We start from the raw sequence: 56351 nt of genomic DNA, 5'->3' as shown, positions 1-56351 counted from the left end.
ATTTCCAGCTTCGATATACTGAAAACAGAGAGATTAACAGGTTCATTATTTGGTAATATAATGCTACAATATTCTTGTTATATAGTCTTATATATTGTTACATTCTTGTTATATAGTTTTGTTATGTTATGTTATGTTATGCTATGTTATTATGCTATTTAATTATGGCACATTTACCATACAATACCGCCAACATTATTCCATAATGACTTTTATGGATTGCTGTTTCAACATGTCATTTTCGACCGTTTCGACTATGCTTTGCTCTGCGTAGTCAGTCTCATGTGGAAAGAGAGAGAGAAAAAAAAAGAGACTAAAAATAATGTCGAAGTGCTATTTTAAACACGAGTATATGTCCTAACCTCAATAAAACATGTCACGTGTGTAGCCCTCACCCACATCCTTCTTTTCATGATTATTAATTAAGGATACATGATTTAGCATACGGGTACACTTAAATATGACTCATCGAATACTAAAAGCACTCATCTAGAACATCTCAAAATGTTCAGTATTAATTGCCATTCTTCTGTTATACAATTGCACACTGTTGTTTGCAAAATACTGAGAACAAAAATTCTAACTGGTCTTATTATTCTTATTTGTACAGAAGACAAAATAAATCTCATAATGCCCCCTGCAAGGCCATACAACCAATCTATAAGGCCTCCTCTGCCTTTTAGAGCTTACAGTGGTTCCAGTGTCTTCTGTACACAGGAAAATGTCATAGAGTGCATGCAGTACATCAGCAAAGTAAGTATACTGTAGTAAGTTCATTTAGATCATTTAAAAGAACATAAAATCAAGCCCTGGAATGTAGACTAACGTTTTACTTGACTATTCTCTGTATTACATACACAGGAACTGTCATCTCTGGGTTTGCCATCGATTTTCTATGACTCAAATAGAAATCAAGAACTTGATATCATTTTGATCCTAAATAACATGTATGAGCTTCTGCAGCTCCATCACTTTGCTGTAGGAAGTATAGATGAACATGAAGTAGTACAGCTTAAGGTCAGTATCTTCAGCTCCAAACTCAAAACATTTTGTTCTTTTTATCCATGGGAATTCAGGCTTACTGCATTTTTCTTTTTTCAAGGTTAAGTGAAACTACAACATCTTACTGATAAACAGAGAATGATTTTGGCATCAACAACTGCAAAGTTTTAAAGTTTTAAAATGACCAGTCATGATTTGTGTGAATAACATTTAAGTCTTGTGTGTCTTGATCCCATTTTCTAGGACCAGCTTGAACTTTCTAAGAATGAAAATGGCAAGTTATGCAAGCGAGAACAGCAGTTAGAAACTAATATAAAGGCTTTACAAAGATGTTTGAAAAAAGAAAAAGAGGAGGTAAGGACGTTAGCTACGAATAGGAGAGTATTAAGGCCACTTACATTACATATTGCTTTTAGTATTGTAATATATAATAGCATATATAGCATACACATACAGTACATTTACATAGCAAAGTGTATTTCTATGTAGTTTCAATAAGCCATGTTCTTGTATTCAATTATGCCCAGTATTTTGGATGTATGTTCGACGACTGTAACGCTGTTATAAATGCTCAACAGGTTCAGAAGCTTCAGAGCATCATTGCAAGCCGTGCCACGCAGTACAACCACAGTATGAAGAGGAAAGAGAGAGAGTTCAGCAGGCTTAAAGATCACCTCAATCAGTTACTTACTGACAAGACGGACATGAAACAGAGTATGGAAACATTATTGTCATCCTGCATTCCGTGTTTTCTTACATAAAAAAGGAAAACGATCATCTTTACGCATTAGTATAGATGTATTAGTATTAAATATTTGACTGAAACTGTGTGTTTAGTGTGGGTGTGTTCAGGAGCGCTTTCCCACCGAACAGCATTGCACAACCTGCCAGCAAACCCAAACCAAATCCTGTCCAAGTGTGGGTGTCATTTTCCTATTATGTAAAGCCAACTTTCAAAGTAGGAGGAGGTTATTGTGTAGTGACTAATATTAATTATACATGAATTGTGACTCACGACTTATACATGAATACAGTTCTACTTTTTTTTTTTCCTTCAAAGAAGCCATGCATATTTCTTTTCATGGTAAAAATGTGTGTGGTGCTGTTGCATGGCCTCCTCAAAGGGTGCATGCACATTTAAACAAGCAAGGCAAGCAAAGAGTTTAGTCTTCATGGACACATAATCCTTAGCCTAGATCTGCTTCACATCGTAAAGGAAAATGTTTTTTTTTTTTTAAATGGTATTGCTCTTCAAATTCAACTCAACAGTTGTTATGTAGTGCCCAGTTGTCATACGTGTATGGTTTCGTGTGTGTGTGTGTGAGAGAGAGAGAGTGAGAGAGAGAGAGAGACCCCGCAACACACCTCCAAGTCAAAAGTTAGGAAATATTTTGGAGTCTCTCCTCATGGTACAATAACTCCCTACACTCTGCTGTATTTTGTCATCATGAACAGAACTCGCACTTAACTTTACACCCTTTATCATAGTCGACTGCATTACATTTAACACTAGGAGAACAAACTTTAATGAATGTATGTGTGTGCTCTCTATCAGGGATGGAGATGTTGAATTATGTTGAGGGGTCTGATGGCAGGAGAGGTCAGTTGAAAACTGGATGGACGCATTCAAGGTACCTTCATCTTGTGGTGTTGTGTACTGTATTCCCTTGCATTTTATTTGAGTGCGTTCCTTTTCAGCAAGAATAGGGCTGTGGGTTGTATATTAAACCACAAGAGAGCTGTATTACAGTAATTTTATCACGGGTAAGGGTGTTCTTAAGCACAACGCAAAGTACTTGTACAAGCTTACTGTCTGTTTTGTCTGTTCAATTCGAATGTATCTGCATTCGGTTACATCAGTAAGAAGTAAAAATGGCAGTACTGTCAGCATGGTGTGGGAATTCTGACATTTCTACATCAGTTCATAAATTGGTCTGAATTAAACATGTGTGCATGTGCAGTTATTTTGTGCTTTTGTAGTCCCCCCCCCCCCCCCCCCCCCCAAAAAAAAAAAGTATATAAACTAGTGGTCTAATTTAAAACACCGTGCCCTTGACCAGACACTCATGAACATGATCTTCGTCCCATGATTTGACTTTTATCTGATTTGATTCATTTTCTTTATCAGACATGAAACTGAAGTGTGCAGGACTCTTCTGAATGAGTTTGATAAACGCCAGAGGGAGCTGATGCTGGAAAATTTTGAGTTGAAAAAAGTGCTCCAGCAAATGAAACAGGAAATGGTGGTCATATTAAGTCCAAAGAACCACACCAAAAGACAGGAGAAATTCACTGAATTCACTGAATTCACAGGTCAGGTCAGTCGATTAGAGTTTTCTTGATGACGAAGACGCATTATGCATCAAATTATTTCCACTCTCAAATCCCATGTTGGTTTAATATTTTTTTTATTTGTTGTTCTTTGCATGTTGTTCCTCATAATACTGGATACCTAGCAAATATCTGATGAGGAGGAGACTTCTTTTAAGGGGACTTTAGAGATGTCGTGTGAGCATGCTCGCGAGAAGCTTACCAACAGCATTCGGGAGCAGTGGAGAAAATTGAAATATCATATGGAAAGTCTGGACAGCAAAGGTATGTGGCCAAAAGTATGTGGACACCTGACCATCACATCGATATGTGGTTCTTCCACAAACTGTTGCCAGAAAGCTAGAAGCACACGATTGTATGTCTTTGTATGCTGTAGCATTAGAGTTTCCCTTCACTGAAACTAAGAGGCCCAAACCTGTTCCAGCATGACAATGCTCCTCTGCACAAAGCAAGCTTGATGAAGACATGTTGTGCAAAGGTTAGAGTGGAAGCCCTGTCCTCAACCCCACTGAACATTCCATTCCTCCCCACCCAACATCTGTGCCTGACTTCATTAATGTTCTTGTGGCTGAATGAGCACAAAACCCCACAGTAACGCTCCAAAATCTAGTGGAAAGTCTTCCCAGAAGAGTGGAGATTATTATAACAGCAAAGAGGGGTTAAATTTGGAATGGGATGTTCTACAAACACATATTGGGGGCAGTGGTGGCTTGGCGGTTAAGGCTCTGGGTTACTGATCAAACGGGCGGGGGTTCAAGACCCAGCACTGCCAAAGCTACCAATGTTGGGCCTTTGAGCAAGGCCCTTAACCCTCTCTGCTCCAGGGATGCTAGTATAAAAAATAATGCATAATTAATTAGTACCATTTACTTCCATATATGATCCTTTTCAACATGTTATGCAATTTAAATGAAATTTTGATTTCGGAACTGTTTGTATTGCAGCATTTGTTTTGCAGTTGGGAAAGGGGGTCGATGAGGAGATGATTTCTAAGCAAGTACATCAGGAAGAAACAGAGAGACTCAAAATGGAGATCCAGCAATGCATGGACTTTATTCAGACTCAGCAGCAGCTCTTGCAGGTGAACAGCTACACAATCATATGATGTATCTGATGGTTAGGAAAATTAAATTCAACTTCAACCTTCTGTGTACTTCTGTAATCAATAGCAACAGCTAAATACTCCATGTGACGAGGAGACTGCAGCTGTCCTGAATGACTGCTACATGTTAGAAGAGAAGGAACGCTTGAAAGAGGAATGGAGAACTTTTGAGGAGCAGAGGAAGAACTTTGAAATGGAGAGGCGGAGTTTTACAGAGGCAGCCATTAGATTGGGGCATGAGGTTAGTCATCTTGGGGAGTATTCAGAGTTGAGCAGTTAAGCAGAAATCGCACACGTCGGTATTCAGACCTCAGACATCACCATATATTTACAGATTACATAGACAACAGAATGGAAGAGGCATAATTATGGAAAAATCCAAACTGAAATATTTAATTTATCTAAACATTCAGACCCTTGGCATCCTTTGCTGTGACTATTTTGACTCTCTAAAACTTGACTGAGGTTCACTTGTTGCAAATTCCATTGATTGGACATGATTTAGAAAGGCACACACTTCTATGTATAAGGGCCCACAAATCATAGTGCATGTCAGACCAAACCCAAGCCATGAACTCCAAGGAACTCCTCATAGACCTCTGCAATCAAATTGTCTTGAGACACAGACCTAGGGAATGGTATAAAACCATTTCTAAAGATTTTAATGTTCCCAGGAGCACAACGGGCTTCATGCTCTACATCTGGTAAACTCCAGGTACTGCTCATCAACTGGCTAATACCATCGATACAATGAAGCATGATGGTGGCAGCATCATGCTATCGAGGTGATTTTCCGTGGCAGGGATAGGGAGACTGGTCAGAATTGACAAAATGATGAATGCAGCCAAATACAGAGGGATCCTGGAAGAAAACCTGCTCTAGTGTGCGCATAATCTCAGACTGTGGTGAAGGTTCACCTTTCAGCACAACAACAACAACCCAAACCATACAGCCAAGAAAATAATGGAATGGGTTTGGGATAAGTCTCTAAATGTCCTTGAGTGGCCCAGTCAACACCCAGACTTGAACTCCATAGAATATCTGTGAAAAGACCTGACGTTGTAGTTATAGTATAACTATCTAGTATAGTTCACAGATGCTACCCACATCCAGGTATGCAAAGCTTGTAGAGCCTTACCCAAAAAGACTCAAAGCTGCAACTGAGTGCTACTACAAAATACTTAATAAAGGGTCTGAATACTTATCGAAATGAGAGACTTCACTTATTTTATTATTTTGTCATTATGAGGCATCAGAATATTTTCCGAACCCAATGTAAGATTAATGAAAGGATGAATGAATTAATGAATGATTAAATAATCAAGGAATGAATTAATCATATGGATCATCGCTGCTACAATGTTTTATTTAGTGCGCAAAGGTTTATCAGTTAAACCATTGGTTTACATACAATTCTTTACACAAATAGACATACACCCATCAGCTATAACATTGAAACCACCTGCCTAATATTGTGTAGATCCCCCTTGTGAGACCATCAACATCTCTGACCCTTCAAGGCATGGACTCCACAAGACCTCTGAAGGTCCTGAAGTCCTGTCAATCGTGAGGTGCTGTCTCCATGGCTCCGACTTGTTTCTCCAACACATTCCACGGATGCTCGATTGGATTGAGATCTGGGGAATTTGGAGGCTGAGTGAACACATTGAACTCTTTGTCATGTTTCTCAAACCATTCCTGAACAATTTTTGCAGTGTGGCAGGGCAGATTATCGTGCTGAAAGAGGCAACTGCCATTAGGGAATATTGTTGCCATGAAAGGGGTGTACTTGGTCTGCATCAAGGTAGGTAGGTGGTACGTGTCAAAATAACATCCACATGAATGCCAAGGCCCAAGATTTCCAAGCAAAACATCACAGAGAATTACACTGCCTCCGCTAGCTTGCCCTGCTCCCATAGTGCATTCTTTTTCCATTTCTTCTCCAAGTAAGCAATGCACACGCACCTGGCCATCCACATGATGTAAAAGAAAACGTGATTCATCAGACCAGGCCACCTTCTTTGATTGCTCCATGGTCCAGTTCTGATGCTTACGTCCCCATTGCAGGTGCTTTCAGTGGTGGACAGAGATCAGCTTAGGCACTCTGACCGGTCTGCAGCTATGCAACCCCCTATGCAGAAGGCTGTGATGTATTGTGTGTTCTGACACCTTTCTGTCATAGCCAGCATTAACTTTTTCAGCAGTGTGTGCTACAGTAGCGCTGTGGGATCGAACCTGACGGGCTAGCCTTCACTCCCCACACGCATCAATAAGCCTTGGGCTCCCATGACCCTGTTGCCAGTTCATCAGTTGTCTTGGTAGGTACTAACCACCAGGGGAACACCCCATAAGACCTGCTGTTTTTGGAGCTGCTCTGATGCTATGCTGTGTTGGCATATGAAAAAAAAAAAGTCAATCTTTTCATGACCGGTTCACTGACTTCTGCTGCAACTCTCAAAAGCAGATACGGTGGTTATCACCACCACCTGAGATTAAGCTTCAGCTGCTGTAGGTAGAGAATATTAGACTAATCTAATATTATTAAGCATTAATTAAACATGATAATCAGGACACTCAGCCTTAATATACACTTACTCATTACTTTTAGATCTAGGGTTAGGGTTACTTATCTAGGGATACTTTTAGATCTTTCAATGTTAAATTGAAATTTGACAGCAAAGTTAAAAATGCAGTCTACTTGGATCAGTTTGAGGGTTCAAAGTCAAGTGCGCGATTTAAAGGGGGGTGGTCTTGACATAGATTACTGTATATGGCCAAAAGTATGTGGACACCTGACCATCACACCCATACAGCATGTGCTTTTTGAACAGATTTAGTTCTCCTTTTGCTGTTATAATAACCTCCACTCATCGGAGAAGGCTTTCCACTAGGTTTTGGAGCATAGCTGTGCTCATTCAACCATTAGTGAGGTCAGGCACTGATGCCGGCCAAAAGGTATGTGCATCAGTAAGAGAGTGATAAAGCATTGAATTGTATGGTCCCCACTGAAAGTATTGGAACAGCAAGGCCAATTCTTTTGTTTTTGCAATACACTGAAGACATTTTGGTTTGAGAGTAAAAGATGAATGGGAGACGATGGGTCCGAGTTTCAGCTTGCATTTACTAATATTTACATCTTGATGTGTTAAACAATTTAGAACATGGCACCTTTGGTGGCAGACCATCTAATTTTTAGGTGAGCAAAACCTTCCCCTTTTCCCCCAGATGAAATCATGTCCTGTGTTGGCATTGCTTTCTGGGTCATTGTCTTGCTTAATGATGAAGTTCCTCCCAATAAGATTGGATGCATTTCTCTGTAAATTGGCAGACCTAATGTTTCTGTTTCATTCTGCTGTTACCATCATGAGTTATGTCATCAATAACTATTAGTGAGCCCATTCCAGAAGGAGCCATGCCAGTCCAAGCCATGACACTACCTCCACCGTGCTTGATCAATGAGCTTGTATGTTTTGGATCATGGGCGGATCCACACTTTGGCCTTTCCATCACTTTGGTAGAGGTTAATTTTGGATCCAGAACTTTTGTGGCTCATCTCTGTATTTCTTTGTGAATTCTTTGTGGTATCATTCATCCGTGTCAAGTGGAGGATGTTTGAGATGTCACTGTTGTTTTGGGGCTTTTCTTCACAGCTCTCACAACGTTTCTGTCATCAACTGCTGTTGTTTTCCTTGGTTGACATGTTCAACATCTGCTTGTTAATACACCAGTGGTTTCTTTCTTTTTCAGGACATTCCAAACTGTTGTACTGGCTATGCCCAAGTTTCAAAATGGCTTGCTTTTCTCCCTTAGACAGCGTTCTGGTCTTCATGTTGGTTTATCCATTTTAAGAACAATTGCAGTCTTCACAGGCAAAACTCAGGGCTCAAACCAAGAGTAGACATTCAGAGCTATTAATTGCTTAAACAATCAATCTAACAGGGCACACCTGGCCAACAAGAACAATACTTTCAGAGGGAACTGTATTTGGATGTGTTGCTATGCATTTTTGTTGGACAGGATTAACTTTTCCAGAATTCTCTAAACTCAGTGGAATTCATTTTCTTACACAACAAGAACTTTCTACATAAAAATGTAAAAAGTGCTCAAATTTAAGCTTGGACATTTTCTTTCGCAGAGGAAATTATTTGAGGAAGATCGTGCAACCTGGCTAAAACATCAGTTTTTGAACATGACGTTCACAGAGCAGATGAGGACACATAATGTCATATCAGAATGTAAGTCAGTGCCTGCTTTAATACTATAATAATATGCTTTTTAAGATTTAGACATTGTCTCAATTTTTTATTTTTTACAGATTCTGGACAAGAACAGAAACACATATCAGCTCCCAAAACACCACTCTAGCACTGTGAGTAAAAGGCTAATGAAAGCATCCAGTGGGATGTACTGACTGCAGCTGGAAACTAGGAAGGTGTATTCCAAGCCACCAAAGTTTATAATCACAAATGGGATGGTATCTCACGGATTCATGTACCACCGACTAGGGTGGCTTAAAATACGTATACATTGTCGTGCTTTGCTATGGTTTTGTATGTTATGGTTTTTGATGCAGAATCATAGAAGACGTCTTAAGCTTCGTAAAGAAACACCTTTTTTGACTTACTGTTTAAAATGCACCATTGCTCTACATGATGTTACAGCTACAAGAAATACAGTGCTTTGTGCTTTGGTCACATTGTACAGGTGCATTTAATGCTTACGTACCAAGCAGTAATTTGCATATCTTGTTCAGTGCATAATACTTACATGTTATTAACAGGTTTATAGGATCTTTGATGGGAAGGAGCTGCCTTATGAAACAGTAAGAGAAACACACCTCTGTAACCCTATATCACTCATCTTTCTGGTGTATGATTAGCAAAGGTATTATTTGTGATATAAGTTTCAGAATTCATAGAATTCATTTACGTATTTAAGAATTAATCTAATTAAGAGTTTTAAGTGTTTAAGGCATATTTTAGTGTCAACTATTTAGTGTCCCCTAGTTATAGTTATCCCCTTTATTAGTTGTAATTACACTAACATTAAGTTCCTTGAAATGTCTATATCCCAGTTGTTGTGAAGAAAGTTTAATGAATAATCATGTGGATATACTGAAAAATAAATTTGGCTTTATATTTTTATTGTGTGCATTCATTTATAATTTTTTTTATTCCAAAACTCAACAAGAGTCTGTCATCTTATTTATATATATATATATATATATATATATATATATATATATATATATATATATATATATATATATATATAATCTCAAACCCAAATGGTTTTGTGTATAGCAAAAATAAAAGAATTGGCCCTGCTGTTTCAATACTTTCAGAGGGAACTGTACCTAATATGGACCTTGCAGAAACCCAAGTAAAGGTTAGAAATTACATTAAAACATTTCTATAGCAGAGATGTATGTATGTAAGTATGTTAAAGACAGACAATTTTGGTCAAAACCCAACTTCTTTTATATTTATGTGGAGCAACAGCCAACATGGTTTCCCATAACATTTATGTATAATCTGTAACTCTCTCACCAGCCATAATTTCAAGCCTATCCCTTAAAATACAGTGGTCAATGCTTCTTGAAACCATAGGGAAATGCAGATATTTATAACACTCCCATAGTCTACCACATGCCACTCTGCTGCCATCTCAGAGAAGCACCAGAATTGTTATGTCATTATCTATGTAGATGATGTTTTGATGACTTGGCTAGATGAGATGGACGAACAACGTGACAAAGATGTGCTGATGATCCTAGAGTTCCTGGCATTGTGCGTTTTCAAATTCTTTCTCACCCAGATGAGGATGGGTTCCCTTTTGAGTCCGGTTCCTCTCAAGGTTTTCCTTGCCACCTTCTGCCTCACCGTCGCCTCTGGCTTGCTCATTAGGAAAGTAAATTCAAATTTAAATCCTGATTTCTATAAAGCTGCTTTGTGACAATGTTCATTATTAAAAGCACTATACAAATAAAATTGAATCGAATTGAATCGTCCATCCACCCATCTTCTATACTGCTTATCCTTCAGGGTCATGGGGAACCTGGAGCCTGTCCCAGGGAGCATGGGGGTACACCCTGGACAGGGTGTCAATCCATTGCAGGGCACAATCACACACTTTGGACATGCCAATCAGCCTACTATGCATTTCTTTGGACTAGGGGAGGAAACCTGGAGTACCCGGAGGAAACGCTCACAGCAAGGGGAGAACATGCAAACTCCTCACACACAGGGCAGTGGTGAGAATCGAACCTTCAACCCTGGAGGTGTGAGGCAAACGTGCTACTAAGCCACTGTGTCCCCTCAAATTGAATTGTCAAATATATTTAAAATATGACATGCAAACTCAAAAACTACACAAAGTTATTTATTCATATAAATTATGATAAATATATTTATATAAGCTGAAGTGGGGGCACGAGATCTCACAGAACTGGAAAGTGGGGCTGGTGAGGGAAAAGTCTGAGTCCCTCTGGTGTTGAGTTTATCATTGCTATATGTTTTGCAAACCACAACATGTCGCTGTTTTGGATACTCCGAGTATTCAGGGCGTTTTCCAGCACATTCATGGAAAATACTGCCTTCACAACTCAGAACTTCTCAGATTAGAGCGTTTACTCTGCCGTGTGAAGTCGGAAATAAAACCTGTTCCCAGTTCGGGAAAACATCCCAGTAGCCACTTGGTCACGAATGCAGCATGTCGAAAATTGCCCTCTCGAAGATGGCGCCGCGGTCGACGTGTTTAGCTAGTTTAGCATCAAAAGGTTCGTGTCAAAATAAATGCCTCTATTCTAAAAATATTTTTTTTTACATAAATGTATTTTTTTTGCTTTTATATTTACCCACTTTCTTAGTGTATAAGTTTAACTCACAACATTAAAAAAATGTGTTTAGTAGGGGATTAATCACGAATGTGGATACAGTTACTATTAACTATATCCTTATAGTATAACTACAATTTAATCTTTAAAATGTAAGTAATCTAGCATTATGGTATGTACTTGACAAAATAGGGGGGAAACAGTATATAAAATGCCCAATGAATCCATAAACGAATGTATATATTTTTTTTTACTTACATTTTTTTTTAACCGAAAACGCTAAAACGGAATTTCGATGACTTTTATGCATTTGTGTTTCCGGCGTCACGGGTTGTTCAGCGGCGCAGCTTTAGGCCGCGTCTCAAATAGAGCCCCATAAGGGAAGTGTGTGTAGTGTAGTGTAGTGTAATGAAATGAAATAAAGGCTAGAAACCGTTATACTATACACTATGTAGAGCTCGCCTGAAGGCAGTAGGCTGTTATTTGGGTTCAGCCATGAAGCGAGACTCGAGATAACGTTTATTAATTCACCCCGTGAGTTTGTACTGAAGCTGTTACAGTTTTGTGTTAAGTGTGTGTTACTGAGAGAGTGTACACTACGGTAAGTGCATCATGGGTAAGTCAGATAACTGACACAACGTCTGAAAAATGTGTGCTAGTCAGGACTTTCTAATGAACGTTATGTTTAATGAGAGTTGTTTAAACTGTAGTGTTAAACAGGTGACATGAAGCTTTCACCTGATCATGAAGCTTTCACCTGATCATGAAGCTTTCACCTGATCATGAAGCTTTCACCTGGCCATGAAGCTTTCACCTGATCATCACTCCATTATAATGATAAGGTGGTCCTTGAAGACCAGTGAATTGTCTCACTTGCCCACATCTGAATCAAAAACCAAAGTAGTGCAGGTTCATGGTGCTTTATGGTCTTCATGATGCTGCTTATGCACGCTCTTTATGCTCTCTCTGTTCCTCCTCAGTCAGATTCCATCCTGTATGTTTGGAGCCATGGGCATTTTGCGTGTGCTTTCATACACTGTTGCGAGAATCAGCACCTTCAGACCCCATCAGTTTGCTCTGCTCCTTGCTGCAGCCCTGGCTGTGATGGCTTTCTACTACTTGGGTTCAGAAAAACAGAACTTCTCCAGCACCACCAAGCGAATCAAGGAGACGCAGGCGAGTCTCAACTCCAACCGCAACGACGCTGACCTCTCGGTGGACACCAGAAATGCACATCACGAGGAGAACCGAGCAGGAAGATTACAGACCTACCACGCTCTCATGATGTTCACTAAGATTAACACGAGCCAAACGATGCAGAGCAAGTTTGAGGTGGCCATGCGCTCCATGGCAAGATACGGCCGTTTCCGAGAGGATGAAATTCTGCTTCTTCATTATGTCTCTGACGGAGGCAGTAAGGAGCTGGCCATGAGGATGCTTCCTGAGCTGCTGCGTGATGCGACGTTTCAGTACGAGGTAAGAACCTGGACACTGTAACCCACAGGGTTGCTTTAGGATTTCCAGTTCTGGGTTGTCGGATCAGTTTGGTGATTTCGAGTATTGTTCTTGAGACCACACGGCAACGGTCTAGGTCTTCAAAATGTGGTCTTTTCATAAATTCATAACAGGCATTCATATGCTATGTATTTCCTGTGTACTTATGTACAAAATGATAGTGCCAAGTGGAGTAGACTCTCCGAAACTGGACTTTTTTTGTCCCCCGCTAATTTTCAGCTGTGCAGTTTGGGAGAGCCTGTGCCCAAATGATTTCAAGAGAAATTGATCTATTTCTGAGTCAGAGTTGGAGGTCTGGTCAGTAGAGTGATTTAGAGCATTATCAGACTTGGTCCGAACACTTGAGTCCACATCCAGGACTGATTACGAGCTCATTTTGAGGGAAGGGGCTCAAAATTCCAGGTTTGCATTATCACATTAGAAATCCTTCCGAACTGTGGACCGATTACGCAATTCTGTACACTTTTATACACATAGGTTTGCAAAAGAGAACACACTAGGTTAATCCTTTTCTTAGTTCTTTATTGTTTGTTTTTATTATTATTATTACTTGTTAATGTATATCTTTTGGCAACCTCACTCAAGTGGTTCTAGTGGAGGTGATCCCCAGACCACCGTTTTGAAGAGGACCAGGAATAGGGGTTCTCTGGACCCCTCCCACCACTGAAAACAGCTTTCACACTCCAACAATTGTACTGAAAACAGCCCAGAGTAGTAATTCACATAATGGCTGGACTGACAGTTTCGCATCCCATTAGGGCTGGATGATATGGACTAAAAGCCATATCTCGATATTTTCAGACTGAATGGCGATGTACGATATATATCTCCATGTTGTTTACGTGGGTTAAATGCTCCATTGTAAGCCAACTACATGTGAGGTGTCACGAACACCTTTATTTATAAGACATTGGTCAAAATAAAGTGCAAATATCTAAATGTAAATAATAAAAAAAAATTACATAAACATATAAAGCAAAAATAGTCACATCTTAATACTCAGACTGATTGAAAAAGTCAACATACAGGTTATCCTTTCCTGCTGGATAAGATACACAGCTTTGCAAATGTGAAAAAACAACAACAACAACTTTATAAAATAAAAATATGCACTTCTCTGAGAATACTTCAACACATCTAGATGTAAATACCAGGCAATAAAAGCTGAAATCCTAAATTCTCGTCTCGTATCCATCTTTCGATCTAAACCCCAAATGTCTTTGGTGTATAGTACAAACAAATTAATTGGCCTTGCTGTTCCAATAGTTTCAGAGGGGGCTGGAGCTATATACAGTCATGTAAAAAAAATAAGTACACCCCTTGGAATTTTTGTTGTTGTTGACATATTTGGACAAGCAAACTTTTGTAGTTTTTAGAAACAGCGCATATTAAAAAAGTTGATTTACTTGAACAAAACCTGAAGGAAAATTAGCTTTTTCAATAATTTATTCAACATAAGTATCAATAGATGTGATATTCCTCTGTGGAAAAAGTAAGTACACCCTTGGCCTCAGAAGCTAGTATTGACCCTTTTAGCAGAAATAATTTCGACAAAAGGCTGAAAAAGTAAGTGTTACTAAAAAAGAAACAGCTGGATAAACATTTCGCTACTAATTAGGTTAATTGGCAACAGGTCAGTAACATGATTGTGTATAAAAAGAGTATATTTTTTTTTTGTTGCCCCGTCCCAACTTTTTTTTTTTTTTAGACGTGTCGCGGCCATCGAATTCAAAATTGCCTTTTTTCTTAAAAGGGTACATCTCCTCAGTTTAAAACATTTGAGTTTTTTGCTACGTTCTAATGTGAATAACCGATGGGTTTATGAGATTTGCAAATCATTGCATTCTGTTTTTATTTACATTTTACACAGCGTCCCAACTTTTTTGGAATTGGGCTTGTATATGCATTGCACTGAACCTTTTAACTGAGGGTTAAAATAGACCACATCTCTTTGTGCTTAATGTTTATGGAAAATAAGTTTTCACTTCTGGTTCACCAGGTGGCAGTGGCACCATTGTATTGAGAAGGACACACATGGCAAGTCCATGTGATCTTCATTGCCCTGTGCCAGTGGACAAAAAGGTCACAGAACAGACATTTCCTCCGCATCGCTGCACAGACAAACCCTGTATATCTCTTATCCCCCAAAGCTCCCCTAGGAAAAAACAGATTTAGTGATGTCCAAAACTCAAGATACTATATCATGCTCTTCGGTTGTTTATTAGAAACATCTTAACTAGGCAACAAGAGTAGAATGGAAAGGGGTAACTGCATGTTTTATTGGCGCGTAGAGAAGTATGCATTAAATTGAAAAGGATGAATGGACACACAGGAGGACTATATCCGTGTTATGTGGAGAATGTGTCTCTTTATAAATTGTCCTCTGGCTGTGTACATGAGGAGTCATATGGTCTGTCAAACTGTTACCAATATCCTGGATGGAAAAAAAACATTGTTTACGATTTTTATATTGTCGCATGATTTCATTCTGAGAAGGCCTAGAGGGCAATAAAAAAAAAGATAGCTGATTGGAGAGATATGATTGGAATCAGGTGCTATGTTCTGTAGTAAAAGAGTTTGAACAACTATTAACAGATTGGAAACGATCTCCATGGATACAATGCAGTTTATACATGTGTTATGAGTTCTTGCTCATTCCAAAGGCATTTTGCTACTATAACAGCCTCCACTATTCTGGGGAGACTAGATTTTGGAGTGTGGCTGTGGGGATTCATGCTCATTAAACCACAAGAGCATTAGTGAGGTAAGGGGAGCGAGGGAAGTCTGGGGTGCAGTTGGTGTTCCAGTTCATCCCAAAGGTGTTTAGTGGGGTTGAGGTCAGGGCTCTGTGCAGGACACTCGAGTTCTTCCATTCCAACCTTGGCATACCATGTCTTCATGGACCTCGCTTTGTGCACAGGAGCATTGCCATGCTGGAACAGGTTTGGGCTTCTTAGTTCCATTGGAGCGAACTCCTACAAAGACATTGTAGACAGTCGTGCACCTCCAACATTGTAGTAAAAGTTTGTGGAAGACCAGCTTAGGGGAGTCATGGACAGGCGTCCACATACTTTTGCCCAAATAGTATTTGTGTGTGACGTTTATTTGTCAAAAGCAGGCGAGAGCAGTAATTGATGTAACTGAGCTTAAACCTGCAGCTGATATGAACAGTTGCTATGATAGCTTTAGGACTGCAGTAGCTATGAACAGTTCTGCACTCACATCTCCTGGTTATGAATTTTCTGGTTACACAATTGCACTTTTTAACCATGTAGTACACGGTTATAGAAGGGAATTATTAATAATCGCTCTATCCATTGTCGCACAGATGAGGACGGGTTCCCTTTCGAGTCTGCTTCCTGTCAAGGTTTCTTCCTCATATCGTCTCAGGGAGTTTCTAGTGGAAAAATCTAAATCTAGTGGAAAGCCTTCCCCGAAGAATGGAGGCTGTTATGGAGGCAAAAAAGGGAAGTAAAGCCGTATTAATGCAATGGCTTTTGGAATATGTTCAAAAAGCATGTGTTGGTCTCATGGTTAGGTGTCCACATACCTTTGGCCATGTAGCACAGTTTTAAATGTGCTTTTAAAAATAAAACTTGTTGATTTGCTTACTGTTTGGGCACATGGGGGCATCATTGCTCTGTTTGAACCACTAGAAGTTCCTCTTTCCACACCTGAACCCTTATACAGCGTGTCCCTACGATACACAGTTAAGCTCTGTTTTGTACTCCGTGTGTGTGTGTGTGTGTGTGTGTGTGTGTGTGTGTGTGTGTGTGTGTGTGTGTGTGTTTGTGTGTTTCCACTGTTTGGCTTCACCTACACTGAATGCACTTCTCTCAGTCACTTATTTTTGCATTTTGTGGTGGAACTTCTTTCAGTGCTAAGGGTTGTTTTCAGGGGAAGAGGTGAACATGTTGCTAGGTTTTCTGTAGACACACTAGATCTTTCCCATACCACTGCCAGCACGGCTTCTCTTGCCTAGCAACGTCCATGCTTAGAACTGATCCTCTTCTTTTGGCTTATGGGGCAGTTAGTTGGTGTTTAGCCACGAGTCCAGATTACCCCACCCTTAATCCGGTTCTTCTTAACTCCACATCCTCATCTACACAAACCTCAGGGTAATAAGCATTGATTACAGCTTTATTTATAATAATTGAAGTATAGAAGTATTTAGAGCTGTAGTAAAAATGGGTAAACAGGTTATGGTTAAATAGCTTAATTTCTCACCAACAATATGAAATATATATTTTTTAAAATAATAAGTAAACAGAATTATTGGCACTCCAGCATGTTCTGTGCAACTTCTTTTTTATCAACATAAGAGTACTGAGTATTTTTGTATAATCCTTGGTAAGAATACCAGACAAAGAATTCCTTTATACAGAATCTCTCCAGATCTTGCAGGGGACTAGGTTCTTTTTTATTATTATTATTATTATTTTTTAAACGACAATGACCTAATCTTGTTTCTAGTGAACTCCAGGCGCTTATGGTTGTCGTTAGATGAAAGAAATGACTTTTTTCTTCTTCTTCTTCTTTTCTCCTAGCAAACCAATTTTTTCCATCCATTATCTCTGGATATTTTTTTGCCTTGGCAAACCATGTCTTCATTGACCTCATTTTGTGCACAGGGGCATTGTCGTGCTGGAACAGGTTTGTGCCTCTTAGTTCAGGTGAAGGGAAATTGTAATGCTACAGCATACAAAGACATCCTTATCCAGTTTTTCTGCTGCTGACTTTGTGGCAAAAGTTTGGGGAAGAACCACATATGGAAGTGATGGTCAGGTGTCCATAAACTTTTGACCATATAGTGTAACCTGTGTGCCAAGTCATCAATTCTCTATTCTGCTTTTGGTTTACATTGAAGTTTATCCCAAAAAAGAAACGTTCATTACCTGGAATCGGTGAATAACTAAGAGAACCCACAACTTTGCAGTCGATTCCAGACCCTGAAACTTATTCACAATGTTGTTATTTTCAATTTGGGAAATCAAACCAATCAGGTCTCGAAATGCCGGTAAGAGTTGGAACCAGTAAAAATGTACAGAATCCACTCACCTTGCATTAGTTTGAGTGTCTCATTTGATTCATATGAGCAATTGATGATAATTATGTTGTATTGTAGTTAATTAGTTAAGTCTAATTAAGAATTCTTTAGTAATATTAGTTGATTTAAATGCTGGAAAGAAATATATTTTTGAATAGATTATAAATAAATTGTATTTAATGTATTTAAAAAAAATCCAACTCATTGATTATCTAAAAAAAAAATAATGAACATTTTAATCAATTATCAAAATTATTATTCGTTTATGAAGGGTGCCAGTTTTGGAGCTGACTGTAAATGTTCCAGAGACGTGAATGTTTACAGAGTACCATGCAGGAGACCAGAAAATCTGATAGGACTTTTGATAAACACCGTAGAGATTTTTTCAGTATGGCCATAGTAATGTGACTAGACTGTCTTCCTTGTTGTAGACAACAGCATCTCATGCCTAGCATATTCCATTATCTCAGTACCATCAAGGTTTTTCCAAATGCAAATATTAATATTCTATGAGTTCACTACAAAGACAAAGTTTACTAAAAGAGAATTTTTAAATGTAACACAAGATAACAACATATTTTTATAACAGGTTTTTATAAGTATTTAAGGACGTGGTGGTAAATTTAATGCCCATGTAGTCTTAACAGCATCTGGACTGCTATAACTATTATAACAACTGTTGTTGTGATGTTTAAGGGAAGTAACAGTAGCCCAGACCAGCTGTTCAGGAAGCTGCAGTTACCCAGCCATTCACTCAGCTGACTCAGGATCAGCCTTTGCAAGTTCGTCTTTCATCAACACTATAAGAAACCGAAGTGAAAAACATTCCCCTAGCAGATGGGCTGTGCTTCCAGGAAGAGCGCTGAAGGAAGTCAGGAATAACACAGACTTCCCTTGTGTAGGCGTCAGCCTGGAGTCAGAAACATAAGTGTGCTAACAGTTATAGAGAGAGGATAATGTTTTTGCAAGAAATTAGAACGAAGGTATAAAGAGGTATTTTGTGGAGCTCATCTGAAAATCAGCCTTTGCATTTAGAGGCACTTTTTCTTTTTTGCTTAGGTACTCATGTTGTTTGCAGTGGGAATAAAATTCCTTGTTAAAGAGTCATGTTTAGTTTTAATGCAGGACTTTTTGGCATTGGAAAAGATGTGGAAAATCAGGTTTAGATCATTGTCCTCTGTTTATAAGAATACGGTGGTCACGGAACTCTTTAACGTCCATTATGGGTTTACAATAAAGCATGGAATTGCTCAATTACTATTACAGTAGAGCAGGCAATTGCGTACAATTGCATGGTCACACTTCCCACTTGTTCCAAACGTTTCTAGTCTATTAGTTGTGGTTGTTAAAGCCTAATAGAACTAGGGATCAGCATTTAAAACAAATTGAATGGCAAAATTCTTTAAGCTTTATTCAAAGAACTGCCACCCATACTTGCACACAAAACATGTATAGCACAAAAGATTAATCCTCTATCCATTGCAGCATGTGTGGATGTGCAGTTTGCTAGGCAGTATGAAGCGCACTGAGTGACACTGTGCATACACCCAAGGGAGTGGTGTTTGCACCGAGAACTGATAGCAAAGATTTTGGAAAGGTTTGGCAAGATCAAATGCTTCAGGTTGCCAATGTCAAGTCAACACATTGCTGGTGGTTGTTCTCCCAGGCAGAATCTGACAGCCTATGGAGATTGGATACACTGACCCATGATTAGCATTGCCAGCTAATTAATGCTGTTACTCCTCTACCACTGATACTGTTGAATTCAGCAACTACGCTACAGAGTATTGCTCATGGGCTTGGGAAGACCTTGGCTTCCACTATTGCTTCCATTGGTGGTCAGAACCCTGGGGGTATCATTCCTAATCAGATCTGCTGTCACTAGTGGATAAAAAAAAATGGGCACAATACTAGCAATATTACAAAACGCAAGAGCTCCTAGTACACAGGTCTTCCATGGCCTTACCTATAAGCTGTTCTGTGAAGGGTATGCATGTTGTTGGCTGTTTCCACTGCATTTCCTGATTCCTGAAATATTAACCTTTCTCCAGAGACTGCTAGACAGTGGATCAAGGTGTACATGTCAGCTTTTCAGGTGTACATATCATGCCATCTGTTTGGGGACTCAAACTTGCGATGACCTTTTTGAAAGGGACAAGCCACCTCTATCCACCACGATTCTCTAATAGCCTAGATTAGGGACTCCTCCTTGTGTTGGAATCACTTAAGGCACCTACTTACTAGTAGAATACTGAACTATGTTGGGTGTCTCACTTTTGCAAAAATGACTTTGGAGAACTGCCTTCTATGGCAATAAAATTGCCTTGCACTGGTGGCCAGGTCAGTCTGAGATAACCTTGTGATAGAATCTGGGATTTCTGCCTAACATCTTATTACCCAGTTTTGTTTATCACTTGACTGACTTTGAAGTTCCATGAGCCAGATGGTATTCATGTGATTCTGTCTGCCCCTGGCAATTCATCCAGGATTCATAGAACCACACTTACACTGCATGGCCAAAAGGTTTTGGACAAGTGATCATAATGCCCATATGCCCATATTTGTTGAGAGTCCCATCCAGATTTAGTCTCCCTTTGTTGTTGTTATTATAACCTCCACTCTTCTGAGAAGACTTTCTGGTAGATTTTGGATCATGGCTGTGGGGATTTGCCAAGAGCATTAATTCCATTAAATTCAGTTTTTATTGCCAAACCATGTCTTTGTGGACCTCGCCTTTTACGCAGTGGTATTGTCACACTGGAATTGGTTTGGGTCTCTTGGTTCCAGTGAAGGGAAATTGTAATTCTGCAGCACACAAATACATTCTATATAATTGTGCGCTTCCAACTTTGTGGCACGATTTTGGGGAAGAACCACATATGGGAGTGATGGACAGGCGTCTACAGACATTTGGCCATATAGCGTATATACATAAATATATTTACAAATCTAAGCATTCATAAAAACGAATATCATTTAAGCTGAAGTGTTGCTGAAGTTTATAGTGAAAACTATAGAACCTTATTCATTCTTTATGAAAACTTTGAACAACCATGCCTAAATTGAGAGAATTAAATGTTATTGTAATATTATGTAATAATATTACATGAAAATGCTGCTAATACATCGATTTATTGCCATATACATAGAATGTCTTTGTTGATAAGATTGTGATTTTGCATTTCAGGTGGTGTTTCATGATGTTAATGGTCTGACAGAGAAACTCTTCCCTATTGTGGAGGCCATGCAGAAGCATTTCAGTGCAGGCTCTGGGGCCTATTACAGTGATGCCATCTTCTTTCTTTCTGTAGCCATGCATCGCATTATGCCTACAGGTGAGCTTGTCTGCTTTACAGGAAGATCATATTACATGAACACCAGGATCCAAATAGGATCAGTTTTTTAAGAAAAGAAGGTGGTATTATGATGACTTGTCTGGCATTTAATAAAATAACATGATTGAGATGATAAAAACATTTATCAAACACATTTCTGCAGGATAGTGTAGTTTAAATTAAACGATGAATATGACCTTGAAGTACAGACTTTCAGATTTAATGTGAAGGTATTTACACCAAAATTGGTGAACAGTGTAGGAAATTTAGCCCTTTATTATATGTGGTATAAGTATATAAAGTCCCCTTTCAAGGGACCAAAAGTAACTGAAAAAACGAACATTATGTGAAATTAAATTGTTGATTTGAATCGTTGTTTGCAAATCATATGCAGTCAATGACTGCCTGAAATCTGGAACCCGCAGACATCACCACATGCTGGGTTTCTTCCCTGGTGATGGTCTGCCCGGCTTTTACTGCGGCTGTCTTCCATTCCTGCTTGTTCTTGAGGTGTTTTATCTTCAGTTTTGACTCCATTCTAAATTGGATTCAGCTCCGGTGATTCACTTGGCCATTGCAGAATATTCCACTTCTTTGCCTTAAAGTCTTGGGTTGCTTTCGGATATGCTTGAGATCGTTGTCCATGTGCAGTCTTAAGCACCATCCGGTGAGTTTTTGGATGGTGTCAGTAGTCACAGACTGCTTTCTTCTGTCAGCAGTCACATCACCAATAAATACAAGGGAACCAACTGCACTAGCAGCCATACCTGCCCATGCCATATGATTTCATTTCTCCATGCTCTACTCGTCTCATCATTCTTGTACAAGTTTATCTTTGTCTCATTTGTCCATAGGATGTTGTTCCAGAACTGTACACACTTTTTAAGAAGTTTTTGGCAAACTAATCTGGTCTTCCTGTTTTTGACGCTTAGCAATGATTTACATTTTGTGGTAAGCCTTGTGTATTTACTCCACTGAAGTCTTCTCTTGATTGTTGACTTTGACAGAGATACACCTACCTCCTGGAGGATATTCTTGATCTGGCAAACTTTTGTGAATGGGGTTTTCTTCACCAGGGATAGAATTCTTCTGCCACCCAGCATGGTCTTCTGGGCCATTTGGTGTTCCTGAGCTCAGGCATTTATTGCATTGGGAATTGTTCTAATGTTCTTTTATGAGATACAGCCAGACAGGCTTGTCTGCAACATGTCTAAGCACCCTCTTTTCTCTTTCTATGCATCAAGGAGCCAATCGGACTTGGTAGTCATTTGTCTTTTTCTTTTTAATGTAGTTTTAATAATCCTTTACCATGTCCATTTTTGTGTGTAGTACCACAATGTTTCGGTCCACGCCTTTTGTCACCATAGTTCATATTTCATTGTGCTGTAATTAGCTACTACTCCTGATATATTAGCAGCTACTCAGGGACTGCTTTGTTATATTAGTCACCAAGTTGACCAGTCTATGCCAGATCTAGTTTGTTTGTAGTTCCATAGAATTGTGGTTTTCCTTGACCTATTTTCTCCCAGAAACTGCATTTTTAGCCACTTTTTACTTGTTGCATGAGCATTTATATTTTTTATTGAACGGACCGTTCATAACTACTGAGGTCACAGCTGGAGAGGAGTGTACGTGTGCGCAAGCACAGTAAAAGCTGAATATTCACCCCACACTGTGAGCTTGCATCTGGACATTTGCTTTTTAGAATGGACACACAAACATTGAGTTTCGGCTTTACACTATCAAGAAATGGGTCAATACACGGCTTTCTTTCCCTATTGTTCAATATGCCAATATGAAATAAAATAATAGTAGTCATAATAATAATAATAATAATAATAATAATAATGATAAATACTGCTTCAATTAGTTTTGAATGTAACATGCACGCAAAAGTAATTTAATCAATTATTTACTGCACTTATTAATCAAGTAACCTGCTGTATGGATAGTTCCAGGTCTATCGATCAGACCACTGATAGATCTGTCAATCTACAAGATAAATATTTGGCAGATTCCTTTATACGCCTTTCATTCTTTTGCTTCTTGATCATTAGAACATTTCCAGTTCAAAGCAGAGCAACTTCCATATTTGAAAAAGGATAAGCTTCAATTATCTCATGTAGAAATATTCAGGTCAGCCACTCCAATATCCCCACACCTTAATCCTTTAGCCAGATTGTGGCAATAAAAACAGGATTAAAAAAAGACACGCGGATGCTCTGTAGTAATAGTACTTCGATCACTCTGTGTCTTTGTTCCCAGATTCCCAGATCCCAAGTTTTTAAATATCAGCTTGAGTATTTACATCCATTTTGGGTAGACCATATAGGAATAACAGTCATTTTTCAAGCATTGGACAATTTGCTTTTAAAGAAATGTGTCATATTTTCCACTTGGTTGCAAATCGTTTGAAGGTAATGACTATCTGTAGACGTCACCGGAAATTGTGCGTCTTCCTTGGTAAATCTGTGGCAGACATGTGATGCAGTACTTTTCAGTCCAGTTTGTTTTCGGACCATTTCATTGAATCTAGTGATGCTAGAATGTTCCAAAATGTCCATGTTTTTTCAGTGCAAACCCAGCAAATATTAGAACAAGAAGTAGGTTAATTTGTTCTAATTGTGAACAAATATTGTGATTAGACATTATTGATTTGGTAGGAATTGTTTTGTATTCTAATATATTTCTTGGCTATGTGAATACACTATATGGCAAAAGTATGTGGACACCTGACCATCAAACACACATGGGCCCCATTCCAAAACCATGTGCATTAACATGGAGTTGGTCCCCCTTTCCTGTTATAATAACCTCCAGTCTTCTGGGAAGTATTTCAACTAGATTTTAAGCATAAGAATTTGCTCATTCTGCCACAAGAGCATTAGTGAGGTCAGGTACGGATTTTGGATGAGGAAGTCTGGGGTTTAGTCAGAGTTCCAGTTCATCCCAGAGGTCTTCAGTGGGGTTGAGGTCAGGGCTCTGTGTAGAACTGGAGTTCTTCCACTTCAACCTTGGAAAACCATGTCTTCATGGAGCTCGCTTTGTGCACAAGTGATTGTACTATTCCTTCAGAGTTTGTGGGGTTTTTTTTTTTTTTTTTTTTAATCCTGTCCACAAACCTTTGGCCATAAACTGTATATCAAGTGTATATATGATTTAAGGAACTCCAGTTGGAACTCCGCTTCCACATAGAGAAGGCCTTACCAAATATTTGAGGTGTCAGCTACTCAACTGTTCACATCTGTGACCTGTTTCAAGAAGATGGTTTCAGTGGCTACCCAGGTAAATTTGTGTTTAGTTTGAGCAAACTCTGGTTTTTCGGGCTCAACTTGGCGGATTATTTTTTGGCGGGTTTCATCACCATGGTATCTTGGACTACACGGCTGACCTGCTCTGGAGCAGGTTTTATTCCGGGTAAGAGAACTCGAACCCAGACTGGACCAATCAGCTGTGAGTAAAGTGAGATCAGTCTAACATGTCAAAGATAACCCTTTAGTGTTTGTAACGGTGGCCTCACCATTTTGGGGAGAATCCTGTGGAGTTCGGAGCACAAATAATAAGAATAGCACGTCTAAGCGGAAAAAATTTATGGAACAGGCCCAATCCCCTGGCTTTTCCCAATGACCATCTATGCGAAAGATATACGCAATTGGCTGTTTGCTGCAAACGTCTGGCTTTTATGTGCAGGTGCACGCTGAGTAAACCTCGATTCAGGGTTAAAACCTGGGTTGACTGAGAAAGTTGATAACCAGCATCATGAAACCTGTTAACCTTAATTAACCCAGGTTGGATTTGTTTGGTTGTCTCAGGACAACTCCGGATGTAAAAAATCAAATCGCAGCAATTGCTGTATTTTAAATGTAATGTGCTGGCATGCAGAGCCACAACGTTAAGAATCTTTGCAATTTAATTTGTTGCTCACTAAAGTGTAGCCTAATGACCTAAAATTTGCTCATGAATGAACCCATTTTCCTTCCTGTTTTCATGTATGTCTAGAGGGGAGTCTGTCCGTTCTCATTACCCTTCCTGTCTTTACGTCCAGGGTTGTTCCAGCTATCGAACGCTCTCTGAATGACTAGTCAATAATGGTTAACGATGAAGCTCAGTGTTTGGGCTGTAGGGTAGGGGGACACTATGTCTTGTTGTAGATGTTCCTGAGCTTTCTGGTAGTGTCCAATATACAAGTCCATACATATGCTAGACAACAGGTCACACGAAAATATTTATCACCCTGAATTTTAAGGGTAAAAAACCTTGCAAGCTGACACACACTGCATTAACAAGTCCAGTTTTATATAAGTTTAGCATTTGTTTGCTTGTCTACTTCATGTTTGGGAGGTTTTGCTGTCATGAATGTTGACAGCCAAATTCCACGTGACTGACTGGTCACATGAAAAGGGATCTTAAAGGTGAGGAAAAAATGCCTTGCTCTAGTTTCCAACTTTTCAAGAAGGCAAACGCAAAGACTGCAATAGAAGGACCGTTTACAATGACCATGTGCTAGTGATGGACCATTGTGCTCATGCTTTGGTGCTTTTTTTCTTTTTTTGGTGTGTATGTGTGTTTGTGACCTACAAAGTTAATGTTCACAGATTTCATATAAGAAATGTTACTGAAGGCTGAAGTTCAACAAGTGGGGTCTTTTGAGTTTTTAGTTCATACCAGTGGGTTTGTTTCACTACATCTCTGATATTATAGTGTCTGTAGGGGTTTGGATGGGTGTGATGTATAGTAACCATATTTGGTATAAATCTTTTTCTGCGTGTGGCTTTAAAACTACAAACCTCTCACAAGTCACAGGAGGGATTGCTTTATAGGAATCGCTGTCTTCTTCATGACTTCAGTCAAGCTTCTTCATAGACCTTATGTGGTACAGTGCAATGACTAATCTTCTTATCAATCACCTAGCACATGGACATAATGTCGCTGTGACATTTCTTATTTATTTATTTAACAAATGCTTGGAATGAACCAAAATAATTACAAATGGGGGGAGCATTTCCAAAACAAATATCATTTTCCTAAAGGACTTTTCTCTTTTTTTTCGGGGCAAACCAACCATGTCAGGGGTAATCTTTGCAAATCCAACAACAAATCAAATCGCAAAAGCTAATCTAGTACACTAAAGAAACATTTAATAAACAGTAAACAGTCAAATGGGGAAAGTGATCTAAATAAACCAAGATCTTAATTTTCTCATTGGAGTCGATCTAGTCATTAGCTCCCATAAAGAGAGTAATGCCTCGTGATTGACTTATTTGTTTTAGACCAGTGAAGCATCTCTGCTTCCTATGTCTATGATGTCAGGTGTTTCTGATATGGCTACACATGTTCTCATTCTTTTGGACACTACACTGTATGTGGACACTTAAGAAGAATTTTATAGGATGTCTTTGTATGCCGTATTTCACGGGACCTATGAGGCTGAAACCTGTTCCAACATGATGTCCCTGTGCACAAATCAAGCTCCATGAACACACGGTGTGCCAAGTTTGGAGTAGAAGAACTCGAGTGTCCTGCACAGAGCCCTGACCTCACCTCGCTACACCTTTGGGATGAACTGGAACACCGACTGCACTCCAGGCCTGCTCATCCATCATCAGTGCCTGACCTCAGTAATGCTCTTGTAGCTCAATGAGCAGAATTTCCCACAGCCACACTACTCCAAAATCTAGTGGAAACCCTTCCCAGAAAAGTGGCCGTTATTATAACAGGAAAGAGTGGATTAAATCTGAAATGGGATGTTCAAAAAGCACATATTGGGCTGATTGGTCAGATGTCCACATTCTTTTGGCCATATAGTGTCATAAATCCATTCTGATAAATGTAGGCAGGTTATATGGCTGTTGTATGTATGGTGTCTTAAGTGGATTAGGTTGGATTTTGTACTTTTTTTGTGTGTGAAAGTATAAGCATACAGTAAATGTAGCCAGCATGTAACCGCTTAATGTCTCACTTATTCATGTTAAAGCACATTATTGTGTAACTTCTATGAATTATTAAATAACTACAGTGAAACGATGAGGGAGGCTAGGTAGTTATAAAGTGAAGAAAGTAGGTCGAGAGCCGCTGACAGAACCTCAGAGATTAAGGGGTTAAGCACATAATTAGGTTGACCGACATTTGTCCCATTTTGTAACACTCTGAATCAGGGTTTGCTGTTGTTTCCATTGGGGAAATGAGGTGGTGGCTGGAGTATAATCATAATCCACTAAGTCCATCTGGACTCCCACCTGCCACATGCTGTGTGTATCATCATAGCCATGGCTTTCTTCAGACAGTCAGCCACCTGTGTGGAGAGTCTTCGGCCAGTTATTGCCTATGGATGTTGTGACCTAGTCCAGATATTATTGTGACTTTAATACAATATACGTATGTCTGTTTTTAAGGATAAAAAAATAAATAAAAAAATGGCGGACCATTCAGTATGGAGCATTGTGATGGAATATTGTGATCATTTACCTCGAGAATAATTCAAGACTCTCCAAAATCTAGTGCAAATTGATGTGTAAAAAAAAAACAAAAAAACAAAAATAGATTGTATCAAACATCAATAAACTCAAAACCTGTGAAGTAAGTACATATGTTATGAAACCACATAGTGTGTTTGTATGCCATGGTTGTTTTTGTATCAGCAGAGTGTGGGCATCTTGTACCTCATTTCTGGGAACCCTGCCTTGCCCCTGCCAAGAGAGATAAATTGGTTCTGCCTTGCAGATCGTAAACACACCATTTAAGCTCCTCACTGTTCACCTCAATAACTGCAAAATGTTACGATGGCTCAGCTTGTTACCGTAAGCTGTAGCAGTACCACACAGGGGAAATTTCTGACTTGATATGTTTAAAGAGTACACTGTACTGTGAAAAATCTGATTTCTTCTGTTTTTGTGTATATCTCATACTGAATAGTTTTGGATCTTCAAATGAAATACAACATTAAACAAAGGCAACCTGAGTAAACACACAATACAGTTATTTATTTATTTATTTTCTTTATTGAAGCAAAGCGAAGTTATCCAACACCTATTACCAATTTGAAAATCGAATTACCCCCTTAAACATAAAATCTGGTTGTGCCACCTTTAGCAGCAATAACTTATTCTGAGGAAATCTACTGAGGAAATGAGTTATTCCTATGATTTGGATCATTGTCTTGCTGCATAATCCCGATGCGCTTGAGTTTCAATTTACGGACTGAAGACCTGACATTCCCCTTTAGGATTTTCTGGTAGAGAGCAGAATTCATGTTTCTCTCAATTATTGCAGGTTGCCCAGGCCCTGAAGCAGCAAAGCTTCCCCACACCATCACACTTCCACCACCATGCTTGACCATAGATATGAAGTTCTTTTTGTGGGATTCTGTGTTTGGTTCACGCCAGATATAACGGGACCCCTGTCTTCCAAACATTTCCACTCATCAGTCCACAGAACATTCTGCCTAAAGGTTTGAGGATCATCAAGGTGTGTTTTGGCAAAATTCAGATGAGCCTTAATGGTTCTTCTGGGTTAGTAGTGGGTTTCTCCTCACCACCCTTCCAGGGATGCCATTTTTGCCTTTCTTGAATGAGTACCTTTATTGATGCAAGAGAGGCCTGTAGTTCCTTTGATGTTGTCCTTGGCTCTTTTGTGATTTCCTGGATGAGTAGTTGCTGTGCTCTTGGAAGAATTTTGGAAGGTCGACACTTCTGGTATGGTTCACTACTGTGCCGAGTTTTTCCATTTGGAGATAACGGCTCTCGCTGTGGTTCTTTGGAGTTCCAGAGCCTTTGAAATAGCTTTATAACCCTTCCCAGACTGATGTATTTCAATCACCTTCTTCCTCATCGTTTCTGGAATTTCTTTCAACTTTGCCATAGTGTGTTACTGGGTAAGACCTTTTAACCAACTTCATGCTGTTGATAAAGTTCTATTTAAGTGTTGATGTGATTGAACAGGGTTTGCAGTAATCACGCCCGGTTGTGTCGAGTCCAGCTGAACCCCATCATGAATGCAGTAACTACAGGGGCAAATACATTTTCACACAGGCCCAGTTTTTACTGGATAACCTTTTTTTTGCTTCAATAAATAACATTATCATTTAAAAACTGTATTTTAGGTGTACTCGGGTTGCCTTTGTTTTAATTTCTGAAACAGTTTAGTACGAGATGTACACAAAAGCAGAAGAAATCAAATACTTTTTCCCAAGCACTGTAAATAGATGTTTGCTTATTATATCAGCAAGAAATAACAGATTAGCCTTAAAAAGTGGTTTACTTTCCAGCATGTATGGTTGATTGATTATTTATTTATTTTTGAATTTATGTTCTCTATTACTGCAATGTATTAGCTGTCCTATGATCATTTAGTTTGTTTAATCTCATAGTTCCCTTAATGTCCATCACTGCTGTTACGCACAGCTAATGTGTGCTAAGATGTCGGATGAGTCAGTCTCTCCTTTTGAGCTTGGTCAACACATGGGGTTATTGTGTGGAAACTGAGCGCACTTGCCGTGTTTTTGTATCAGTCAGTTTCCATCTCTTGTTTGGATTGACTTGAAACTGATGACCGGTTCTGATCGCTGCTTCTCTCTCGTTCGAGTTGCTTTCTATGCGCTTAGTTCAGACGTGATGTGTGTTTTTCTCTTTAATCACTGCTCTCTAGCACCCGCAAGCCTCCACACTCTCCGATTTTAATGCAGCAAGTCCAGCACTGCCGCCGATCTGATGCTAGCAGTTGGTGTTCTGACACATGGTAACAGTAACACATGCTGTGCTGTAATGAACTGTGCGTAGTGTTGGTAGAATGAGGACAATTCCTGTCATGTCAGAGAAACATTGTTCAGTTTATGGAAAGGCACAAAGCTGACCTTAATGGAAGATTCAAAAGGCTGACGTGTAACTTTTAAGGCTTATACTTGTGTAAGGCTTGGGTGTAATTTTCCTTTATTGTCATGTTGTTTTAATCTTTTTCCAGTGAAACTGCCATCAAGGTATTTTGTGTTCACACTATGTGTACAATGGTGGTCACTATGTTATGGATCCGCTGCGATTTCTGGAAAATGTTGGTGTCGTAAGCCTAATGGGTAGATGAGAAGGAGAGGGAAACAAAGTGAGACAGAGAGAGGGAAACAAAGTGAGACGGAGAGAGCGAGAGAATCAAAGTGAGACGGAGAGTGGGAAACAAAGTGAGAGAAAGTGAGACAGGAACCGAGAGAGAGAAACAAAGTGAGACAGGAAGAGAGCAAGCAACCGAGAGCGGGAAACAAAATGAGAGAGAGAGAGAGAGACAAAGTGAGACGGAGAGAGCGAGAGAGAGAAACCAAGTGAGATGGGGAGAGAGCGAGCAACAGAGAGCGGGAAACAAAATGAGAGAGAGAGACAAAGTGGGACGGAGAGAGCGAGAGAGAGAAACCAAGTGAGATGGGGAGAGAGCGAGCAACAGAGAGCGGGAAACAAAATGAGAGAGAGAGACAAAGTGGGACGGAGAGAGCGAGAGAGAGAAACCAAGTGAGATGGGGAGAGAGAGAGAGAGAGAGAGAGACAAAGTGTGACTGAGAGAGGGAGAGTGGGAAACAAAGTGAGAGAAAGTGAGACAGGAACCGAGAGAGAGAAACAAAGTGAGACGGGAAGAGGGAGAGAGAGAAACAAAGTGAGATGGAGAGAGAGGGAAATGAAGTGAGACAGGAAGAGAGAGCGAGAGACAAAATCAATAAATTGATTGTGCCATTGTTATCAATTTACTGAATACATCTAACGGCGGGATTTTTAAGCTTTTCTTTAAATGCTCTTCGTTCGTGTTGTTCATCGTCCCCTATTTTTTCCCGTTCCCTTAGAGATGAAACGTATCGTGCAGTTGGACTTGGATCTCAAGTACAGGACTAACATTCGAGACCTGTTCCAACAGTTCAAGCAGTTCCCTCCTGAAGCGGTGATCGGAATCGTCCGAGAGATGCAGCCAGTGTACAGGTATTATACCCATACACACATCCGCACACACCCATATATACCACTCTCGTGTACTACAGTGTCCTTATTCTGGAAAAGACAAAACTTCAGTCGTCTTCACCTCTTTCCTCCTGCACAGCAAAAAGAATAGCTGAAGTTCTGACTAACGCGTGTCCCACCCAAGATCCCGGTGCAGGTTAAAACCCAAAATGAACGTTCCGCCCTCTCAAAACGGGTGCGAGCTTCAATTTCATAGAACACAAACATACCAGATGTAACGTAATTAATTTCGGAAACCGCTTCTAGGTCATTTAATAAATCTCAGCTGTGGATGTGCGAAGCCCGACGCCGCACTAGATGGCACCAGAGTCATCTGCAAAGCTGTATTTACATGTTTGTGTCCTGTCTTCCTTTCCCATCCCCCACTTCCCTTGTTTCTTCAGATTTATTTCCTCAGTACCGCTTCCCCAACACATTGACGGGAAAAGTTGTGCAATCTTTTCATATGAGGGTCTGTCGTGTCTTGTCGACACAGCGAACACAGCGTGCGCTCACTGAAACCTCAGTTGAACACGAGTTCAATGTTTAAAGTCCAATAAGTTTGTCAGGGTTTTTCTCGACTCGGAATGATGCAGAGGTGACCGACTGCTGGTCATTTCAAGGTAGCAGGCAGATCGGGTTAAACCGAAGCAACAGCAAAAAAAATAAATAAAAAGCCTGCATTACAGATGTTGCACCTATTTTCTTCCTTTTGTAACATAATTTGTACAGTTTAAAAAAATAACAGACGTAACATTTATAACAGAAACCTTAAAGTGAACCATTTAATTTCAGAGTGATGTCGGCCGATACCGATAGCTCTGGCTTTTATGCCTTCTTTTAAATGAATAATAATTAATTCCACAATTCTGAAGGAAATGCAAATAAAAACTTTCTTCTCTCCATTTCAACAAGTTGTTTCACAGTAACTGGTCTCATCAACACGAAACACATGACTCTAATTAACATTAACACATGAACTCAATTCTGAAGATTAAAGTAAGATTATTAACTTATTGAATGTTGTTAATTCATATTAACCCTGACTCAATTGTAAAAACCTCCTGTTAGTCTCACATTCCCTCACCACAAACACAAGCATTTCTACTTCATCATTAAATATCAAACTGGTCATATATAATATCAACTTTTTATATATGAACATTAAGGGGATATGAAATATACTTCTCTACAAAGATATGTTTCTGTGCAATATATATACTGTTTTTTTTTTTTGTCAATTCATCTTCATTTAAATCTTTCATTGATGTACTGGCGCTTTAATTCAGCTCGACCAGTAATGCAAAAAAAAAAATTAAAAATAAAAAAAAATTAATTAAAATTAAAATTGACTCGACGCCGAAACTCCCGCTTCACTGCTGCTCACTTCCGGTGTAAAATTTTAGCAGTGCAGGACTTACAGAGCTTACAAACTACAGTTTTGTCGTCATTCCACACAAGAGACATCTTTACACACAGCACGGATACGATATGTTTTCCCGCCCTCTTTTGATTGACGGGATGTAATCGGCCCTGATCATCGGATGTTTTTAAACTCGGCTGATGGCCCATAGCGTGAAAAATAACCTTTATCGGCTGATACGTCGGTGCATCTCTAATGAAAATGATTGCGCTCCGGTTCGGAAAAGGGAATTTATTTGAAAATGAAACCCCTCAAGCAGGATATTTTTCACCACGTGACGTGTCTGTATGATCGGACCATATGTTATCAATTAGGCGTGTTTTTCTAGGCTGATTGTGTCGGTTGATTTTGTTGGAAGGCTTTATTTTCCCGTGGACTGTCTTTAGAAGTTTTATAAACCTGCAAAGCGTTTGTGATGTATAAATTTAGAAACTGATATGTACTTGAAATGATTAAAAGGGGGGGGGGGGTGAACCTTGCTTAATATGTTCACCAAAAATGCTTCTAAAGCAGTTTTATTCGCCTGTAAGGGAATAAAACATCTCGTGTAAAAGGCAACGTTTCCATTTTAACCAGCAGCTACTTAAAAGGATGATGGGTGTTTTGGAAGTCTTATTTGACTTTAGTTTAGTTGTTATGGTTGACATCACCTATGCACCTGTTGCACTAGGAGGAAAACCAGAGGCTGCGTCTGCAGGCCGATTAATTCGGTATTTGAATGGCTGCTACAGGTGGTATACATATATTTTCATCTGTGTAGTTTTAATGTGAATAAACTCATGACGCAGTACTGCGACGATATTGCTCTGTGTGTCGCAAACATGAACAGCAGGAAAAGAGCTTGCTCATGCGGTGTTAATTAACACTTGTGCAGGTATGCAAGATTTCCTGTAGAGGAGATATTTTAGTGCAGACGCCTGGCAAACTGCTTTTTTTTTTTTTTTTTTTTTTTTTTGGAAAGCATTCGGATCAGTTACCCTTCTAAAAAGTGGTGCGGACAAACTTGAGCATATCAAAGCGTGACACCTAGTGTCTCCAGTGTAAGTTACATCTTTAAGTCAAATTACAGATTTTTTTTATTGGATAGAGCAGTTGTACTTTTCTATCTCTGAGCACAAAATACAAAGATGGCAGCCAAACTCTTATTTTGCGACAGTGTGATGAATGTATGCACGAATGGAGCAAGTCCTGCCTGTGGAAAGAATCATCCCCAAGTGAGCTGTTTCTCCACAACAAAGAGTCCATAATTAACCACTGAAATGTTAGCAGTGCATCAGGGAGAGCTGGGTAAGGCTGAGCCGATAAGATCTGCCACCTGCACCAACAAGATGGCCCCGCTGGGCAGCCACGATTAGCGCTTGGACCTAAAGAGCTTTCCTCTCGTCTTTCCATCGGTGTGGCATGTTCATGCACGTCCGGGTTTGTTTCACTTTCTATACACAGAAAAGGCTTTTGGTCATAACACCTCTGTCCATTTTGCCAGTTGCTTAACAAGTCATAGACCTATTCGGTCTAATGCGCAAGCTCGTTTGGCTTAAAAAGAATACACTGGGGATTTATGTCATCATATATTATCTGCTCTTTGAATGTGTTCTCAGGAGACTGCTAAGTCTTTCTCCCTCCCAGAAAAAAGACTTGGTATTGGATTCAGGTAACTTTTCTTTAAACAAGCTGAACAATTGCATAAAAACAAACTGTAAACACTGACTTGAAAAGTGTGTTTTTATCAGAAAACAAACTGTGATTTATTTATTTATTTATTTTTTATCAGGGAGTCAGCTATCTGGATAAAAGGAACATCAAATATCTAGGGTATTGATGTATTGTCTTAACAGCTCTGTAAATGTTTAATGGAACATATATCTTTCCTGTTTTAAAAAAATAAATAAATCTGGTTTAGCCCCTTACGTCACAGACTCCACCTCACCAGACCAGGGCATGGTTTTCCAGGACCTATAAGTGATCTGATACCAACCTCCCAGTGCGATCTGATGGGATGCATGAGAATTATTGGAACCCTAATAATCAATGTGGAGGTTTGTCTTCTCTCCATTCCTTCCTAACTTCCTGTGTCTCGCTTGGGGTCACAAATCTAGTGTCTTACTGCCGGGACTCAGCCTTGCCCTCTTTAGCGCACCATATGGAGTCGGGCAGTGTGCCAAAGTACTGACGTGATAAGGTAAATCTAAAGTACTGAAGTACTCCATAAAGTACTTTACGGCTATTTGATGGAGCTTGTTGAAGCTTTGACTTGTCTTGAGCGGGTTACTATTGACGTGCAGGAAGGGTTATAGGCCCAGTGTTTGTAAACCGAAAGAGATGCACTTGCAAAAAGCATGGTTGCAAAAAGACCTGATTAGACTAGCAATCTGACACTACTCGGTTATTATCTAACAAAAGAATTGATGAAGAATTTTGTTTAGGAGTCGGATTGACGGATTGACATTTCAAATTATGTAACCCTAGAAGATCCTTATGGCTTGGTGCTTTGTCAGTGGATAAATGATCCTAAGCGGTGACCTACCCTGCGTTGGCTGGGCATCTTTTTTTTTTTTTTCTTTTTTTTAAAACCCTTTTTGTGTATATCTATATATTTAAAACATGATCAGATGGTCTAACAGTAAACACCGAGAACCCAATTAATCAAATCAGACAAAAATATTATACCTAGTCATTTATTTATTGAAGAAAATGATCCAGTATTACATATCTGTGAGTGGCAAAAGTATGTGAACCTTTTGATTTCAGTATCTGGTGTGACCCCCTTGTGTAGTAATAACTGCAACTAAACGTTTGCGGTAACTGTTGATCAGTCCTGCACATCAGCTTGGAGGAATTTTATCTTTAGCTTCAACTCTGGGATGTTGGTGGGTTTCATCACATGACCTGCTTGCTTCAGGTCCTTCCACAACATTTCTATTGGATTAAGGTCAGGACTTTGACTTGGCCATTCCAAAACATTAACTTTATTCTTCTTTAACCATTCTTTGGTAGAACGACTTGTGTGTTTAGGGTCGTTGTCTTGCTGCATGACCCACTTTCTCTTCATCTGTCAGTTCGCACACAGATGTCCTGACATTTTACTTTAGAAATCGCTGGTATAATTCAGAATTCATTGTTCCATCAATGATGGTAAGCCGTCCAGGCCCAGATGCAGTAAAACAGTACCTAACCATGATACAACCACCACCGTCTTTCACAGATTGGATAAAGTTCTTATGCTGGAATGCAGTGTTTTACTTTCTTCAAACATAACACTTCTCATTTACACTAAAACGTTGTATTTTGATCTCATCCATCCCCAAAACATTTTTCCAATAGCCTTCTGGCTTTTCCACATGATCTTTAGCAAACTGCAGAAGGGTAGCAATGTTCTTTCTAGAGAGCAGTGGCTTTCTCCTTGCAAGCCTGCACTCCATTGTTGTTCAGTGTTCTCTTGATGGTGGACTCAAGAACATTAGCCAGTTTGAGAGAGGCCTTGAGTAGCTTAAAGGAACCCAGTGTAACTTCTGTGACCCCATGGACTGTTATACGTCTTGCTCTTGGAGTGAGCATTGTTGGTCGATCACTCCTGGGGAGGGTAACAGTGGTCTTGAATTTCCTCCATTTGTACACAATCTGTCTGACTGTGGATTGGTGGAGTCCAAACTCTTTAGAGATGGTTTTGTAACCTTTTTCCAGCCTGATGAGCATCAACAGCTCCTTTTTCTGAGGTCCTCAGAAATCTCGTTTGTTTTGTGTCATGATACACTTCCACAAACAGGTGTTGTGAAGATCAGACTTTTATAGATCCCTGTTCTTCAAAGAAAACAGGGCACTCACTCACACCTGATTGTCATCCCACTGATTGAAAACACCTGACTCTAATTTCACCTTCAAATTAACTGCTAATCCTAGAGGTGCACATACTTTTGCCACTCACAGATATGTAACCTCGGATAATTTTCCTCAATAAACAAATGGCCAAGTGTAATCCTTTTGTCTCATTTGTTTAATTGGTTTCTCACTGAAAATTCTAAGGGTTCACAAACTTTCAGGCACCACTGTACATATCCATATCTCATGGAAACTCTGTGTTAATACTAGTGAGAAATTTAAGGTAAGAATGCATGCTAGCTGTCTAGCATTGTTGTAGATTTTAGGCGAGCTATGTAGATTTGTTAAAGCAATATAAATCCGGCATGATAACTAACAAGCAAGCTAAGCCTGTTAAATTCTTAGTTAGCAAGCCATCTGTACTGATATGATAATTACCTGCTTATTAATTTTTAATCAATTTTTTCTATTGTTTTTTTATTGGGTCTAATTCTGTTTCTATGTTACTTTCCTTACTCTGTGACGCACTTTGGTCAGCTTTGCTGTGTGAAACGTGCTATATAAATACATTTTACTTACCTGAAATGACTACAAAGATGGAGCTCCTCAGACCAATTATTCCTCGTAACTGCCTGTAATCATAACCGCATTGTGGTGTTTTGAAAAGGTATCCGATTTGATGGTATGCCGTAAAAACAAATGTGTTGATGAACATTTTTCCCAACAGCACATGACATTTTTAGAAAATAAATTCTCACCTGCTCTTAAAAATCCACAGTAGACTTTCACTATGTTTTTTGCAACCAGGTAGCATAGATCATGTCAGAGTCTCACTCCGGGGTCTATTGATCATGTTTTGAGGCTTGAAATAAATAATTTATATCTGGCTTTTGGGGAACGCGGTACTGCTTTTTTCTTCTTCTTCTTATTTTTTTTAAGTTAAGAGATTTCTGAATTTCTTCTGGCCGATACGAATTTGTTCAGTACTATATCTGATGGGTGGTGTCAGGTCTACCAAAGTACCTCTGAGAATGATCGATCTCTTTGCTGTCTGTCAGCTTTATTTCAAGCACAAACCCTGAGCTGATTTCTAACTGTTCACTTCGCCTCTTCGTGCCTATTTGGTACTGAAAATAGCTAGGTGAAAGGTATACTAAGACTCCATGCAATGTTAATGACGATAAAACAAAAGCACCATGGAAGCTCCACTCGGTCATTCATCCATGCATTTCTGGCACTTTGCAAGTTGTTTTTATGTTGCCAGCGAGATTCTTTTTGTCGATCAGTATGCGATCTGTTCTGTTCATATCTGGCAAAACTGTTGTGATCAGGCTAGTTTAGTTATAGTAAAATTGTAGGTATTGATATATACACTGTATTGCCACAAGCTTGTAGGCACTTGACCATCACACCCATATATTCTGTTATTATAACCTCCATTCTTCTGGGAAGGCCTTTCACTAGATTTTGGAGTGTGGCTGTGGGGATTTGTGATCATTCAGCCACAACACATTAGCGAGGTTACTAATGTTGTGCAGTCGGTGTTCCAGTTCATCCCAAAGGTGTTTAGTATTTTAGTGTTGAGGTCAGGGTTTTTCCACTCCCACCTCGGCACACCATGTGTTCATAGAGCTCGCGTTGCACTGGGGTATTGTCATGCTTGAACATGTTTGGTGCCTCTTAATTCCAGTGAAGGGAAATTGTAATGCTACGGTATGCAGAGACAATCTATACAGTTGTGTTCTTCCAGCTTTGTGGCAACAGTTTGGAGAATTCAGTTCAATTTTATTTATATAGCGCTTTTTTCAATGGACATTGTCTCAAAGCAGCTTTGCGGAAATATGTAAACATAGGATACAAATCCTTGAATATGAACTCACAGAAATGAACATAAGGAAATATGTTTTCCTCAAAAATGGAAGAATTCCAGAAGACGGGTACAGTATAAATGCAGCGTGTTTGGTTTTTTGTGAGAAGGCCCACATATGAGTGTGAGGGTCAGGTGTCCACATACTTTTGGTCATGTAGTGCATTTCTTGAATCTACTGCTGGAAGATGCTTATTTAATGAAAGATCTTCAGCAGAGTAAATACATGTTGAACGTTTGAAACCACGTTGCTAAGGGCTGCAGAGCACATCGCCTAATCCGCCGCTGCAAATCCCGGAGTTATTTTGACAGTAATACCCGACTGTAGATGTCACTGCGGTACTACAGGATTGAGATTATATGCCTAAAATATATTATTTACTCGTGTGCATGGAAAGGTTTGACAGGATATTTTCTTTTCTTTGTTCTACTGTTTTGTGTGTATGCGTACTAATTTTACATTTGAACAAAGCAGGGGAGATCAGACCGCAGGGCTGTTTTGGACATGGGCCCATTGTAGGATAAATGGCATGGCACTAATGAAACATGCGTCAGAGTGTGGCGAGCTTCATGGGGTGCTTTTGACTGTACTGCACTAATAAACCCGCATCACGTGAGTCCTCCCAATATGGGATGAAAGAAAATAAATATATCATTGTGCACTTCAGGAAAATGCAAATTAGTTTAGCTGGACTTGAATGTGATGACTGACTGCATGTGCAAAAGGAGCACTTGTGTTGCTATAATATATTCCTTCTAAACCACCGTGCTGAAATTCACTACATAATTCGAACATCTCGAACAAATGGTGCCGCCTCAGAAAGTCTATGTAAGCAAATAGACATGCTACAGTACGGGGGAACAAATGTTGTTCTCTGATCTTTTTGTTACTAAAGACCAGGGCTACAACTTAATAATGAAAAGATTTGGCAACGAATTTCATTATTGATTAGTAGGATTACATAATGAAGCATGCTGTGGTGAGCTACGTCACTTCTCTTAGACTATAGGGTGATTGATTGAAATGACTGAGTACTTTACAACAGAGAAAACGGTAGAACCTTTAAAAGTCCTTTAAAGTGTGAAAACGCGTTACATTATGTGACTCTGTTTGCCTCATGACATGACCTGCGTTTTCACGCGATTAATATTTCGATTTGTAATCATGCAGTTGTGAAGATGTGAGAAATGTTGGAAGCGCATTGTACGTTGTTGAACCGTCTTTCACTTTAACCATTTTCCACAAGCAAATTTTAACTTTGTTAAAGTACATTACATATTATTTACATTTTCTCCACAACCCTGATAAACCCCTGATCAATTTATCCACAGAATATCTTCACCCGTGTGTGTGATGTCCAACATTTTGAAATGTTTTAGATTCTTTTCTTAATCTCTGAGATTTAGTGTTGTAGCTTATGCCAGACCATAAAACAAAGTACTTTTTAGAAACGGCCAATGCTTCTGGCAGCACTGAGAGTAATTTAACCTTGTTTGCCTTCTTTTGTTTTCCCCCCACAAATATTGCTAATGCCATATTAGGTAACAAATCTGATAATCATTAGGACCTACACAATATTCCAGTACTCCCAAGGCATGACAAGGATTAAAAATGTGTGTGTGTGTGTGTATATAGTATTTGCCCCCATCCTAATTTCTTCTGTTTTGGAGTACATCTCATATTAAATTGTTTCAGAAATGAAAGCAAAATCTAATGTAGAACAAAGGCAACCCGAGTAAACACGATGTACAGTTTTTAAATTATGTTATTTATTGAAGCAAAAAAGTTATCCTGTGGGCCTGTGTGAAAATGTATTTGCCCCCGTAGTTACTAATTCTCCAAATCTGTGAAACTGCATTCATGATGGGGTTCAGCTGGACTCGACACAACCAGGCGTGATCACTGCAAACCCTGTACAATCAAATCTACACTTAAATAGAACTTTTTCAACAGCATGAAGTTGGTTAAAAGGTCTTACCCTCTAACACACTATGGCAAAGTTGAAAGAAATTCCAGAAATGATGAGGAAGAAGGTGATTGAAATACATCAGTCTGGGAAGGGTTACAAAGCTATTTCAAAGCCTCTGGGACTCCAAAGAACCACAGTGAGAGTCATTACCTGGGAAAATTCGGCACAGTAGTGAACCTTCCCAGAAGTGTCCGACCTTCCAAAATTCCTCCAAGAGTACAGTGACAACTCATCCAGGAAATCACAAAAGAGCCAAGGACAACATCGAAGGACCTACAGGCCTCTCTTGCATCAATAAAGGTTCATGACTCCACTATCAGAAAGACGTTGGGGAAAAAATGGCCTCCATGGAAGAGTGGCGAGGTGAAAATCACAGCTAACCAAGGAGAGAATTAAGGCTCATCTGAATTTTGCCAAAACACACCTTGATGATCCTCAGATCTTTTGGGAGAATGTTCTGTGGATTTATGAGTCAAACGTGGAACTGTTTGGAACACCGGGGTCTCGTTACAGCTGGCGTAAACCAAACACAGAATTCCGTAAAAAGAACTTCGTACCTACAGTCAAGCATGGTGGAGGAAGTGTGATGATGTGGGGATGCTTTGCTGCATCAGGGCCTGGGCAACATGCAATAATTGAGGGAAACTTGAATTCTGCTCTCTACCAGATAAATCTTAAAGGAGAATGTCCTGCCTTCAGTCCATAAGTTGAAATTCAAGAGCAACTGGATTATGCAGCAAGGCAGTGATCCAAAGCAGAGGAGTAAGTCCACCTTTGAATGGCTCAAAAAAAGCTAAATTAAACTTTTGGAGTGGCCTAGTCAAAGACCTGACTTGAACCAATTGAGATGCTGTGGTAGGACCTTAAATGGGCAGTTCATACTTGAAAACCCTCCAGTGTAGCAGTTCTGCAAAGAAGAGTGGGCCAACATTCCACCACAGTGCTGTGAAAGACTGATCTCCAGTTATCGGAAGAGTTGGTTGCAGTTATTCCTGCTAAAGGTGGCACAACCAGATTTTAAGTTTAAGGGGGCAGTTAGTTTTTCACATGGAGGCTAACTTTTTTTTTTTCTTTCTTTCCTTTTTCTTTTTGCGCTTCAATAAAAAATAACTATATGTTGTGTTAACTCAGGTTGCCTTTGTTTTATGCTGTACTTTGTTTGTTCTAAACCTATCAAACGCACTGAGATACACAAAAACTCAGAAAAGAAATCAGTACTTTATATATATATATATATATATATATATATATATATATATATATATATATATATATAATATTACATTACATTAGCAATAGATCCTTTAAGTCCTGTAATTTGCAAGGTAGGGCCGGATCAGACTTGTTTGTCCAGCACATCCCACAGATGCTCGATTGGATTGAGATCTTAGAGGCCAAGGCAACAACTTGTACTCTGTCATGTTCCTCAAACCGTTCCTGAACAATTTTTGCAGTTTGACAGGGCTCATTATCCTGCTGAAAGAGGCCACTGCCATTAAGGAATGCCGTTGCCATGAAGTGATGTTTAGTTCGGTGGTATGTGTCAAAGTAACATCCACATTAATGCTAGAACCCAAGGTTTCCCAGCAGAACATTGCTGAGACTGCCTTCTTCTCACAGTGCATCCTGGTGCCTTCTCTTACCCAGATAAACGTCACACGCGTACTAAACCGCCCACATGATGTAAAAGGAAAAAAAGGGGAGTCATCAGATCAGGCCACCTTCTTCCACTGCTCCACGGTCCAGTTACGATGCTCACATGCCCACTGTAGTCGCTTTCAACAGTCAACGTGGGATAACATGGGCACTCTGAATGGTCCTCATCCCTACGTGATGCTATCACCACATTGCTTCACCGTGTACATCGTGTTCTCAGAATGATGAGCAGTGTTCGGTATTTGGACAAGTAAGTATTTGGAAAGTGACACAATTTTTGTCATTTTTCGTCTGAGGTAACACATTGGCCAAATTCCCTTAGTTATTCAAAACAATGGGTAAGACCAAGGAATATAACTGTGATGTGTTGAGCTTCTCAAAATGGAAAGTGGCTATAAGAAAAAAGCACAAGCATTGAAAATGCCCATTTCCACCATCAGGGCAATAATTAAGAAGTTCCAGTCAACTGGAAATGTTATGAATCAACCTGGAATTGGACGCATGTCTATATCGTCTCAACACACTGTGAAGAGGATGGTTCGAGTGGCTAAAAAAATCTCCAAGGATCACAGCTGCAGAATTGCAGAAGTTCGTTGCATCTTGGGGTCAGAAAGTCTCCAAAACTACAATCCGAAGTCACCTACATCACCACAAGTTGGTTGGAAGGGTGTCAAGAAAAAAGCCTCTACTCTCATCCAAAAACAAACTCAAGCGTCTTCAGTGTGCAGACACTACTGGAACTTCAAATGGGATCGGGTTCTATGGGCAGATAAAACCAAAATAGAGCTGTTTAGCAATAAACACCAGAGGTGGTTTTGGAGCACACAGAGAGATAGCCATATGGAAAAGTACCTCATGCCCACGGTTAGATATGGTGGTGACTCTTTAATGTTTTGGGGCTGTTTTTCTGCTAGATGACCTGGACATTTTGTTAGGACACATGGAATCATAAACTCTATCAAATATCAACAGATATTAAATGAAATCCTGACTGCCTCTGCCAGAAAGCTTAAAATGGGCCGTGGTTGGATCTTCCAGCAGGACAATGATCCAAAAATCTATATATTTTGGTGAATATTTTTGGACAAAAGGTTAAAGGAAGACAATTTTTCACAGCTTTCTTTGCTCATATTTACCCAGGGTGTCAATATTCGTGGAGTGCACTGTATGGCTGCCAATGGAACTGGGTCAGTGGTGTTTACTGATGATGTGACTACTGATAGAAGTAGCAGAATTCTGCAGTGCATAGAGCTATACTTTCTGCTCAGATTCAGTTAGTTCAATGCTGCAAAACTGATAGGACTCCGCTTCACTGTACAGATGGATAGTGACCTAAAACGTACCGCGAAAGCAACTCGAGCTTCTTAAGGATTATTATTAATTAATTAATTATTAATTAAATGTCCGATAACCTCATCCCAATTAAGCATGCTTTTTGTTAAACCCATTGAATTAAAGCTGAAAGTATACATTTCGATCACATCATGCCTCATTTCAAAACCGTTGTGGTGGTGTAAAGAGGCAAAATGACGAAAATTCTGTCACTGTCCAGATACTTATGGACCTGACTGTATATTTTTGCCTCGGTCCCTTATATGAACAGCGTACCCTCGCACAAGACACACCACAGAATGACTGTTTTAGATGATGGAAGCGACTTTAAATCATGAATATGCGAGTTTCCTTTGGGAAGATATTTAGGCATGTCTGTGTGAATTGTTGTGGTAATCGAAGACACCGTGATTGAGCACTTTCAAAAAGGAAAAGTTATTAGGCATTGTAACGTCTGAATTGACACTCTGGTCAGAACTGTATTGCTGTAAATGTATTTAAATTAGCGTAGTCAGGCTTTTCACAGAAACACCATTTACAAGTTAGGTGTATGACATTACTGACATAAATTATTTCTTAATTATGTAATATGCATACACACACACACACACACACTAGTTTTTACTCCTACATTAAAGGTGTCAATTCAAGTCTCGTTTAAAAGCACCACTTCATGTCATATTGCTTTCTGTTGGTGTGGCAGGTCTTTCTCTGAAGATAACTTTAATAAGCACACACGAGTGGCAAATATGCTGTTCTCTGCAGAGAACACTGCGGTGAGAATCGGATGTCATGTTTTAGTTGTGGTACACACTATTCTGTTCTTGTGGCCTTGGCCTGAACACTGAGCAAACGCTCAGTGATGACCTAGCAGCTCAGCGCCAAATCTCTTGGTTGGGTAATTGGTTGACATTCTTTTTTGGAGAAGAGTTTCTGAATGGTAGGATTGCAGAATCAGAAACATGAACAGAATGTGTTGATGTCGGTCAAAAAGTACAGTACAGTACATTGCTGTTGCTCAAGCCACTATAGACAAGCTCTGAATTTCAGAGTACACTGCTTTGTCAGACTCTGTCTGTTCATCATGTCACTTACTAGCTCGCCTCACTCAGCATAAAATTGTAGTTCTCCGTGTTCTCCAAAGTTAGTCGTGTTCAATTATTGTCAAGAAACAACCTTGGGTATCACTGGGCATTTTTAAGATTACTTTCTGTAAACATGTAAAAATGAGTCGGGTTGATTTTGTATGGTTCATTAAGCATGTTGGACAGTGACCTCCAGTAATTTTGGCAATCTTGGTAAATATAAATTGTCTTTATTGTTTAACCTTTTGCTCTTTTGTTTAAAAAAAAAAAAAATCACACAAATGCTCTGCTTTCATGGACATCAAACAATTGCAAACACAACACAAGTTTATCCAAAAAAAAAAAAAAAAAGTACTTTGTTAAATATAGGTATGCAACAATTGTTGTACAAACTAACTTTTATAGATGTTATTATATCTTATTTCTTTATTATTTATTATGAGTGCAGTTAACCAATTACTCATTATCCCACAAATGATGCGCAATAAACATAGATTAATTTCCAGCAATCTATGTCATTTCCAATAATGTAAGTAATGTATCAGTAAAGTTTGTGACTTGAAATTGATGGGTTTATTATTAACTTTGTCAAGAATGTTTGAGATATACACTCAGTGCATGTATTCCAGTGTTTGCTCTCGATCTGAAGATCCTCTCTGTTGGGGAGTGTTGACGGCTTTGATTTATCAACACATCAGATGCATGTTTATTAAATTGACTAATCTTTTATTTTTTTTAAAGATGTGTAAACGTTTGCAGAAGTGAAACCAAACTAAAATTTCCAAATTTACAGAAGTTTAGGATGTTGATAAATGCTAATCACCCATCAATTACTGGGTGCATTCACGGCACAGCTGATTTGCATTTAGTGACGCCCACAAAACTCCATAAAAGGCAAAATCACAAAGAGGTCAGCACAAAATGACTACTAAACAAACAAAAAAAAGAGGAATTTCTCAGGGGAAGAAGTGGGAGTATTTTTGATTCGTATCTACAAGACTAAAACTTAGTATTTAGCAGCATAACCATTGCAGTCACGGCATCTGAAAAGGCCAAAATATGGAAAGAAACCAAGAGTCCTCACCAGTTCTGTCTTGGAAAAGCAGGACATTATGTTAGAGCAGTGGAGGACAAGTTTGATGAGGATTGTACTCGTACAGTTGAAGATTATTCTTTCGTCCCACCCTCGATTGCCACCCCAATCGAGTCATTAGGTCTAACCTGGCAACCCCATTGTAAAAGGTCTGGCTACGCCCCTGGCTGCGATTGATAGGGGAGAGAATGTATGCCACCCCTACTACCTAGAGAAAATGGCTGATATTTGCTCCTAAGGCAGTTATCTCTATATTTAGGTGATCTGCCCATAACCTGTGTAAAAATGTATGGAAAACACTGCTATCAGGTCATGTTAATGACAAAATTTGACAGTAATTTAAACATGCAAGCTATATTGCTAGCTACATGAGTTTGACAGCAGAGTGTAGGGATTTTTTTTTTTTTTTTTTTTTTTCTTTCTCTCCTCCCCATTCAGTACCAAAAACACAGGTTTGGTATTTAAGCCTTTGAAAGTATTTGCCGTGCAATTCATTCAAGTGGAGTAATTATTGTAATTTTGCCATAAAGCTGAATGTCTTAAAGGACAACACAGAACATACAGTATCTCACAAAAGTGAATACACCCCTCACATGTTTGTAAATATTTGATGATATCTTTTCATGTGACAACACTGAAGAAATGACACTTTGCTACAATGTAAAGTAGTGAGTGTACAGCTTGTGTAACAGTGTAAATTTGCTGTCCCCTCAAAATAACTCAACACACAGCCATTAATGTCTAAACCGCTGGCAACAAAAGTGAATACACCCCTAAGTGAAAATGTCCATATTGGGCCCGATTAGCCATTTCCCCACCCCGGTGTCATGTGACTTGTTAGTGTTACAAGGTCTCAGGTGTGAATGGGGAGCAGGTGTGTTTAATTTGGTGTCATCGCTCTCACACTCCCTCATACTGGTCACTGGAAATTTAACATGGCACCTTATGGCAAAGAACTCTCTGAGGATCTGAAAAAAAGAATTGCTCTACATAAAGATGGCCTAGGCTGTAAGAAGATTGCCAAGACCCTGACACTGAGCTGCATTATAAGTGTCATTTCTTCAGTGTTGTCACATGAAAAGATATAATCAAATATTTACAAAAATGTGAGGGGTGTACTCACTCTTGTGAGATACTGTACGTACCGAAGATCTTTTTGCTATATTGTATCTTCACTTGTATTCTATGCTTTACTAAAATAAGAAGCGATGTGTCTCTTTTTTTATTTTTTATTTTTATGGGAAACAATTGGTTAATCTACAGTTCTTTGAAAAAATTAATGGTTATTCTTTGAATCTATTATGTGAAAGAGAAAACCTTTGGTGTAGAGACGTATGCAGGACCCGGGGGTGAATGAAGAACACTTTAGAGTTGCAGCTTCTTTGAAAAGTGGACATATGCCAGAACACCATTTCATGACCATTTCATGACCGACTGCAAGCTATTTCATTAGTAATTTTGCTTGGCCACCTTTAGAAGTACCTGATAAATTGGAATCAGAGATAGAAAGATAAAACCTGCACTTTTGCCTTGGTGTTCTTCTGCCAATTGAATGTACCCTTAGAAACAGCCTGAGCAATTGCTTTGTTGTTTCCTCAGCTCACACACATTCATTCCTTTGAGAGATGGATAAAGTGAGAGCGAGAGCGCAACTCTGAACTCCCTCTGAAATTTCCTGTGGAGACTGTTCTCAACATCAAAAAGATTTTGCCTCATTATGAGCGTTCCTCATTATAAACGATGTAGAGTTTTGGTTCTAGTGGATGTCATGCTACCGTTGTGAACAGAAGAACCTACGAAGACACAGCTAAGATTTTAAAGCTATTTCTGAATGCTCCTGGACTGCATTTTTGTGGCAGAATGCCTCTTCCTGTTTACTTGTCTTAGGTGCTTGACTTCAAGGGCTTCCTTTAAATCGATTCTATTAATACCTACTAAGGTATTTCCTGTGGCTGTAACCAACGTGTAAAGTCTCCTGAAATAATACTGGTGTTGTAGTAGGAGTCTTTGGGCTCTGTGTAAATATGAAAATGTATTATCAGTCATAGTTTACTGCTATTCATTTTAGGTTCCCTGAATCCTATCATATATATGAGACACGAGAGAGCCAGTTCATTTACATCATGGTTTAGGGTTAATTCTGCACATTTGAGACGCATGATGTCGGAGGGAACGCTTCAGTTTATGTGTCGCACATCGTGATTGGTTCATTTCTCAGTTAATTTGTTACAAAGATTTAGAAATACGCCACCTTGTGTCGAAGAACCGTGAACTATTGTTCAGTGTTAGACACAAAAAGCTCTATGTTGATTGACAGTGGGTTGATATTGGGAATCTGTTAAGATATGACTACAACAATTACAATTGCTTAGAAGAGGTTAGTAATAGGGAATATGGAAGAAAACATTTGAGTGTCTGGATCGCTTACAGTGTTCACCACATATCTCCAAACTTCTAGGTAGGACCAGAGGCCCTCTTTTCATGCTGACACAAGTGTAATTTGCTCGTTAATGCTGGCCTGTTGCTGTTTTCTTGGGCACATTGCAATTTTTTTTCTTTTGTGCTCTGTTTCTAGTTTCATGGGGATAAATTACTGTGCTGCACCGATGTAGGTGCAGAGGTGAAAAGGGGTGTGACATTTCAAATCTGCTGATGTAATGGGATTTATTTATTTTTATTTATTTATTTTTTTTACTTATCTTGCTCCAGAAATATACCTGCGTTTCTGTGTCCCGACTTCATTGCAGCACTGTGCAGTGAGGGGAAATTAATCTTCGGACACTTTTGCAATTGTTATTTATTTATTTAAAGTGCACCTATTATGGTTTTTCAGATATTACCTTTCATGTAGTGTGTTATAGATCTCTTTGTGAATGTAAGTACGTCTGCAAAGTTTAAAAAATCAAAGCGTTATTGACTCCCAAAAGAAGGAAGCGATTCTGAACACCTGAAACGAGTCGTTAGTAATTCCAGACTCACGTAGGTTTGGAACCGAAAGCCCCGCCTCTGGTCTTCATCGGCCGCTCGCAAGCAGACGGAGCTGAAACTTGTTACGAAACTCATAGCGGACGTTTCCTTTTTGAAACACGCTGAACACTGTAGACCAATCACAACAGACTGGGACATCTGACCAGTCAGAGCGGAGTATGCTCTCTTAAAGGAGGAGTTTAGACTGAATCCTTTAGAACAGAACATTGTACAAGTCGTTTGTGACACTGGGGGGAAAAGCTAATGCTGCAATTTATATTATGAACCCAAAGTGTTTTTTGACCTTGGATGCATTTAAATCTATTGTATGAGGCCTTTAAAACAAAATTAGACACGTTTCAAAACCATAATAGGTGCACTTTAAATATACTTCCAGTCAAGTATCCACTTCAAATATACACACAGAGTAATGATAATCAGTCTTTATTGGTCACATATACAGTAGAGCGCAGTGAAATTGTTTTCTTCACATACCCCAGCCTGTCAGGAAGCTGGGGTCAGAGCGCAGGGTCAGCCATGATACAGCGTCCCTGGAGTAGAGAGGGTTAAGGGCCTTGCTCAAGGGCCCAACAGCCTTCCGATCAGTAACCCAGAGCCTTAACTGCCAAGCCACCACTGATCCAATTAATGTGTGTGGGGTTTTTTTTGTTACTTATAAATATGAACAAAAAAAGTATGTGTTCGTAAGAATAAACAAATATATGTGTAAAAGGCTAAATTGATTGGGGTGGGGAGGGGGTAAAGGTAAAAGTTTCATTAAAAAAATATATAAAATTCTAAATAAAAACACTGCAAAAAATGTTTTTTATGCAAATTACACCTGGTGTCATCGTCAAAGACGTTGCCAGTGCATGGGAACAAGTAGCAATCATGGTAAAGTTGAAGGAGCTTCCTAAAGTCGTAAAGAGACAACATTATTAAACAACACAATCACAACTAATTGTCCCCAGACAGGTGGGACATGTAAGAATTCACAACGTTCTCTCAGAGTAATTATAAAAGGAAGGTAAGAGAGAAGCCAGCAGTCACATGAAAAGAGTTTCAGGATGAGCTGAAAGCAGCAGGAACAACAATAACTGCACTGCAGTCATCTCCATTTCTCCTCCTCACACAAAACTTTCGGAATTATACACTCTGATCATATGAAAGGAAATGAGAACTCTTCGGCCATAATTCAGCTCATCCCATGAACACCATACCCACAGTGAAGTACAGAGGTGAGAGCATCATGATATGGGGCTGCTTCTTGGGGTACTTCAGTTGAAGGAAGCAGAGGGACCTTGAGGAATTGAAAATGATTTGCCAAGAGGAATGGGCAAAAATTTAACCTCAGTGCTGCAACAAGCAAATTACTTCTTATATAGATGCCTAGATCCTGTAATTTCCAACAGCTTTGCAACAAATTACAAAATGTTGGTCAATTGTGCTGCCCGAATACTTTGTTTCCTCTCGGTTCTATTTTCACGCCTCTGCCATAGTTCTGGTATATAAATTAGTAACAGTAAGAACTACTGTAGACATGTTTGTGATGCGTCAAGTTTAAAAAACATTTAAACATATCATTGTTTACGCCTATGAAGTCATACTTTTCTGTTCAGAAGGTAATATGTTCAAAAGATAATGTGTGTATTTTTGAAGTGGATGTCGACTTTTCCCTGACTATTTGCCAAGTGGAAGGGGTGAGAAAGAACTACGGTGGTGTGGACAGGGTCCCGGATCATGATAAGGCTTCCTGCATTATCACCTTTTTATTTTTTATTGTATGTCTTTGTGTGCCCCCTTCTGTAGACACACCTTCTGGCAGTATCGCAAGGAAAACCCCAAATCCCGTGTGGGCGATCCCCCTCCCGATGGCCTGCCCGGGTTCAACAGCGGTGTGATGCTGCTGAATCTGGAGACAATGCGTCGCTCTGCGCTCTACAACCGCCTCCTTGAGCCTGAACATGTCGCCCATCTCACTGAAAAATATCACTTCCGGGGCCACCTGGGCGATCAGGACTTCTTCACCATGATCGGCATGGAGCATCCAGAGCTCTTCCACCACCTTGACTGTGGCTGGAACCGCCAACTGTGCACCTGGTGGAGGGACCACGGCTATGGAGATGTATTTCATCTGTACTTCCACTGCGATGGACCCGTGCACATTTACCATGGAAACTGCAACACTCCTATACCCGCTGACTGAGACCTACAAGGATTATTTATACAGTTTGAACCATCTGAGAGAATTCTGCTCATTTACATGCAAGGTTCTGTGTTGCTCGACCAACCCGAGTTGAGTATACATGCTCAAGCTTTACTTTGAATAGATAATGTTGTAATAGACTAAGATAAATGGCAGGAAAAAAAAGATTCCGAGAAGAAGAGACTAGGTTATGCCTTGATTCATTGAAACATGCATTGCTCTTTTTATTCATTTAGCTTTGGAATGAATTCCAGCCAATAGTTGTGTCCCTTGCATTTCAGCATAAATAATGTAACGTTGCTTTTAATCTGAACTTGTGGAGACGTCCCATGCTGTGGTGTCTGATCTGGCTACATATTTTCAAGCTTCAGGTTTTTTTTTGTTTTTTTTTCTTCAAATGCCAAGGTGAGGAGCAATCAGTTCTCTTTGATTGCTGCCCCATGATGCAGGTGGAGGTCTGAGTTCACACTGACTTCTCCATACAGCCGACTTTACCCAGAAAAACTGGAGAGTGCTGGCACTCGCAATATCTCTTCACGTTACTGGCACCGAGAACCAGGTTTTGCATTGCGGTCTTGACCGCAATATAATAGCACCCAACAGTTGTTTTTAGAGCAAAGAGCAGAGTAGAAACCCCACCAGTGCGCTGTTGTTTCAGGGAGGGATTCATGAGTGAAGTAGTAAAGCATGTTGACCTGATTTTCAGTTAGCAGAAATCCTGCTAGTCAGCTCCAAGCTTTCTCCTGCTCTGTGCGAGTTCATGCCTCCTATTGAAAATTAGAATGAATTAGTGGCATCACAGGAAATAAACTGAGCAGACAAGCCAAAATGTTTTTAACACATGGCAGATTGGTGTATGGCTAGTTTCCCAGAAAAAGCCGTTCTTAGTGAGATGCACCAGCATGCGCCATGGGTGGGAATTGGGATTCCAGATATTCCAGCAGGATTTACTTCCGCTCAGTATGAGGAGCAAGCATTGTGTTTAGATATGCTAGAGTGGCGCTTTCTAAGCAAGGATGGTTTTGGCAGACTTCCCGCAGAGTCTCAAGTTATGTAATAATCCACACTGGAGTTCTCTTTCAGGTAAACTACTCTTTAGGAGTACAATATTTAAATTTGATACTGTGTGATACGGTCATGTCCTCAATATAATACGTCTTCGATACAGCAAAAATAAGTATTGCCTGAATAATAGGTTTCCATTTGCAGTTCAAAGGAAGAGACCAGAAACTAGCCCAAAAGGTTTGGAATACAGAGACGCATTTTAACCCACTTAATTGTTCCACCCTGTTTCAAAACGTTCGGGGGGGGCGAATGAAACCGTCAACCATGTTGTGATTCTCAGGATGGCGCTGAAGTCACAAAGGCCTCTGTAACTCAAATTTCTTTTTGCATCATGCTTTCCCCACTATATTGTGTGAATCTGCCAGAGAGAGTGAGATGTCAGCACAGATGCAGTGGTATTAGCACCAGCTAGTGTGCTACTGTATTACTCTAGGATGGTTGTATTAGCTCATTTAAAAAAAACTGAGAATTGTGGGCTTGATTAAGTTTAAATGTTTATTACGCTTCATATAATATTAGGGATATTATATAACGACTTGACTAGTTTATTATGCAGTTTGGTGAACGTATTATTCGATACACAGATTCGTATCAAATGGAGAGCTTCGTATCAAACGATACAATATGATGAGGTACAATACAGGACTCTGATCATCATCATCTAACCCTAAGTCATAAGTATCCATTCCTGGCTGTTATAGCCCTGACAGAACAGTTTATTCATGAGTTCATAACCTAAAGTCGAGGGAAGAGGGGGCCACACTTTTTAAAAAAAATTCTTTCAGCATTCCAGTAATCAAAAAGGATTTTCTAGATCCATGTTTTTTTGTATCATGTTCATAATGACCACTTGTTCATTTCTTGTTTTTTTTTTTCTCATATTGTTTACAATATGTTTATTGTATTTTGATTGTAAAGTGAATATTAAAATTCTAAGCTGTTAGCGCTTTGCTCAACGGTATATTTTACTGTGTAAGTGTGTGATTTTTGCACCAAGTAGATTGAATTTTGTGGGGGTGTTTTCACTCTCAATGGAGCCACGAAGAGTGTTAAAGAAGGCAGCCTAATTTGTACTAAAGTTTTTACATGTACAAAGATCGTGTTTGTATGGCAGATTGAGTATCACTTTATATACTTTTTCTGCCAGACCACTTTAGTCCCAGCTTATTATTCAGTTTTTCATCATAAAATATATAGGGCTCGGCAATCGTCATCACATCATCATGTAACGTTGTGGAATTGGTCCACCATATTGTTTTCGCTGACTCCATGTTCACATACTTTGCAATCCATGAGGAAGTCTTCATAGGAGGGCCACATGTCAGCCATTTGTAGGCTCATACCAAAATGAAAAGCCAGCTCTACTCCCTAAATGTATGATATGGGATATGAGTATGTCAGCCGAACGATGTCTGAGCTGTGACACCCGTGTTTTATTCCTCGTTCATTCTCTATGGGTCAAAAACGTTAAAAATTTTTTTTTAAATTGTCCGTGGTTCAAACATCGTAAGTCTGGTTTACATATATAGTCATAACACACCTCTCCTCAATAATCCGGTCGATTTGAGCCCTCAATCATGTCTGTAACACAAACAGTGTATAACCACAAGCAGCGATGTCCGGGGTCCAAGCACCCTTCACAAATAGAATTAGTTTGCGTATTGTTTGCATGTTATGTGTAGTAAATGGAGATAAATGTTCCAGATTGCAAATTTGTTCACAAATAAGCAAGGGAGCAGAGTAATGGGGTGAAATGCTGCACTAAAACATGATGCCCCATGAAAATGGCGCTCAATCCTTTGCCTGAGTAGCTGGAGAGCGTAAGTATGACTGACGGTTTTTAGAATGAAAAATGAAATGAGAAGAAGAATGAAAATGAGAGCGTTCCAAGCATGTAAAGATCTAAACAAAAGCAATAGGTTTCCAAACAAGTCAAATGTAAGCGAGTGTAAGCTGTTGCTTTAATGCAGTCTTCCTCTATACAGACACTACATAATTACATGATTATATTCTGGCCTGCACACTATTCTTCTTGAATCAGAGGAACCATGCTGCAAAGGTCTCTTCCCTCCACAAGAAGGACCTTTTCAAAGAAGGACTTTTTTTTTAGAAGGACCTTTTTATTCTAGCACACTGACCTACATCACTGACCTACATTTCCCCCCACCCTAAGGTTACATTAAAGTGCCTGATTTGTCAGTATTTTGATGTTTGGCCTATAAATCTATAAAAGAATATATATTTCTAAGACGCATTATCAACCAATAAGGACGTGTATTCAGATAAAATATGAAGGGTAGAATAGAGTGGTATGCATTTTCTAACGGTGAGGGTAACAATCATTTTTAATAGGAATCTCCCAGCCACCTTTTAGAAATGCTTACCAGCACCAGCTTAATAACAGATTAGTGATTTAAAATAATGATACAGCAATTGGAAAACAAACAAACAAAAAAAAACATTCAGGGATTCTGTACCGATTTTTTTGAGACCATATTTTGCATTTTCCATGCTCTAAAACCTGGAGTGAGCCGCAGTGAGCTAGTGAATTGAACAACATGTACTCCTCATGGAATATTTTGGCACATTTTGGCATAGTGGTTAACACGTTCGCCTCACACCTCCAGGGTCGGGGGTTCGATTCCCACCGTGGCCCTGTGTGTGCGGAGTTTCCTCTGGGTACTCCGGTTTCCCCCCCCAGTCCAAAGACATGCACGCTGATTGTCCAAAGTGTCCATAGTGTATGAATCTGTGTGTGAGTGTGCCCCGCCATGGATTGGCACCCTGTCCAGCGTGTACCTCGCCTTGTGCCCCATGCTCCCTGGGCTAGGCTCCAGGTTCCCCGTGACCCTGAAGGAAGGATAAGCGGTATCGAAGATGGATGGATGGATGGATGGATGTAAATGGGAACCTAACCTTTTGAAAAGTTAATCATGCTTGTGAAATTCAGATAAGAGACCCTACTGGATAGCCAGGTTAAAATAATCGAAGCACTGTTTTAAAATAATAATAATAATAATTTATGTCCTGTATAAGGAGACAGTAATGTTGCAGGTGTGCAGAGGGTACACAGCTAAGTCACTGTTTAAAAAGCAAGACATTTAAAGGAACTAAGGAGAGCCAAACCCCTCAGTGTCCATTACGGAAAACGGACATGACGAATACGCTGTAACCCGTCAGTCGTAGTGGGAATACGTCCATCTTTTTTTATTTATTTATTTTTTTCAATGATTTATGGACTTGCACAGAAGAAATCCTGAATATAAAATCCAGAAGAAAAATCTGTTGTAAAATAATTTTAGAGTTAGTTGTAGCTGTTTGTGTTTGACATTTTTCGTAGTAGTTGTTGCTCTTTTTCCCCCCCTATCTTGAGGGAAAAAACCCTGCTGAACCCTTTAGATAGACATGTTCATGGTGGTAATGCCTTTATTTAATATAGCATCGCAGATATTGAACATCCGAGTTTAGTTTGTGCTTTAAAGATGAACCTTTTGATGGGTTAATCTAGTCGTGCATGTTTCAGCATAGCCTTATTAATCTACCAGCTTGACGTCATCACTTTTTTTGTGACGAGCTAGAAAGGTCCAGTCGTCCCCTCTACAGTAACTGTCGTGTCGGTGTGTGTGTGTGTCATCAGAGAATTAAGCTCTCAGGTCTTGTAGCTGAGCATTTTAACATTTATGAGGAATGAGAAATGTTCATCCTTAAAGGAGAATATTTCAGCAGGTATAAGTTTCTACTTTTTTTTTTTTTTTTTTTTTTTTTTTTTTTAAAAGGTTAGCCACGTCAGATTGAGATCACCAAAAATCACAGCTTATTTACGTCACCGGGAGAGATTGTACTTTTCCATTAGGGAGGAATCTTTCTGGAAAAAAGACAAAGCTTTCAGTAACATACCCTGCATTCCTCATATTTAAGCAACACGGGATAAGCATTTCTTACATGTCGCGTACAGGTACAAAAGATAAACTATTTGATTGCCAGTGTTGAAGTTAAATAGTACATTTTCCCCCACATATAAGAACGCCATTTATTACACAGAAAGATTCGCAGCTGTGTTCCTGTGTTGTAATGGCTAAACTTTTTTTTACTTCCCTTTTGAATTGCAAATGTTGTTTAACCCAGCGGTATGGTAATATTGGCCTGAAAGACGAATATAATGGTAATGTAGTTGTTTATTTTGTAATGTGCCATAAAATATTAAAGCCACGAAAGTGATTCAGACAGTGTGATGGATGTGAGACTTCAGAATATGGATGACCAAAGCAATGCAATAAACAAATGAGAATTTCAGAGCAAAGTTGTTTTTGCTTTGTTGGAGATGCTGCTTTACCGTGATAAAATCAGCTTTAACTCGCTTTGTGCTCAACTGATTTATTTATTATTTTTAATTAATTTATTTTACTGTCATGATCCATCCATCTTCTATACCGCTTTATCCTTTTCAGGGTTACTAGGAGCCTATCCCAGGGAGCATCGGGCATAAGGCAGGGTACACCTTGGACAGGGTGCCAATCCATCGCAGGGCACAATCACTTACCCATTCATACACTACCAATGCATAGCCTACCATGCATGTCCTTGGACTAGGGGAGGAAACCGGAATACCCGGAGGAACCAGGGCCATGGTGAGAATCGAACCCCCGACCCTGGAGGTGTGAGGTGAACGTGCTAACCACCAACCCACCGTGCACCCTGCTGGAATTTGGGCAAAGCAGTGGGATGTAAGTTTATGCCTG

At 39.5% G+C, this 56351-nt stretch overlaps 2 protein-coding genes across 3 annotated transcripts in view; both read left to right on the top strand.

Annotated features, from left to right (window-relative positions):
• Nucleotides 1-9579, top strand: part of LOC108270589 (afadin- and alpha-actinin-binding protein) — a 10180-nt gene extending 601 nt beyond the window's left edge. The window contains exons 2-13 of the mRNA XM_017477419.3: nucleotides 1-52; nucleotides 611-753; nucleotides 862-1017; nucleotides 1246-1356; nucleotides 1581-1716; nucleotides 2558-2633; nucleotides 3131-3320; nucleotides 3459-3597; nucleotides 4278-4414; nucleotides 4503-4676; nucleotides 8571-8670; nucleotides 8751-9579. The exon at nucleotides 1-52 is cut by the window's left edge and continues 42 nt beyond it. Coding sequence (XP_017332908.1) covers nucleotides 631-753; nucleotides 862-1017; nucleotides 1246-1356; nucleotides 1581-1716; nucleotides 2558-2633; nucleotides 3131-3320; nucleotides 3459-3597; nucleotides 4278-4414; nucleotides 4503-4676; nucleotides 8571-8670; nucleotides 8751-8800 — 1392 coding nt within the window. The 5' untranslated portion in view covers nucleotides 1-52; nucleotides 611-630 and the 3' untranslated portion in view covers nucleotides 8801-9579. The remainder of the gene's footprint in view (nucleotides 53-610; nucleotides 754-861; nucleotides 1018-1245; nucleotides 1357-1580; nucleotides 1717-2557; nucleotides 2634-3130; nucleotides 3321-3458; nucleotides 3598-4277; nucleotides 4415-4502; nucleotides 4677-8570; nucleotides 8671-8750) is intronic.
• Nucleotides 9580-11651: 2072 nt separating this feature from the next.
• xxylt1 (xyloside xylosyltransferase 1) lies at nucleotides 11652-52573 on the top strand. Of its 2 annotated transcripts, none has more exons than XM_017479011.3 (5): nucleotides 11652-11871; nucleotides 12255-12746; nucleotides 21020-21167; nucleotides 30982-31114; nucleotides 50151-52573. In XM_017479011.3, the coding sequence occupies exons 2-5, from the start codon at nucleotides 12267-12269 to the stop codon at nucleotides 50545-50547; spliced, it is 1158 nt and encodes a 385-aa protein (XP_017334500.1). In that variant the 5' UTR covers nucleotides 11652-11871; nucleotides 12255-12266; the 3' UTR covers nucleotides 50548-52573. The 2 variants fall into 2 exon arrangements, with proteins under 2 accessions (XP_017334500.1, XP_017334499.1); XM_017479010.3 differs by having other exon boundaries at nucleotides 12251-12746.
• Nucleotides 52574-56351: the final 3778 nt, after the last annotated feature.

This window comes from Ictalurus punctatus, chromosome 10 (genome assembly GCF_001660625.3).
Source record: "Ictalurus punctatus breed USDA103 chromosome 10, Coco_2.0, whole genome shotgun sequence".
NCBI classification, from domain to species: Eukaryota; Metazoa; Chordata; class Actinopteri; order Siluriformes; family Ictaluridae; genus Ictalurus; species Ictalurus punctatus.
Note: the sequence above shows the minus strand (reverse complement) of the source record. Positions and strands in the feature narration are given on the sequence as shown.

What these genes read in the sequence shown, in the direction of transcription:
- xxylt1 (XM_017479011.3), top strand. Translation starts at nt 12,267, where the DNA reads ATGTTTGGAGCCATGGGCATTTTGCGTGTGCTTTCATACACTGTTGCG. An exon ending in ATGCGACGTTTCAGTACGAG is followed by an intron (nt 12,747 to 21,019) that starts GTAAGAACCTGG and finishes TTTGCATTTCAG; the next exon opens with GTGGTGTTTCATGATGTTAA. An exon ending in GAGATGCAGCCAGTGTACAG is followed by an intron (nt 31,115 to 50,150) that starts GTATTATACCCA and finishes CCCCTTCTGTAG; the next exon opens with ACACACCTTCTGGCAGTATC.